The sequence below is a fragment of the Typopeltis vanoorti genome, chromosome 13 (genome assembly GCF_054136105.1).
Source record: "Typopeltis vanoorti isolate ZY-2024b chromosome 13, IOZ_Tvanoo_1.0, whole genome shotgun sequence".
NCBI lineage: Eukaryota > Metazoa > Arthropoda > Arachnida > Uropygi > Thelyphonidae > Typopeltis > Typopeltis vanoorti.
This window is the reverse complement of record NC_143561.1, coordinates 12,546,286-12,618,374: the sequence shown is the minus strand read 5'-3', so window position 1 is coordinate 12,618,374 and position 72,089 is coordinate 12,546,286. Positions and strand designations below refer to the sequence as shown.

The 72,089-nt window shown below is 36.6% G+C and overlaps 1 long non-coding RNA gene across 1 annotated transcript; it reads left to right on the top strand.

Annotated features, from left to right (window-relative positions):
• The first annotated feature begins 15,749 nt into the window (after nt 1-15,749).
• LOC150099937 (uncharacterized) lies at nt 15,750-53,270 on the top strand. Its single transcript, XR_016549265.1, has 3 exons — nt 15,750-15,771; nt 26,775-26,870; nt 53,239-53,270. It is a non-coding gene; the product is annotated as an uncharacterized LOC150099937 (long non-coding RNA).
• Nucleotides 53,271-72,089: the final 18,819 nt, after the last annotated feature.

Here is a 72,089-nt window from a genome sequence, read left to right as displayed (position 1 = left end):
ATTCTTTACAGCACTTCACAATATCTTCTACTCCAGCCAGGCATCTCTCTAATTGTATCTATCTATCATTTCTTATCTATCCCTTTTTGTTAAGTGGGGGACATTCGTCTTTCCAAGGCTCTTTGGAGACACACACACAACCTGTTTTCCTGTATTTTAGTTGTTGCCCATGTCTTACTTCCGAAAAGGTAAACACTGGACAAATGCACACTTTCCGGAGCTTTCCTTTTAGGCATATACGGAAATCTCCTAACAGATAATATTTGTACGGCCGAAATGCTTTGTTTCCTTGTTTTTAGAGAAATATGTAAAAGAAACATATATTTCTTTATCTTGTTTTTCCTTAAACCTAATTGACCAAGATAAATAAAGTTCTTCACAATAAAATAAAGTGCCACTGCTACGAAGGAGAGTCGAAAAACTCGTGGTAATAGGATATCTGAAGAAAATATTAAACAAATTCCTTTATTATCAACGCGTTCCCTTGTAATTAGGCATGAACGTTCTTCTTGCAGAGTTGATTACCGAAGTATTTTGCAAAAGTTACTAGCTGATGTTACCAGGAAAGTTCCTCGTCTAAGGAGATATTCATCGGCATCAGGAGAACCAAAGAATAATGTTGAGACGCTGCGAAAGAAGGAAGAAAAGAAAGTTATTTCTTTGGAAACTTATTTGCAGCGAAAAAGAATGCAGCAGAAGATATCAAATGATAACTCAGCCGATAATTAAACGAGTCTTTCAGTGGAGAGCAACACAAAACGATACTCTCCAGAGATGGACGTAAATGACGTCATATGCAAAGTTAGACGCTTGACAATCCATAAGAATTTTAGAAGACCGACTTTGCCAATTGCGAAAAGCTAAGATATGGCTTTAGCACAAATGATATTTTAGATTTCGTATTAAAAAATAAGTATTTTCAGTTGTTTTGAAATTTTAAATATCGATGATGTATTATTAAAAAATAAGGTTTATTAATTTACCTTCTTCATTTTAATATTATTATAATATTTTTGACTAACACAGAAATATCTTCTTATTTATGTTTATTAATATTCCCATATATTTATATATAATTCTGCGTTTCTATTATATTGAATACATTTTCTAATATTTAATATTTTAGATTTTATTACATAAATTTGGTTTATATATGTATTTCTTATTTAATTTTAGTTTTTATATTAATTATTATTAGGCGTATATTATTTATTTTTTTATTTTATTTTGATATCTGTTAGGCAGATTGAAACGTAATAACTTTTATATAATTTATACTTCATATAACGACGACGCATATAAGTATAGAATACATAATGAACTAAAACAACGCCAGTCGTTTAGAAGAGATTTTTTGGTTTTTTTATATAAATTTGACGTGAACAATTTTGTTCCAAATTAATGCATTTCATTTCAGGTATTAACTGATAGTATTCTGTGATTTGTTCGGAAGGTTTCTTAGAGGTTGCACTCGTTTTGTAATTTCTTATAATCAAAAAAGCAATGCAGCTGTTCAGGTTCTTCTTTTTTCTCTCTTTTTTTTTTAAATTAAACTATTAACAGATATTAGAGTTTTTATGACATTCTTGGATTCAGCTTCTTCGTATTGCAGTTCCTGTAGTCAGAAACACTGATCAAAAAATTCTATAGTGTGAGAGGTACCGCTACGAAGAAGGAATTTTTAAGTGAAAATGAGTGAGCCCATTTCTTTTGGTTAGGACTGAAGTTTCATATAGCGTCAACAGAAATTGCTCTAGAATAAAGGACACGCATTTAACAGTTATAAAATATGTCTCGTAGCATATCTATAACATAACGGAAGCTATTATATACAACTGTTACCCTCAATTAATTTATTATTCCTACTTTGGTTTCTTATATAATACAACGATCCAATTTTAAGTTGTTTATTTTTCTAATGACCACTTGTGTTCCTGAACCTTTACGTTATCGTCATTGTACCTTACTTCTCATTTTAGATCAATATTGCATGATTAAATTTACATTACTGCTATTCTCCTTTTAGCACTTTTCCTGCAAATTGTTCGATTACTAGTTAGGACTCCGATACTTTTAATATGATTCTTCTACTAATGTCTTTGTTTCACTTTCTTGATTCTTCTAAGAACTCTTATATCTATGTGGTCTCTAGTCTTTGATCAAGCGCTTTAAATCTAATCCAATGCTCTGAGTGATCACGTAAAACTGGTTTGAACCTTGTCTTGCTCACGAATGAAATAAAATATAAAACTGTTTTCCATTGCCACACGCTCCTGTAGGAGAATCATCTTATTGTTTACATACAGTATCTAAATGTATTGTTATTAAAACATTTTCCAAAGCACTTGCTTTGGAAAATGTCTGGCACCGAAAAAGTGCAATACTTTGCAATTCTTTGTGTATTGTCACACTTTTCAGCCTAGTGTTAGGGCCTTTTAACCGGAATACTCAGTTTCGTAATTTATATCTTTAGATTGCATGCAACAATAATATGAGTTGCTTTCAGACATTTTTTTCTAAAAGTGGAAGTAATGATGGAAGTGAAAGAACTGTTTGAGAATTAACCGAATGCTATAATGTATTTTTTTTTAATCCAGAAGTTTACATTAGTCATTTCTCCATCTCTGTTGCTCTGATGGATTTCACCTCCGCAGATAAATTTCTGCTGTGTGCATTAGAATTATACAGCCAGTTCTAATAATCGTCCACCCAAATACCTTTACCTACGGATAATCAGCTAATGTGAACGCCATACATAGCTCACATTTTAATGCTTTGTTCATCAAAGCCACACTGTAATTTGCCATTTGAATAGGTTATTATTACCCAGTATATTTTTAATTCCTATCTTCGATAATCCGTTTGTCATCTAAAGATGTATTCGACACTTACCAAAAAATCTTCCTTTTCGTAGTGGCAAAGGATTGTAGGAAACCAGCGAATGGTGAAAAATCGGATATTTTCTTTCATTGGTGTTCCCAAAATTAGTTATCCAGTTTTAGTATCTCAGTTTCATAGATTTTTATAATTTCAGTTTGTGCCGTAGGGAGAAAAGGAAATTGCGATAACTCTTAGTTGAATTTATTGTCGATATTCATACAGAATCATTGCTCACTGTGTATTGTAACTTTTGTTACAAAAATTTTTATGGACAAATATTTTTATTCACTGAGCATCCCAGCAATACCAATAAATTAGTGCTGTATTTTCTCTACGGTGGAAGTCAGTAAATTCATAAGACCAGTATATTAAACGTCATTATTTATTTTATCTTATTTATTTGGACTGCAGAATGAAAGATTATCTTTACCATTTAAAACTGTTAAATCATAATTTCCATATCGTACTTTTTTTTTCGGCCAGTAATGAGTGGAGAAGCGTAATCCACAGCCAATTCAACCCCATCTTTCCGTGGTTTGGACTGTTTTCACAAACGGGGCTCTGGCGAGGCGAATATTGCTGTCTTATACGCAAATTTTCCCTAGTTGGAGGAAATGCCAACTGGACCTTTAGCTTGTAGATAATATTTATCGCGTCGAAACATCGTTCTAGTAGTGGAGGATTGAAGTGGCTATTTCCATATTCCATCTCCAGTTTCTTCCCCCCCCTTCATACATGTAGTGCAGGTGTTCGTTCTCTTGGCATTCTCTCCTCACACCGTAATTTTCATAGAAAAAGCAGTAACAATAATTTTTCATATCAATAATTTCCCTTTAGTAAGATTTATTATTTTCTTAGCTTACACAGTAACATCTTAACAAGCATTTTGATACTGGAAACTGCTGAAAGATTGCACAACTCTCTAGTTTTCTTTAGAAGATCCACAATTTGTTTTCGTTTTCTAAATAAGCTGGATAAGAGGTCATAGATTTAGAAGATGCGTCACTTCTTGTTGGCCTTCGTGATGTTTCAGACTTGAACTTACTTTTCCCGAGTTGTGAGAAATGAACGAATTCTGTGTCGGGAATCATGGGATCCGCAGAAAATTTTCCAGGGGGAGCGGGGTAAATATTGGAGTCAAATAATTACATCAATAAATTTTAATTTAATTTTTTTTTTTTTTCAGAAGTACATCGGAGGGGAGCTTGTGCCCCGTTTCCCATCCCCTCTCTGCGGACGCCCACTTTGGGAATCATGCTGTGAAGAAGAAGAGCGATATCCTGACTTAATTATGGACAGATTCTGCGATATGAACTCTTAGAATGCACAGAGTATCCGTAGTTCTATCAATGTTCACGATGAGGGAATGTGTATCCCATGAGCATTTTAGCAACCAATTTCTATTTATAAAGGTTCCTTCCTCTCTGTAACGAGATAAACTATTATTTGATGTTCGAGTTGGTTAAGATAAATCCTGCTTCACAGACATTCGAGAGAACATTGCACGTGCTTTGCTAGTTTCTCATTCCACGCACTACTCAAGTACAACAAAACGATTTTAGTTGTAATAAAACTTTCAAATAATAAGAAACTGTTAAGAGCAACAATATATTTGCAATATAATTAAATATTCAACTATTATTTCTGTTTAACAACCTAAAATTAAATAATTCGCAAATCGCCTAATTTATGTGTGAACACTATTATACACAAAGCTACCGTAATCTTTTTGAATTTGACCATGTGCATGTTTTCTCAAAACATTCTTTCTCGAAACTATGCTGTTTTATTTCTATTAACAAAGTGAATTTAGAAATAAAAGATGACAATTAAGGATAAAATATACTCAGAGGGATTTCCTTAGGACTGGGTATCTTTCTAATAAGAGATACCTGTTATATCTTTTGATTATTCTCCGACATTTTTCAATATTATAACCTGCAAGTTAAATTCGATGAAACTACATCTAAGAGGTATAGAAAAGATAGAAAGTAAAAGCTAAAAGAGTGTCACTCAATTCCTTTTCAGACTACAATAAGGCAGTAGAGTGTTAGATGGTTCAAAAAAAAGGAAAAAGAAATTTAAATTGAGTATAAATTGTTGAAATTGAACTTGTGTTATAAAACTTCAATTATAAAATCATGTTTCTGAGTTCTGAACATTTCATTTTCTTTCTTCTTTTTAAAAACAAGAGTGCTTTCCTCTCAAAATAAATAGTGTGGAATGTTTTATCTTCTCTATGATGCACATTTATCATATGACCTTTTCTTCATTCTTACCATATCAATTTTATATGTGAAAACTTTGATAATCCATAAAAGCAAAATACTAAAAAACAACAGAAACATTTCGATTTCACTTTAGTAAGAACAACACTCTGCTTGGAAAGAAGTGAACGAACGCCCGATGGGGAAGTCATCGTTCCATAAAACGAGTCACGTGTTTGTAGCGGGTATAAATTGGAGGAATATGATGCTTCCTAATCAATGCAACTGTGTCTTCGTCAAATAACTGCGAGAAGGGAGCTCACAGAGTCTGAAAGAGGCGATATGATAGGATACAATATTGCAGGCCTATCTGTTCTGGGAATTGTTGAAGAGCTGGGTCATCCTTTTGGGTGAAAATTCAGTGGTACCATACTGAGATGGAAGCGCAGGGAATGAACTGCAAGTGTTACCCGCAGTGGATCACTCCCACCGAACGTGAGCGTAGTGTGCTAGGAAAGATAATATTTAAAACCCACCATTGATCGGTCGATGCCTTGAATGAAGAGTTCTGGGCATCAACTCGAACACGGTATTATGCGAAGTATTTCCTTTAGAATAAATTATATGAAATAGCAAAAGGTGTTTATAATTCAATTTATATCTAACAAAAATATTTCAAAAATTTATACTTAATTAATCAAATGGAACTTTTTCTGTTTCTATTTTTATTTTATATTTTATATTTAATTTAAATAAAATTCAATTATATAAATTTAACTTAGTTTTATATATTTTTTTCATTTTTCTTATAGAATAATTATTTCAAACTAATTTCAAAATACCTTATTAAACTTATTATTATTTAATATCACATGGGCGTTATGTTATTGTTATCGGTGTTATCTTCACTACCAGAAACAATCATAATAACCATACGGAAAAAATATATAAATGGAAAGTATGTAACATTGCTGCTCAATGGTGAATGATGATGATCACATCCAAATCTGGTTTAGATTAGATCATCTATAAAATAAACTTTCGCTAAATTATTATTATTATTTTTATTAAAGGATCTTAAAGGATATTAAATTAGAGGATTAAAGGATATTAAAGTAGTAAAGGATCTGAAAGTAGACCACGACAACGCCTCAATATACTTGTCCGGATACCTTACGCCATATTATCAGAAAATATTCTACCAAGCAAGGAAAGTAAAAACAGAAAAAAATTACCAGTTTATATGGAAAAGAGACAGCAATATATTCCTTAGAAAGACACAAGACGCAAAACCGATCGAAATAAAATCCGTAGATGACCTCAACAGGCTGTCACATTGAAAGGAATATTGACAACTCGTACAAAAGGAACAGCACACCAACCAACATGAATGCAGACCATCAAGCAGACGTAATCACCCCGAAACATGATAATTGCCACATTCTGAAATCAACAACAGAATGGAAACAACTGACAATCCCCAAAAAATGACTATCTATTCTCCACATCAACATCACAAGCATTCATAAATACTGGCTGACCCTGCAAGCTTATCTGAAGGAAGATATAGACGAAATAGACATTTTAATACTGACTAAAGTATCTACGACAAACGAAGAGGCATCCTCCTACCAAATGCCACACATCCAACAACACAAACACTGCAGACAAACAAAACGAGGCGGTGGTATAATAATATTTATCAAACAAAAACTAGAAGTAACAGAAATAAACTATAAATTAAAATACGCAGAAAACATATGCATCGATATTAAAAACATCAAACAAGAAAACTCCCTGATATTAAACGCAATATACAGACCACCCAACTTAGGCACCACAAAATTCCTAGAAGAACTAAACAGAGGGCTTTCATCCACGAAAGTAGACACCTCAAAATACTTGATAATAATAGGAGACATTAATAGCATTGTAAACGATGCAATAGTGAACGATGAAATCAGAAAAACAGACTGGATGCAGATAGCATCTTTAGACTCTGCTGAAGCTGTATATAATAATCTTAAATTTGCATTTAACAAAATATATAACAAAGCATTAACAAAAATAAAAATACGTCCCCAAACGAAACAAAATCCATGGATAACAGACAACATACTAACAGACATACAAAGAAAAGATGCCCTATGGAAACAACTGAAGAAGTCGCCGAACAATATCGCTTTAAAAGCTGAATACAAAAGAAAACGAAATCTCCTAACAACACAGATTAGAACGGCAAAAAGAAACTATTACAGCAACAAATTAACAACAGCTCAGAATGACATACAGGAAACCTGGCACCTGATTAATGAAATGCTGGACAATATACACAGAACCACTGCCTCAGAAACAATAAAACACAGCTTTGCCTGCGTCCCCAAATCCCTCAAACAGTTGGCAAACAACTTTAATCAGCACTTCGTGAACTCTGTCCAAAAGCTACAAGAAACAACCTTTCCTCACACAAACGAACATTCTCCACTAGGTCCACGAGCAACCCAGTCGATGTGGTTCCCCACAGTAACAAAAGAAGAACTATCACTGGCAATTCAAAATTAATCCTAACAAAGGACCGGGGACAGACGGAATCAGACCAAAAGACATCAAGAAACACTCAACCGACCTACTTCCAGTTATACAAAAACTGTTAAATAAAATTTTCGAAACGGGACACATACCTGAAACACTGAAGACTGCATTAATCACACCCATGCACAAACAGGGAAAAAGAAACATAATAAGTAATTACAGACCTATCGCCACGCTGCCTGTAATCAACCAAATCATGGAGCGCATTGTACATCAGAAACTCTCCACATACGTTGAAAAATTTCAAATCATACCCAAAACACAATATGGCTTTCAAAAAAATAAAGGAACAGCAACACTCCTGGAAGATTTCACAGATCTAATAAACGCTGCATTGGATAAAAACAGAATAACATTAGTGGTATTCATTGACCTAACAAAATCATTTGACACACTAACACATAAAACCTTGTTAACGAAACTTACCCATATCGGAATTGGAGGTCGTCTACTCCAGTGGTTTAAAGCATACACGAAAAACAGAAAGCACATCACGTATAGGATCAGCATACAGCAAAGAGATACATGTAACCTGTGGAGTACAGCAAGGAGCTGTCCTATCTCCCATTCTATTTAACATATATATACACACACGACATAAGCCAACTCCCCCTAAAAAGTAAAATCTTCCAGTATGCAGACGACACGGCCATAGTATCCATTCACAACAATGCAAATATCGCTTACAAAAATATGCAACACGACATCAATCAAATCACTAACTAGTTAACCGAAAACGGCATATATATAAACCCTGGAAAAACAAAGCTAATGATATTCAAAAACCCCCAAACCGTGCCCATAGAAACTAAATATCTCACTATCCAACATTCATCCTCCTATACACAAAGTGCAGAACCTAAAATCACAACCATCACACAGGTGAAAGCAACACGCTGTTTTGGACTTCACTTCGATGCTGATCAAAGTTGGAATAGCCATGCAAACTACTTACATACCAAGCTTAGGATAATAGCAAGCAAACTGTACAGATTAAAAGACATTGCCCCAACCCACATAAAAATACTAATCTATAAAGCCTTATATGGAAACATTTTAAGATATGCAATCACATCATACGCATTCTGCGCAGACTACAGACTTAACAGGCTACAATGGTTGCAAGTTAAATGATAAAATGATATTCTGGGAACAACCCACTCTTATGCAGAAAGCACGGAAAAAACACAAAATATTTAATGTGAAACACTTATGCCACTACAGTCATGTTAAAACACTACTACAGCCCAACATATAGAGTAACCAGAACAACATATCAAATAACAAGACCACAGTCAACCAACTACATAACATATAAGTAAAACAATCACTAGTGCAAAGCCACCCGAAACTTCTACGTACCTGACATGATAAACAAACTGCCGTTCGACAACAGAAACCTAGGAAAATGCAGAGAGCTGAAACAGGCACTATATAAATATTATAGCGAGAATGAAAATTAGAGCAATTCCTGTTTCTCTCTCCCCCACCACACACACACAAACCTATGACAACCCCCCCTCTCAAAAACTATCACTACAAGAACACAAAGAAAAAGACACACCATGTCTAAATCCAATCCCATTTGCACAAAAAAAAAAAAAAAAGTTAAACTCTAATAGCAGTCGAAGTCTTACAAGCACGTACCAACAAACAGTAAAATCAACACCTGGCTTGTGACCAGTATAGGAACATAACTATGAAACCACCACCCTCTATCATCTATTATCTTCCTCAGATAAGCTCTGCTAAGCTTCGAGGAAGAAAATTATTAACTTGCAAGTATCTGTTATACACAATTGTAATGCGTTAGAAATATTATATATATATAATTACTACAGCAACTATGTATGCAATTCATCTGAGACATAAAAAAAAAATAATAAAAAATAAATAAATAAAATAAATAAATTATTATTATTATAATTATGTATATTCTAAGTTCAAAAATTCTGTATAATCCTTATTGTAAATATTGTAAATATTATTATTGTATGTAATTTATACTGAGACATAATAAAATGTTTAAAAAATTATTATTATTATTATTATTATTATTATTATTATTATTATTATTATTATTATCATGTGACACCTCCAAGGAATCCACAGACATCGAGGAAAGGCACCTACGCTACAACTCTCCGTCTCCACCAACCACAGCGAACCACAACTACCGCCATCATCATCATCATCTACAACAACACCATCTACTGTCTACCACAACCACTAGTATTTTTGTCTCTAAATTGTGTGTGTTCTCAAAGCCGATTTCTTTGTAGGCATGACTGATTAAAAAATAATTTTATGGAGAACCAAACAGAACCTAAGCATCAATTATCTTATATAAAAAAGTGCTATTAGGAACAACTCAATCATACCAATCAAAACGGTGTGGAAAAAAAAGAGCGTGAGATCAACGCTCATCAATTGCCTTTGTGCACTCGTACTTGCCGAGAATCATTGATTTACCTATTAATGCATATAAATTCAGTCAATGGTGTGTGTTTGTGTGTGGGTTTTTATGGCATGTACTTACGAACTAAACTGTGAGAAACTGATAATCGGTATATTTGATTGACCTTTAGAAATTGAAATAGCGATGTGATATGCAATGTTGGGTTCTTGGAACTATGCACATTATATGGTTGTGTATGGTTCACAAAAATTCATCACTGTTTGCACCAGTTCACCTCACTGGAATGTCTAGAGAGTGGACGCAAAAAAAAAAAAAAATATATATATATATATATATATATATATATATATATATATATATATATATATTCTAGAATGAGAACAAAAGTGAATGCGCTCTCACTTGGCCAATGTTGTAGTAGATTTAGTTTACTACTTAAATATTAGCTCGTTTGCGTTTCGTTATACTCGCGTAATTTTGATTTATACCATATCTTATGAAAAAAATGACGAAAAGAAAATGCCAATTATAATTTTTAATTACTGTATACAATTGGCATTTAAGATTTCTATTAAAAGAATTACAAACTGAACAATAGGTTTGTACACCTTTCAAATTATTTAATCAAAAGAGTCAAGTGAACAAACACATATCAGTTTGTTCGCCACAAATCAGGCTAATGATATCGCTAATATCACGTCAGAAACTGCAAGTACCATTATGGGCATTGAATTGAATAGATGCTACTCTCGCAATACGTTTTTAAAGTGGTTATTATATGCACAAGAGAAACTGTTTTCTGCTCTTGTGCATATAATTTCTTTTATCTCTCGAATCTCGCTTCCGCATGACACAATGTATTCCTGCAACGTTTCGCAGCATTCAGATCACTGGGTGTGCTCCACAAGGGCGTAAGGAGGTGTTTCATTTTGATCACCCTATACATGATATTAGCGAAAAATGATACAGTGAGTTTACATTTTCCAATCATACTAACATTCATGTCTATAGTGGAACTCTAATCGATAATTCAGTGCAGTGTTTGTAAATTTTTCTTACGCTATTGTGTATATCTGTGTGTGTGTGTGTGTGCGTGCGCGCGGGCGTGCGCTGTCGTGTTTGTGTTGGAATGAGTGTGTAAGTCAGAGAAGTAATATCCCGAGGGCTACTCGGAGCAAGCCGGAGGCACTTTGCCTCCTTCAAAAATTTAGTTGAATATCTTGTGAGTCGTACCAGATATTAAGCCAGGAAGAACATATGTTCAAGTGTGGCCCTTCTGCAACAATTAAGGCGATCCCTCAGATCACCTAACAATGAGTGACCCAAAGATCGTTTACATCATTAAATCCCAATCACTCAGCGGTGGTTCTACCTACAGACAGATTCACCTTACCACCAAGTAGAACCGCTCTAAGACCGAAAAGTGATTTTTGTAAGGCAGCGAGAGGTTGTAGCTTCATTCACTTTTTCCACGAATTGTCCTTTTGTTGCACTACATCTAGGGTCAGCTCTCTCTCTCTCTCTCTCGGGGAGAATTGAAAATCATATATATATATATACATATATTAATGAAAGAAAATGTCCCTATATTATGATAAATATCCCCTCCCCACCAGACACCACACTTCAAATGCAAGAAATACAAGTAGTTTGTTGTACCACTAAATAAAGTAAAATATATCTAGAGCCTATATATTATTATGTAACGAGTCAATTTACTAATTTAAAACGATATTCATCCAACAACGCTGCAGTAAGACCTCCTCTTCACCTCCATGCTTTGATGCACATAACCAGTTAGATTCAATACGTTTTATTTTTCAAAGTAAATTTCAATTTCAGAATAAATTGGTTGAAAGGTTAGCTTCGCAAAATTGCACGTGCGTATTAATAAACCTTTTGAAACAATTTAACATGGGATTCTTGATTTTTTTTTTTATGATTGAAATTTCACGTAATAAAATAAGCTGTTAATGGAAGAGATCTAAATCATTCACTTGGTGCATTTCTGGAAGAAGTGTCCTTTTACTCGTTTTTAGATACAAGCAATTGATTGTAAGACATCTTAATGTAACTCACTTAAATTTACTCAAATACGATTATTGTTTAAATCAAATCGCCCGTTTCTTTCATCTACAATGATTAATCATTTTAAGATGTTTGCATTTATCAAAGTGCTCCTAGAGAACTGCTGTATAACCCTACACACGGATAGCAGCAGTTGCGAGATTTTTTTTTTTTTTTTTGGCTAGATGGGCGAAGCAGGAATGCTTTTCATATTCCCCGTTATCTGTAGATAAAAACGTAAGGATAGGGTGTTATTGAGCTCTGATCATGGTAGGAGGGTAACACTAACAGCAGAGCTTTAGTTAAAACTTCATTGACTACAGCATTGCCATCCATTACCCTCCCTGAGTACCCATTTATATTCTCGTATGACATACATTCGCCTGCAGTGGAGCTATTCTTATCCCGCTCACCACACCAGGACAGTTGCGTGATGTTTTACAATCGTAATAAATCATTATTCATTATGAGAATTCAAGAATGGTGTGAGAGAATGATGAAACGTAAGTCCCCAAAGTTAAAATATTTGAAACGAATTTATTCTACAATTCATGTCTGCTGTTTAAAGAATAGAGAATTCATTGACTGGATATTGAATGCTATGATTATTTTTAAACACAAACAAGCAAAAATTACAGCAGTGAAAATGTACTAAAAACTGCACTTCAAATTCCGTCTTGCTATGACTTCTTAATTCCTATTTTGAGATATTGAGACAATGAGATTGTCGATGCAGCTATGAGCTTAGGTTTCGTACTTATTCCATGTACTGTTTCACGGTTCCGTATTCAGGCTACAGACACTTCATAAGATCAAAGCTAACTACTCAATGGTAATCTTCATGGCAGGAATCACTGACAAACAAATTGCACGAGATTGTCTGAAATTAAGCATTAGTAGTCTAGTCAGCATAGAAACAAAAGAGTTGTTCTTGCTAGGCTCCGCATAGGGCAGTCATCTTACACAATCAAATCCTGTCAACCTCAGAAGATTGTTTTGATATTTGGGCTGGGACAGCCATAACAAAAGAAAAAAATTAGCTTAATAGGCCAATCTCTCTCCCTCTCTCTGTCACACACACACACACACACACACACACACACACACACACACACACACACACACACACACACACACACACATTGATTTTCTCAAAGGCACTCTGTTCCTCCATTATTCCGTTTCACTAGGCATTAGGCATTACTGTTATGGCATTGTTCCACTAAATGCCCGCTACCTCTCATCATGCCACATCAAGAATAGCCGCTAGTCAAGCGTACACAGTTCAACTTCAAACATAATGAACCAACGCCTAGTCGCCTGCATTCATTCCATCTACTTTTGTTCTTCGGAACAGCCTTCCTCACCAGTGGATATAGACTCTAGATTTTTCAAGAAATATGTTAATGGATAACTATTGATGTTGACGATTAACTCTTCAGTCTTGTCCGACTCCTGGTAACTTTGTAGGCAAGTGTTTTTGCTACAAAGTGTTTCTAGTGAGATTTTTGGAAGGTATTTCACCATTGCTTTCACCAACCCCACCAGTTTATCCGAGTATGAAATCGGCATATAGTTGACAAATCAGGCCTATTGTTGGATCGAAGTATTCATTGCTGTAAATCCGTGTGGTTTCACGGGGACAGTTAGCCTGTCGAGTTTCCAGGTTAAAAAAACCCTCTGATCTCGTATCAGACCGGATAACTCACCTCTAATTGAAAGAGATGAGATAAAGATTCCTCGAATCATAGAAGGAAATCAAACCTAGGTCTTTCCGACCAATGGGCTTCGTCTATACCGACTGAGCTACTGAGGCTTCTGGATAACTACTATCACATGCTGACATATGGTAATGTTAGTGTTATAGGTCTTGTGAATTATTAAAAAAATCTATTATTCTGACCATAATGGTTCATATATTATTATCAGTAATATTCTTTCATTAAACAAAAATATGTTCTGCTTATTTTATTATACGCCAGCAAAAAAATATTCACTGAAAAAAGTACATCACGTTGGTCTCGCAACGAAATGTGAATGCGAAGTAGTAATATTTCTTCTGGAATAAAATATATAAAATATTAAAAAGTGTTTTTAATTAAGATTATATCAAAAATAAAACATATTAAAAATTTTAATTTAGTTTATTGTATTGTACTTAGTCTTACATTTCTTTCATGTTTCTTAAAGAATTATTATTTGAATTTAAATTTATTAATTAAACATAAACTAATTAAACTTAAAATAATTAAACTTATTTTAAACTAATATGTTATTAAAAACTATTGAGATTGAACATCATACTGGTTATATTAGTGTTATCGGTGTTATCTTTATTACCAGAAACAACCATAATAACCATATAAATGAAAATATGCAGCATTTCGGCTCAATGATGAATAATGATGATCACATCCAAATCAGGTTTAGATCAGATCATCTGAAAAAAAAAAAAACACTCTCCTTAAGTTATTATTATTATTATTAAGTTTACATTGTATGTTTGTGAAAAATAGGAAATATAATATTTTAATTGCACATTTGTAAATACTGTCGTATAATCACTCTTTCTCAAACTTTGAAAAAAAATTATTATTATTACTATTATTATGGCGAGACACCTCCAAGGAGTCTAAAGACATCCAGAGAGGACACCGACTCTACAACTCTCCGTCTCCACTACTAAGCCATCAAACACAGCGCACAGCAATTACCATCATCATCTACACCAACGCCATCTACTACCTACCACCACCACCACTAGTATTTTTGTCTTTAAATTGTGTGTGTTCTCAAGGCCGATTTGTTTGTATTCGGGACTGATTAAGAAAAATAATTTTACGGAGAACAAAACAGAATCTAAGCATCAGTTACCTCGTACAGAAAATAGCTATTGGGAACAACCCAATCATACCAATCAAAACGGTGAAAATAAAATCAGTACGTAGGATCTTCACTCATCCATGGCCTTTGTGTACTTGTATTTAATTCCGTGAACCATTGATTTACATACGAATGCATATAAATTCAGTCAACAGTGTTTGCATATGAGGGGGCGGGGGATAGTTACGCCATATATTTACGAACATAACTGTAAAATTGACAATCGGTATATTTGATTGAATCTTAGGAATTTGTAAATACCGATATGATATGCAAGTGATAGGAGGTAGCTCGTTTGCGTTTCATTATACTCGCGAAATTTTGATTTATACCATACCTTATCAAAAATGTTAAAAATAAAATGTCAGTTATAATTTTTAATTATAGAATTATTATTTAAAATTTCTATTAAAAAAATAAAAACTGAACAATAATTTGTAAACATTTCTAAAACTATTTAATTAAAAGAGTTAAGTGAACAAACATGCACTTCAGCTTATTCGCCACGCGTCAGGCTAATGTGGCATATCGCAAATACCACGTCAGAAACTGCTAGTTCCATTACGAGCATTGAATTGTTTTGTTTTTATTTAAGTTAGTAGGAAAAGAATATTTACTCCTTTCGCAATAATGTTTTAAAAGTGGTTATTATATGCACAAGAGCAACTGTTTTCTGCAGTTTGAATTCCATCAGCGATATTCTTGGAATAAAGTAACTAGGAGGTAATTTTAAAACTTCTACAATCTCTAGTCTTTTGAGTAACCAAACCTTTATTTAATAAAGTATGATCAACTCTGATTTACTATCCAATGTGCCTTATCAGTGCTGCTCTCAACTTTTGTTTACGATTTGATCCTTCAAGTAGAATGTTTTTGTTGATTATTCAGGTTTCTTGAGCAGAAATAAGTTCGTCATAAAATGTCACTCAGGCATTTCCAACGGGTTGGTTCTCTAAACTTAGGAAGCAAATTGAATTCCTGTATAGTTCATATGAGATCAGAAAGGAGCGTGAGAAAGAACTACTTGTCGTTCTTACTCTTCTGTATTATCAGATGCCTCAACTGAAAATGTGAATTCAACAATAGGCGATCATTTCCCGATATACGATGCAGACGGATTTATCCTCTGTTTGAAATTCTTATTTCTGGAAACAACAACACTGGAAACAGAAAATAATCGCTTTAATTTAATCGGTTACAAACGATGTTCCCTCAAATTTTTGCCGGTCCATCTGCGTAAATATACTGCTCAAAACAATTAGGGGATATTTTGATTTTCTTATAAATTATAAAGTTATAAAAATAATTTACAAATGTAACAATTTTTTTTAAATATTCTTAATAGACAACAATGTAGAACACGCAATTTCGTACAAAATAATGTCAAGACTTGTCGAAACATGTCTTAGCCGTATTAGCATGCAGGGAGTATAAAAGCGTGGTTTGTTGCGCTCACTTCCACAATGCGTAATGAAACTTTTGTCACCTACCACCCATTATTTTGTTAAAAATGGTAGATCAACATGATATCCCGGAATACATGGCTTGGAGAGCCATTGCTCGATTACAAGCTGGACAAACGTAGCAAGTTTTCGCTCAAGCGTGTCGTGTATCTCAAAGTAATTTCGCGACTTTGGAATCGCTTTCTGGAGACGGGAAATATTTGCCAAAGATAAGGTCAAGGTCGCTCATCAACAACAACTCCAAGAGACGGTCAGTATTTGTCATTACTTTCCAGAAGAAATCGAACACTTAAGACAACACAACTTAGAACCGAATTTGCCGCAGCAACGGGGAGGCTGATATCGACACAGACAGTACGAAATCGTCTTCATGCCATACGTTTATATGCTCGAAGACCAATGGTTTGCATTCCGTTTACTGAAAATCACAAAAGAGCCCGTAGAATTTGAGCACAGGAACACCGAAATTGGACAAATGAGAACTGGGCTCGTGTACTTTTTAGACGAGTCCACGTTCAGTCTGCAACCAGATAACCAACGTATCTTGATATGGCGTGAAAGTGGAACAAGAAAGTATCCACAGTTGGTTCGCGAAAGACCACAACATCAAGGTGGGAGTTTGATGGTATGGGCTGGAATAAGTATAGGTGAGCATACTGATCTCTATTTTATCAGAAACGGTTCCGTAACAGCCTAAAGGTATCGCGATGAGATTTTGGAACCTATAGTTCGTCCATATGCTACTGCAATTGGCCAAGAATTCATTTTTATGGATGGCAATGCTCGTCCACATCATGCACATTTGGTATAAGAGTGGTTTGAGGAAGAAGGCATTGAACGAATGGATTGGCTTGCCTGTTCACCGGATTGTAATCCAATAGAACATGTCTAGGATAGGCCATGTTCATGCTTTGGGTAGACCCATTTCTGCTCGACTAGTGCCAACTCGATCGCTTCAAGTGTCGAAATTGCTCTCACAGAAGATGTGCCGCTGTTTTATTTGTTAATATCTTATCAACTGCACCCTATCCATAAGTAAGAAATATTTATTAATGTATAAAGTACCCAAGAGTTATAATTATTTGCAGAAATTCGACAGAAACTAAAATATCCCCTAATTGTTTTGAGCAGTGTTCCTAGGTCTCAGCCTGAATGTGTCTAAATGTACTATTTCTGTTATTAATGTTCTCCTCCTTTTGGTCTGGCTATTACCTATAACATTTCGAACATTAAATGGATTCGCTTAAAGCCACTTAGGCACAAAAGTTCCTAACCATTTGCACCAGTTCAAGTGACAGTACTGTCTAGAGAGTAGACGCTCTAAACAAATATGCCTCTCCAACTTGTGAGGTCAGCTTTACTTTTATCACACTGAGCAGGCTATAAGCTATAAGTAACTAACTAGAGTGGATTGAATTTAAATGATTAAAGTAATATTGGAGTGCTGACAGTGGAGAATTTACTTTGTAATAAATAGGTGACAAGTATGATCTATGATATAATTCATATTTATCGTAAGTTCAAAAATTACTGAATGTAAAACAGAAAATATGAAAGGAAAAAAATTGTGTGCCCGCAGTTAATAGCCATGTATGCTCTGTTTTTGACTAGAATGTGTGTGTGTGCGCGCGCGCGCACGCACACACGCTCGCACGCAAGCACACACGCACACATACACATAGCTTAGAGCAGGGTTTCTAAAGCTGTGGGGGATGCTACAGTTGGTCTGAAAGTAGACTTAAATAAATATTTCTTTTAATTATCCTAACAAAATAAATTAATATTGAATAAGTAAGTAAAAATGATTGAAATAAAATTGATACTTCAAATAACCAACAAATCGTGGCAGAATGACGAGTAATAAAAGAGGGATGAAGTGGACAACAATATGGCTTTATTGCTTCCGCCTTCCATTACGGTTTTGATAGATATGTAGTAAATGTGTGTTATCCCCATTTCAACCAATTGCTTGTTTTTTATTGATTTTTATTATTGAAGGTTTTCCTCCTTCAACCAAGACTCAGTATATCTTCAGAAGTGCAAAGTGACACTTCGACACAGTGTGTTGCGAGTTAACCTCAGTATTTATATATTTTTCGTAAACGTTTTTTAATAATGGAAAAGTGGCTTAGAACGCTTTGCAAAGCAAATGAAACAGGTGAATGCTAACCGTAATTGGGATACACGTGTTGTGTCGTCGAGTAAATCTGATACTATTAAAGTAGAAGAAACAAGCAGTTCAAAGAAAAAATATAGCTGGAAATATAACAGTTCATATTTGGAATTCGGGTTTACTTGGTGTGGAGATGAATGTGAACAGAAACCTCAATGCGTTTTGTGTTATGAAGTGTCATCGAACGAGTCCATGAATCCTACTAAACTCCGATGACATTTAAAAATCAAACATTGTGATGTGAAACTACACAGAGTACTTTCAGTACTCTGCGATGAAATGGACAGTAAATATATACAATTTTTGCATCATTCTGAAATTCGCTGGTTTTCCAAGGATAAAGTACTAACAAGGTCGTTTCAATTAAGGCACGAAGTTTTATTGTTTGTAAATGAACGTTATTCTGATTTTGCATCACTCCTTGTTGACGAAGCATGATTATCAACACTACCTATCTTTCGGAGAGTTTTTCGAAATTAAATGAACTAAATCTCCTTTCAGGGAAATGCTTTACGGGTTCTTGATGCCTACGACAAAATAAAGGCATTCGAGAAAAAGCTGGTGTTATGGATTACTTATGTAAAAGACAGATAATTTGCACCTTTTCCTACATTGAAATCCTTTTTAGTGGAAAATGATCTTTTCGTTGATTCTGAGTTTCTGGAAAGGGCTTGTGACCACCTCAAAACTCTGAAAGAGAATTTTGAAACATATTTTCCGAATAATTTTTATAAGAAATTTCTGGGGGTTCGAGATATATTTCAGGCTTATAGTCACAAGAAAATCCTTTCATTATCGAAAAAATAACAGTGAATTGAGCTTTCGAGTGACAGTGAGCTTAAAATGCATTTCCGTGATCTTGGTTTTATTCGATTCTGGATCTCGCCTTCAGTGAGAAGTGAATTTCCCGAATTGTCTGAAGAAGCATTGGAAATCATCACGCATCTTTTTACAACCTATCTTTGTGAGAAAGCGTTTTCATCGCTCCTTCAAGCAAAAACAAAATATAAAACTCGTCTTAGTGCGTTTAGTGTGAGTGCCGATCTTCGACTGAAGTTGAGCAATATTGAGCCAGATATCCATCAACGCTGCAAAGGCCGAGAAGCTGAACTATCTCATTAAAACTAAGCAGAACATAATTATATCATATTATTTATTTGGACTACAATTTCCGATTATTCTCGTTACTGGTTTTGGAATTAATCCATTTACAAAATTGGAAAAAATCGGGGATGAAACGAAAGTTACGCAAAGTGACGTCGATAACAAAAACCTTAATGATATACTTGAGTGGTCTGAAAAGTTCTCGCCCTTCGCCATAGATGGCAACACTATCGGCAAGATTTTTTTTAAGTTGGTACATCTGTCATAAGCATCCATGTGAAACTGCAATTAACTGTATCAAGTACTTTGTTTTATACAGCTGTCTGAAGCCAAAGTGTTGTCTGTATCCCTTGAAATGGAAAAAATTGAGTATCGTGCGTTTATAAAATTCTTTGTAAAAGAAGGCTTAACGCCAAACGAAATTCATTCGAAGTTCATAAAAGTTTATGGGACTCTTCCCCTTCGTTTTTGACAATTAAGTGTTGAGCTTCCGAGGATAAACCTTGCCGTGCCAGCCCTGAAGGTGATCGACGTGAAGGACGATCAAAAAGTGTGACAACATTAGACATCATTGACCAAGTGAACGATATGTTATTGGATGACCGGAGAAGCGAAGTACGTGAAATTGCTGGAACTATAAGCATTTCAAAATTGCTGGAACTATAAGCATTTCAAAAGAACGTGTAGGATATATTTCCATGGATTCAATCAGATTATAATTTTCTGTGAGCTTACAAGTAGAATTATGTACAAGCCATTAGGAAAACGAAAACCAGGACGTCCTCTTAAACGATTCAACGATGATTTCTAAGGCCGGAACAGGCCATGCTATGCCTAAATCCTTGACACGCATGATGATGATGATGATGATGTGTAGGATATATTTTGCATGAAGAATTGCAAATTAATAAGCTTTGCACAAGATGGGTGCAGCGCTTGCTCACAGCAAATCAAAAACGAACTCACATGAAAATCTCTTGAACAGTGCTTGGAGCGTTTTAAGAAGATTAAAACTGATTTTGTGCGTCCATTTGTTACTATGGATGAGACGTGGATTCACCATTACACACCAGAATCCAAACAGCATCAAAAGAGTGGATAGAAGCCAGCTGTTCAGCGCCGAAGAAGACGAAGTCAGTTCCATCAGCAAGAATGGTAAGGGCATCGGTCTTTTGGGATGCTAAAGGCATTTTGTTTATTAATTATCTTGAAAAGGGTAAAACAATAACTGGGGGATATTATTCCGATCTTTTAATCAGACTAAACGAAAAGACTCGGTTTGCAGAAGAAAAAAATCATCTTTCTTCAGAACTATGCACCTGCCCACAAAGGTGTTTTGGCCATGGGAAAATTAAAGGATTTGCACAACGAATTGTTGGAACATCCAGCCTATTCCCCAGATTTGGCTCTCTCTGACTTGTATCTCTTCCCAAAACTAAAAAACTTCCTCGCTAGTCAGCGCTTTTCTTCGATCAAGAGGTGATTGCAGCTGTAGAGAGGTATTTTGCAGATCTTACTGAGGACCACTACAGGGACGGTATAATAGCGCTGAGGCATTGCTGGAATGAAAATGCATTAGTCTTAAGAGATATTATGTTAAAAAATAAAAATAATTTTGAAATTATAAATTCATTTTTTAATTGTTAGGCCGAGAACCTTTCAGACCACCCTCGTAGATACACCTCGTAGATGTCGATAGATAAACATAGAGATCATTGGAACAAGGCAGATTGTTTCCTCAAAAAAGTATTCATAAAGAAGCGTGTGGAACACGTTTGTCCTAACTCCATTGTCCTAACTTAAACATATCCTGGAGACAGTAATTTTTAAATCTCCTAATCTTTCCTAGTAATATTTATTTGCACATAATATGTACATATATAATGTTATTTAGGAAATTGTTGACCATTTAGTTATCTTACATCAGCTATTCAGGTGGCGCTTTTTAGAATTGCCTGTTATTGTTTGATTGCCGTTCTGTAATCCTGCATACTGAAGATGCTTATGTCACTAATGCGAAAAGTCTACGATAAATTAATTTTTAAAGTGAAATTTCTTCGGTTTTTGTAAATATTATTAGACCGAAAATGAATAGGTGTACTCTTTTCCACACCACCTTTGAGGTAGAGTATGAGGCGCGCTTTTTTTAACGTGGTATCCCCAGTAGGCCTATTCCACGATGAGATGAAAAATATTTACAATACATTTTAAATTATATGAATTTCTCATAAGTTAAAAAAAAAACTTTCTCTTTCAAGGGGACCTATAAACTCTACAATGGTCAAATTTCGTTCGCTTTGGAAGCGTTTATTCGATGTGATACGACGGTTACTTGTTGGCTCGCATGTTTGGAATAGTTCAACTAAATTTTCCTAAATCTTTCCCAGCCTTTTTCTGAAAACCCTTGACGCTATCCAGAGGAGGGCAATTCGGCTCACACGTGATCTCTCTCTTACAGATTCACTCCAACCTTAACAGACAGTGTTTCAAAACTGTGTTTATTCCATAGGTACTTCAATGCTGATTGCACTGCTGAACTGTCAACCATCATTCCTCTGCTTCCTGTTGCAGCTGTTAATAAAAGAGCAGCAGCAGCTCTCCAGCATCCCTTTACTCTGCAAATGCAAACACGCCCAACCTGCTTCTTGTCTTCCAATTTTATTCCATTTAATTCTGTCGTCTTGGAGAGCGTTAGTCACTAAACATCTCCAAACAACTACAACCTGAAACTCTTCAAAAGAATGTCAATAAATTTTCTTAGTATTCATATGTACCCCCGCCCCCACATGGCAGTAATGTACTTATAGGACCTTTCACGTTTCATGTGTCGCCCAACCTGCTTCTTGTCTTCCAATTTTATTCCATTTAATTCTGTCGTCTTGGAGAGCGTTAGTCACTAAACATCTCCAAACAACTACAACCTGAAACTCTTCAAAAGAATGTCAATAAATTTTCTTAGTATTCATATGTACCCCCGCCCCCACATGGCAGTAATGTACTTATAGGACCTTTCACGTTTCATGTGTCGGTCAATATCTAAAAAAACGTCTTAGAATATATTTTATTTGTTCACTGCGTATTTTCTTTCTATAAGTAGTTTATTTTTAGAGATGAAAAGCCGAAGTTTCCAAGAAGGAAATCTTTTACCCTCGTCTTATATGGGGAGGATTCGAACCCACATTTTTTCCAGCTATAGGCATCTTCGATACCGACTGAAGTAATTTTCACATTTACGAAAAATGTCATGTAAAAGTCCGCTTCGTTCATTGCATATCCTGTTATTTTTCAACCAGTAACAAACGAGGGTAGGAGTCCAGGTTAAAGTCCAAATATCTTTAAACTCTGCTTCATTTTACCTCAAATGAAACTTAGCAGAAAATAAGAATCAGATTTATAGAAAGATTTATATTTCACACTATGAAATAGTGTGAATTCTGCGGTTGGTTGTCTGCAATTTACAAGATGAAAAATCCAAGTTTGAGGGAGAAACAATGCTCTTGCTTATGCCAAAGATCGATTAACTTGGAATCCACCTGAAGAAAGATTCAAAAAATTCCTCTAGTCAGCTACCAGAATTGAAATTGCTGCACAGACGTTTGCTTGTAGAATTTATTATACATATGTATAATAAACTGTTCTTACATATAGAATATATGTAGCAGCTAGTAAGTAGAATAGTTTGTGGAAATAGTAAGTGCATTTAATATTAATGAATCTAAGGAGTGTGACAGCTGATTTGGTTGACGTATATATCCTCTATTGAAGAGTAGATGCTCTTACTATTTCCACAAATTGTTCCACTTACTAGGTGCTCTCAGAAAAAAAATATCGCTCTTACTTCTTTGTTAACTGCAAATAAACTGAGCAGCCATGGATGATCCCAATTCTCTCCCCCACTTTCCATATAACGAAAACTTTCATCAGATGATATCTTATAACGCACATTCAGAAGTTTATAGGCTTCTGATATCACACATCTTTCTCGTATTAAGTAGAGTTCCGTAGTCCACACACTCTCAATGTGTCCTATTCTACATTCTTTAATCCCAATATAGTCTTTGTAACTTTTCTTTGCATTCTTCCAACAAGATCGTCATCTCCTGGAAACGGAAGAGACCAAATCTGCGTACAGCAGTTCACGAGAAGTCTTATCAAAGTATTGTAAAGGGACAAAATGACTTCATTGTCCTTACATTTCAACGTCCATTTCAACATCGCAACTATACTTTGAGTTGTATTAGCAATTTTTTAATGTGACCTTTAAACTGAAAATTCTTTTCCACCACAATGACCAGCTTCATCAGTTTCTTGTCGCATAACTCCGTTAATGTAATATGCCTTTGACAATCTCATCACGTCAAAGTGCGTAACTTCACGCTTACTAACATTAAATTGAGAGCCATTATCATTTGCCCAAATTTGCAATTCAGTGAAGTCATACTGTAACGGCAGGATATCAGCAGCATCTCTGATTGCCCTTCTATCTTTAATTGTGAACAATTGAACGTCTTCTGTAAGATTCTTTCCGATGTTATTAATGGTATAGATGGAAAAACATCGACAACGATGGTTCGAGGATTGATCTCTAGAATTACCAACTAGTTACCTTAAATATAATAGAAATCAATTTACTAACAGATTAATTATGTGTTAATTAATTAATAAAATAAATCTAACATAAATGTAACTCACACAGTGTATTACTTTATGAAACCTGTCTGTCAACCAACCTCTAAATCGAAACCAATCGTTTATTTTCAAAACACACATTCTCCAGTTTATGCAATAACATTTCACGTATCCTGTCAAATGCCTTATCAAAATCAACAGTATCACATTGTATTCATTCCGTTTATCCAAGTTAGCCGTAGAATGCTATAAAATACGAGCACACGACCTTCCTTTGGTGAACGCATGCATTTCCTTGCAGTATCGCTTGTCTCTCAACCAATTTCTGTAAAATCTTCGCTGTAACACTAGAGATATTATATAGATGTTATATAGTAGCATCCTTGTATAACGGAATTATTATACATTCTTTCCCTTTCTGTTGTATCTTTCTTCAGCTGAGACTAAAGTTATACAACCATGTCAAAGGAATAAACAATTCGGATGAACGTTTTTTTTAACAGATGGGCTTGATATATCCTCTGTCCTATTGCTGAATATTTATCCAGATTATGGCACAGCTCTTCATATCCATTCTCATACACCGTATATCTCTATCAGTAGTAACGTGCTCCATGTTCCATATTCCTGGCTGATTATATATTAGCAAAGTAAACATTCGAGAATTAAAAAACCTCAGTAAAGTTATTCTTCTACATTCATTCTTTCGTTTACTTGCGGAATAATAATAAAATCACTTTGATCTGCTTTATCCTGCATAGCCAATTTATTTTCTTATTCCGATTTATGTTTCTGTACCATGATAGTAACTTTTCTGGGGTACGTTGTTTATATTTCATAACTCCCCTCACGATAATCCTTCTGTTATATCTTTTTATATTGCTTATCTCTTGCTTATAAGAGTGCACATCCATTTCACAATCACCTTATTTGTTCTTAGAATTCTAGAGATACATTCAGATATCGCCTCATTTAAGAAAATTTTCAAAGATCCCCATTCGTTGTTGATATTTCTCCCCTTCAGTAACTGATATCATGGAACCAAAGATAGTATTCTTTTAAGTTGATCACAATCAATTTCCAGCTGTGTAGTTCAACATGAAACCTGTTCTGCTGGGAACATGAGTAAAATTAGGTAGGTACCACCAAGGAAAGCACGGCATGATCACTGTCACCAACTGGTGTTAAAATAATCATATTCTTAACGAAGACCCCTTTTCACGCTGTGAGCAAATTGAACACTCTTTGACTTCGAGTTCCTTCTTTCAAATACTCCTTGAGAAAGTTATCTCGCAACAACTCAATAAATTCTCCTTCATTTTTGTTATGAGAATACTCTTCGAGTCAATCAGTGTTTGAATAATTTAAGATTTAAGTCATTCATAGTGATTATTCGTTAGTACCCATCAAGATAATTTTGAATGCATTTTATTCGCCGCAGGAAATGAATCTTGAGGTCAGAAAAACATTCAACAGGACTTATAGGCTAATTCCGAAAGCTCCTCATCATTCTTAGATTCCCATTATCATCACTTTTCTTTGAAAAGTCTATAATACCCTAGATTCGTAGGTAACTGCTTAAACTTTTCCTTGCCTCCGGTTTCAACTTTTTTTGTAATCTTGATCTTTCCGTGCAAATTGTCATTCATACTTGATACAAAAAACACTTTAAAACTTGTAAACCCGAACAAATGATTCACTTGCTGCTTCAAACACACAGGAAGTTTGATGTTGTTGTTGCAGTTTTAACACGTCAGTCAACTTTTTTTCCCAGGAAGTATTTAATACTTTTATCAGTGTTTGTGTTGTCTTCTAACAGCGAGAGATTTCTTGCTCACTACGAGTGTAGTGAAGAATTGGTCACTCGTAAAAGGTCGATGTATCTGGACCCATTTGCCGTCACGTTTTCATCACCTACTTTCTCCTTCAATTTCGTAACATTAATCACACAAGTACAGACACCTCAGACGAAAGAATTTTAGCAGTTAACATTCTGACAGGATGGATGGCTCTCTCTCTCTCTCTCTCTCTCTCTCTCTCTCTCTCTCTCTCTCTTTCTAAGCATATACAGCTGCTCGTCCACTATTAAATGAATCCATTTCATTACTAATTAAAAAAAACTCATTAATTAATATATAACTTATGTCCTATTAAAAATAACGTAACTTGCAAATATACGTGTAGATTGGAAACAAGGAAGAATATAATCAGAAAACCAATCTTCATTTATCTTAAAAGTTGCTCATTCTTTCAGATAGATTCTGCAGGATTATTTTACTAAGATTTTATCGAACTGCTTGAAAAGATAATTCAGAAATTATAGAAAATTGAGAAAATACGAATCGGATTTATTCCAGGTGACTGCACTTTGCAAGAAAACTAGAGTAAGGAACAAATATAAGAAGTCTGTTTCGTTGGATCGATATGAAGAACAACAGAGTTTATTTTTACAGGTAGGCAGACCTGCTAGAATGTTCAAGAACGTTGTTAATTTTTCTTCTTTTTATTATTATCAACAGATATTCATGAGTTCAAGAGACTCATCGTGGTTGGTCGCGCTTTCACATGCACAGGTCATCGTACCTCGAATTAAGTGCATTCACTGTCCCTGCACGCACCACTCTCTCAGGCAATGCATTCCAATCATCCACCACTCTCCGTATAAAAAACCTACTCTTGCCCCATAGGTTTGCTCACAATCACCTTATAGAACTTCAGAGATGGCCTCTCGTTCTCCCCCTGTCTCCAGATATTCTATGAAAAATCTCATCCACGCTAATCTGTTAATTACCCCTTACCAACTTATGCATTCCATCATGCTGGGCTTTCAATCTGTCTTCATATTCTACATTCCACTATTTTTAGAGCCCTCAACTTGAGTTTTTATTTCCTGAATAAATAGATGTGGTGTCGTGACAACTATACTTGAATATGAACATATACAGGGTGTTCGGGATAAATTTGACATATTTATAATTAATTATATTTTTCCGTAAGTTACATGTATTAACACACACTTCTCTTCATTTAAAAGTTTGGACCCTTCTTCATTCACATACAAGATGTCAGAAAGGATGGATAGCTGGAACCCACCTGAATCATGGAAGAGAATAACTTGTATCAGGATGATTCGTGCCCGCCATCAAAATAAGGATATTACGACTGCTGCCCAATGCTCCCTGAATACAGTAAAAACAATCAGGCATGAACTAGAGACTTGCAATGGTGACTACGAGGATGTAGCAAGAAGAAAGATCCCTAGCAGACGATCTGATTGCGTTCGTACAGCAGAATTCCTCGCAAATCTGCAGGAACAGGTGTTGAAGAACCCTGGCATTGGAATTCGGGCTTTGTTCGTGGAGTTGCTAACTGTAGTCAAGCCCTGGATAACAAGGGTAGGCAATGGTAGGCCGTATGTATGGCAGCAGGATTCGGCCCCTTGCCACACCTCTGGGAAAAGTCAAAAATGGTTGTCTGAAAATTTTTTACGACTTCACCAGTCCAAATGTTTGGCCTCCAAACTCCCCAGACCTTAACCCCATGGATTATTTTGTATGGGGCGCAGTTGAAAAAGACACCAATCGCACTTCCAGTAATACAAAAGCCCAGTTAATGGATAAAATTAAAACAGTTTTTGCGGCCCTTCCCAGGGAGACTGTAGCATCAGCTTGTTCGAGGTTCCGAAGCAGAATTGAAGCTGTGATCGATGCTAATGGTGGTTATTTTGAGTAAATCTTGTTGATAGTATTGTAATTAACTCTGCCTGTAATGTTTTTTTTGTCAATTCATTAAATTTAATAGATACAAAGAAGATTTTCTTTTTCCTTACGAAACTGTCAAATTTATCCCGAACACCCTGTAGGTTCCAATAAGCTTTCATAATATTCAATGACTTACGCAAAAGTGCAGTATATCCGTATCTTGAATTTTTCTCAACGTTGCTGTAAGAAATAAATTTCCTTCTAAATTTCCTAGTCTAGTGCGGTGACTTGGTTATCAACACTTCCTTTTCATCATTATAAACTGAGAAAATCCTGATTAATTAAATAGTTCAGTATCCGCGATGAAGGAATTAGAATGCGTTGGTCAGTGCACCAATGAAATTTTATTCATCAAATGTTCCTCTCCACAGTGAGATAAACGTCCCTTATATGATCCATGACCAGACCAGTTGGATTATATTCTTCCTTAGGAATTTGCATGAAACTCGATTTTAAAGAAGAAACTCCTTTCTTATCAGTATGAGACCGACTAATTCACTTTCATTTGTAAGCCCTTTTAAAGGTTCGTCTCATATAATATTCGAGTCGAGATTTTTACCCACAAAAGACGACTTCACTTCCGACTGAACTCATTTCACCTTCCGTACATTGAAAAGTGACATTCAATTTGCCTTTATTGGTTTACTGCTTATCCTTTTTCTAACCGCTAAGAAGAGAAGAGAAGGAACTATTCCGATTGAATCCTGGTATATATTTTGAAATCTTCACTTTTTACAGCAACTTAAATTCAGCGAACAATACGAAACCTGTTTATTGGTGAATATTTTCCCTGTATTTAGAAGTTACTCTTTAGAAAAATTAATTGAACTACTGGTTCTTGTTTGTTAATTTTACTTCTCTTGTGTCCACTACTAACTTCAATGCATCAAGTATTTCATTTTGCTATCTTCCATTCAAAGTAACAGAAGGCGGTTACATCAGGAAGTGATTTATGAGCATCCGTTTCCATTCAAAAAGCACGTTTTCGAAAAAGCTCTTTCATCCATGACCGAAGAATAAATCGTACAAATCTGCAAACAATCCTTGTAGCTTTAATTTAAAGTCATCAATATTCTCTAACACTCTTTACAGTAAACTGGTGTTTATTTGCTGCTATATTAGATGCTCGTATGAAGTTAAACTTCCAGTTAGCTCGAATCATTTTATGCCAGAGTAGGTGGAAGTATTACACAAGCAGTAATCAACTTCGTCATGAAAAAGATTGAGAAAGTTTCACCATTTATTTTCATTCAATGTTCTATAACGTCTGTCGTCGAATTTTCTAGGTATGTTTAATGAACAAGATTTTTTGTTCATTAAACGTCCTATTACTTTCCATTTGCATACCTTTTCATTTCTTTTCTTTTTTTTCTTTTTTTGTTTCATGTAAAATGCTTCCATCTCTAAAGTGCTTCACTTTCATGCAATCAGAGAATTACTTTCTTCTCCCATTAAACAATAAACATCAAACATTTATAAAAACAGCTTATAATTTTGGATAGTTAATGAGTTATTTCTCTTTTCCAGAAAATGTTGTTCTTCCACTTTTAAAGAACACCCATTTATTTATTAAATATTATAGAAACTGACACTTCTAATTTCAGTATAATGTAAGTGCAATTAATAAAACGCAACTTTTAAAAAATAATTCATAAGCTCATAAGAGAGAAAGAGAGAGAGAGAGAGAGAGAGAGAGAGAGAGAGAGAGAGAGAGAGAGAGAGAGAGAGAGAGAGAGAGAGAGAGAGAGAGAGAGAGCGTGTTCCCATCTTAACAGGCACAATCTTGCTAGCTCATCATCCTGCCTGATAAAAATAAGATATGAAAGCGATATGAAAGGGGGGAAATGGCAAAAATTAAGTACCCAAAATGAGATACACTTCGAACTGATTTGTGTCCGACCGTATTTTGCTGAGAACTCGTAATACCACTGCTATAAAGACTGAATGAAAATTATATGGAAGTATTTGAGAATAGAAAGACAAAAAAATCATTTTATAAAGAGCCATGAAGATGATTAAAATACAAGCATCTTTGGATTTCGCAAAACAGGAGTCACTGTAAAATTAATAGCTCTTCGATCCTACTGGAAAGAATCCATCTAAGAGTAAAAATCCTTCTTAAATCTTTCAAACTCTTTGCTTGTTCGGCTACCATATGATTTCTCAGAGGTTTCACTTATTGATTAATAGATTGAATAACTGAGAAGATGTAATATGGAACAAGAAAGAGAGCAAAATCCACTTCGAATAGAACTACCTATGAAAATAAAAATAAACAATAAAATGAAATATTATGGAAGATGCGTAACGTTTATCCGAAATGGAAGATTGAAGGATTGTAACTCACTGTAAGTGCTTTAACATTGCTGTTGCATTTGGAAAGGGCGATCTGTTTTTAATTTTGCTTTCGCACGAAATGGAACAGTGATTCGAAATGTAATTGAAGAACAAATTAGGATGAAAAACCGGAATGGGATTGGAGCAAATCAGTTTTCTTCTTTCTTCTCCTAAGATGAAGAAATCCATTCATTCCATTCATTGGCTGTTTCTTTCCTATTTCTCCCTGCTTAGTAAATATTGCCGACACAGTTTTTATGTAACACGAGCAAAAACGGAACAAAAATACTAATGAATAAAGATGAATGAAGGAATTTCAAGAGATGACCGAGTGATAAGAGGAATTAAAGGGTCGTCGTCTTTCTTAATACCTTAATAGTTAATTCCGGATACGTAAAAAAGAAAGAAAGATGGGAATTACGTTTCGCTGCTTTTATGTCTCGGCTAATGATTTGTCCATATTTGGATGGAGGTTATTCGAAGTCGCTGCTACCAAAGAACCTGAATTCTGCAGGTAAAATAGATTTTTTTAGGGACGTTTCATATTTATATGTACGTTTCTGTGTATATATAAATTTCATTCTGGTTACAATAGATCATATTTTGTCATTAGAAAGGGAAGACTAAGAAACATCTCAGGATATCTTAATCTCTAAAAAAAATCGGTGTCAGAAAAAAAAAGGAATCGGAAGTTCACGTTTTTACAAATCAAAGGAACTGAAAGGATATGCACAGAAGTGTTTGTAATCAAGCATGTTGTCAAATTTATATACCACACTTAATATTAAAAAAACAAAACTTCATATTAACAAATTACTTCCCAGAATTCCATTGATTAGTGACTGTCCATGTTTATCCATCTGGCATTACCTTAGCAATGGCTTTTGAGAGAATCGAATCTGTCTTCAAGATGATTGCTGCCTTTCAGAATGCAAGACATCAGTTACCTGCCTTCCTAAAAGTGAATAGAGAGAATTATGAAGTACGAGTATAGTAATGGGCAGATATCACAAATAGTTTCTTAACACGAACTAATGATGCATGATCTCCATGCGAATCACTTCGGAAAAAATATACTTCAATTGTAAACGAATTCTCACGATATCAGTTTCTTATTCATAATAAAGAACTCTGCGAAAAGTGTCCTTTATTGTGAACAAGAAATAATGTTAGATCCTGAATGGAGAGCTTTACAAGTAAATTCTTTATTCAGGATTTAACATGATAGTTTCTACTTATTAAGGAGATATCTGCACATCAGCTAATAATTATAAAGTATTGTTTTATGTTTTGTAATAATGTATAGTCCATGTGTGCGATATAGAGAGTTATTGTTAAGTTATTTGTAATTCCCAAGTAAGCTGTCTAGTACTTTGCGAAATTCTGAGAAAAATTATAAGTAGTAATCCGGAATAATCGCGTATAATCGGGACGAGTCGAGCGTAGCGATGGAGGGTATACCGACGCGGAAATATCACGTCAGAGTGCCTACCTATAATAATGTAACCTGACAGGTTAGGGAGAGTGTAGGATCACCCAAGGGGCATGAACGATGGGGTTCGTGGGTAAAAACCGCATTGAATAGAGGGAGCCGAATAGGACGAATAAAAGACGAAGCACGCCGTTTTAGGGGGGGGGGATTTTTGACCTTTTGATCTTCGAGTGCCGGATTCGAGTTTTAGGCGGAGTTTGTCGGAGGATTCGTGAGAGAGCGGTGGGTCGACTACGGTAATGACGGACGGCAGGTTCTTTTCTTTCAAGCAGAGCTGATCGCGATATGACGGCCTACGTGGAATCGAGCCTTAGCAGAATGTCCCATTGGAGAAAGTTTCCTGCGGAGCGGTAGACAGCACGCAACAGTCGGAAACGATTAGAAGAAAAACCTAACTTGTGAAAGGAATTATATATTAGTAATATTATGCTTAAACCTAATCTTATCTTTTCATAATTGAAGGATTTAACTTGCTCTGATTCATTGTGATTTAGTATAACCCTCAACTTAGAGTGAATTTTGATCCATTGAGTATTTAAACTTACATAACTGCAAATGTTTTATGTTTTTCCAATAAACATGCTTTGTACATTATACCTGAGTTTTTGCCTGATTACGATTTCAAACCACCACTTATGAAATAGAACCTTTTTTGGTGGGAAGGAATTTAGATATATTTGCTTAAGTGAGATTCGGTCTACGACTGCTAACTGAATCTGCACAGCGCTAGCGTGAGATAAAATATTGTGTGTATCCTTCTGAATTTTGAATTATTTCCCTGAACAAGAGTCTGTTCTGTTACAGGACATGTTCTGTTATTGGCTGGTGCAGCTAAATATAAATTTTGCCAATATCCGAAGAGGAAATAAATCTGAATTAGTATTTTAGGAGCACGACAGTAGATTAGAAGGAGACTTATTATAGAGGTAGAATAAGATATAATATAGAGAAATAGCGATATAACAATAGAGCAGCCAGTAGGATCTTGATAGTATAAAGTTTTAAGTAAGCAAAAGGATAGATTCAAGAAACAGTAAATTAATGTATAATAAGATTAAACTTACGATGTAACATTATAAAACTACCAATTTAACAATAAATAACTTAAGCCGAACATGTGTTATTTAATAATGAAATATAAATTCTAATGTAAAATTTTTACAATAAGTTTGAAATATTTTTCGATAAATTTTCAATAAAAACGTCAACGAATTAAAAATAAAAATATAAGTTTATATAAAAATCCTTTGAAAAATATTTTTTCAGTTAAAACTTTTATTAGAAGTTTGTCTTAACCTTATACACCTATTTTGAAATTGAAATTTAACCTTATACACCTATTTCGAAACCTTATACACCTATTTTAAAAACTTCTGTACAAAAAAAAAAAGCTCAGCCATGATGTTTTCAAGAAGAAAGATCTGCAACAAAGAAGACATCCTGCTCTCTGGTCAAAAGATCCCATGATATTCAGAGATCAAATATCTTGGGGTATTGATGGATAAGAAACTCCTTTTCAACAAACACATCAATCTCATTTGCTCCAAATCTTCCAAAGTCATAGCTCAGCTGTACCCATTGATCAACCGCAAGAGCAAATTGAACCTACATAATAAATTGCTTCTTTACCGGATGGAAATACGTCCAGTTATTACCTACGCCTCACCAGCATGGAGTCACACTTCAAGATCAAACATTTCAAAATTACAGAGAATCCAAAACAAATGCCTTAGGATGATCCTGGATGCACCGTGGTTCATTAGAAATTCACAAATTCACCGAGAAACCGACACTCCATACATCTCCTCCCTTCTTCGTGATCTTACAGAAAAATTCTTCGTGAAGTAAAGTTCACATTCAAACCCACTAATCGTGCAAGCTGTCAATTACAATGAGACTGATTACTACAAACACAAAAGACCGAAGGCTATTCTTCTCTCAACCGATCATAGCTAAGACTACTGCCCTCAGAGGGCGAGCTTAATTGCTCACAAATCTCCCATTCCCAAATAACTCTCATTACAGATAAAGGGAATATGAGAAGCACTTGTGCTTCACCCATCCTGTCAGTAACGTCAATGGTCAATGGTCAAAAAACATATATTCGGAAGAGGGAGCAGGCAGATTAGGTAGCGAATGAGTGGTGATGATAGGTTGTCCTCAGTCAGTTTTAAAATTGTGCGTTTATTATATTATGTGTCTAGAAGATCATGCAATTTTTGATTCAGTGCCCTTGCCAGAACAGTACAGAGTCTTGTAGCATTGCCGGTAAAACTACAACTGCACGGTAAGCGTTTTTTTTTTCCTTTCTTTTCTTCTTAAGTTACTTCACATTGATAATTATGGAAAACAGCTAAATGACACAATATTCGAGGAGGTATATAAAGAATTTATGACTAGGTGACCTACTTAACAACAATTGGCAGGGAAAAGTGAAATTTTACCACAAGTTTCCCCCGTTGTCGCAGAAGATCAGTTAGAATCGGTGCCTTCTACTCCTTCAGACTTTGTAGAAGTGCGCGCACGCAAAAAGCGAAGAACAACAGAAGAACCGCACAAAGACAATAATGAAATGGAACAGGGTCCTCAGGGTTCGGACGCCGCTATTTCTCCCAAAGAAAAGGTGCCTCCGATCATCCGTAGAGAAAAGCAGAGGTGGGCAGCTTTAAGATCCACAATGTCCAATCTGCACATTGGCTTCATTAAGGCCAAAAACATGGATGAAGGCATTAAGATTCAGCCAGCAACAGTGATAGACTGTAGAAGATTGACAAAAGAAGTGGATGACAGAGGCATCCAGTATCATACCTTTACGCTCAGCTCCGAAAAAAACTTAATAGTGGTCCTTCGTGGTGTCTATGAAGACATTGACACAGCAGAAATAGCTGCTGACCTGAACTCTCAGGATCTGCCTCCTGTCAAGGTCAGCAGAATGTATAAAGTAGACAAGACTCCCATGCCATTAGTCCTAGTAGAGTTCACAAAATTTACAAGGATATCTACAACATAAAAACAGTCTGTGGTCTCATCGTCAAACCAGAACTACTCCGGAAAAGATCATCTTCTGGGCAGTGCCACAGGTGCCAGAAGTTTGGCCATGCCCAGAATCTATGTAGAGCTGAATATAGATGTTAGAGATGTGGGGACAGCCACCCAACCAATACCTACACTAAGCCAAGGACCACCTCGGCCAAATGTGTCACCTGCGGTGGCCCTCATCCTGCGAACTATAAAGGATGTACTCAGTACCCAAAGAACAGACGGATGGAGGCAGTCATTCAGCCCTCCTCCAACAGTATAAGAACACCAGCGGCCAAAGCATCAAATCCGGAGACTCAGCGGCCACAATCGGAGACCTCCAAAAATAGAGACACCCAAAAGCAAACAAGAAGTTATGCCAATGTGACCCGCACAAATAGACCAATACCAGAACAAAATCAACCAACAGCACCTAAAAATCTAACAGCTGTTATTACGGCCTCACTAGCAAACATGCTACAAAATTTCAGCCTACCAAACCCTACTGAAACCTCCACTACAAGATTTCTTCGTGAAACGCAGGTCATCCTCACAGCTCTCATAAATGAATAGTAACAAACTCATTCCAGCATCTCTTCAGATCGTTGCTTGGAATGCAAATTGCCTCAAAAACAAAATCCTGGAACTCCGAGATTTTGCATATAGGCCTCAACCAGATGTTTTATTAATCAGTGAAACTCATTTAAGAACCTGAGACAATCCTAAAATAAGGGGTTATCGCCTATACAGAAATGTTAGATTACTCTACAGAGGCGGTGGCACTGCTATCTTCATTAAAATTATATTAAGCAAAACCATGTGAGCAAACCTCCAACCACTAACCTTGAGATCACAGGCATGGAATTAGTCACCAGTTCTGCTGGCAGATTGAAAATCTACTGAGCTTACAACCCTCCCCAAAAATATCTAATATACTCTGACCTAAATGTCATCTTATGCGTCAGAGACCCGACCATTATAGCCGGGGATCTGAACTTCAAGCACCGTGCGCGGAATTGCTCAACCACCAACAAGAATGATTGCAACCTTTCCAATTACTTAAGATCAAGCAACGCTGTTGTGGCAGGCCCACCGAGCCAACTCATCTCAGTACGTTTGGCACTGCTGATATCCTGGATATATCTATCCTGCAGGATATCAAACTTCAATACAGCATTACATCCATGGATCAACTATCATCCGATCACAACCCAATTTTAATACAGCTGGGAAAACAAGAATACCTGTCTCCTCCTTCTCTCTCCTACATAGCATGGGACAGACTGTCAACAGCACTGAAGGAATATATTGGACCTGTTCCTCACATACGCACAAAAGGAGAAGTATAAACTGTAGTTAAAAATATCACAAAACAAATTAATTCTGCTATAACGGTAGCTACCTCCTACATATCTACCCGAAAGCCAGATCGTTTGCCTGAAGACATGATGTACTTGATCAGAGACAAAAACAGAGCTAGGAAAAGATTCCGTAACACATGTGCGCCACAAGATAAAGCAAATCTAAACAAATTACATGGAGAAGTAAGAGATGCGCTCAAAGCTCATAGAGACCAAATACGGGAAAAAAGTTTAGCCTCCATTTCATCTACTGATCACTCCATCTGGGGACTATTCAAAAATATCAAAAACAAAGTCAGACCCTTCCCCCAATCTTCTCTACCAGGGCCTTGCTTACTCAGATGTAGACAATGCAGAAGTTATAGCATACAATTTAGAGGAGCAATGCAGGCCTTCGTATGGAAACCTTGACTTTGACCACATATATAAGATTCACAGCAAGGTCAGACACTCACTCAAACTTCCTATCACCAGCACTGACCATATTGCACTAACATCACCTGCTGAGATATATGACATTATTAAAAAATTAAAGAACAAAAAAGCTCCTGGACCAGACGGTATTACTAATCAGGTGATCAAACTTCTGCCCTGAAAAGCATTAGGGCACCTGACCAATATAATAAATGCAATTTTAAGATTGCACTATTTTCCTTCCACCTGGAAACTGGCTGGTTTAATTCCTATACATAAACCAAGCAAAGACCCACACCTACCCCAAAATTATCGTCCAATCAGTCTAATCTCCAATCTGGGTAAGGTTGTGGAGAAGGTCATCCTTTCACGACTCCAAACTTCAGTAAATGACCTAAATGTTTAGGTCATTTACTGAGATACTGAGGTTTGGAGTCATTTACTTCTGAAAAGCCCTACTGCTTTTCAGAATCCTGCATTGCTTCTCCCTAAAGAACAGTTTGGATTTCGGAAACACCATAGTACTACCCAGAAAATCCACAGAATTGTCGAATACATCACCATTAGTTACAACTGGCGCCAGTGCACAGGAGCTGTTTTCCTAGACCTATCCAAAGCATTTGATAAAATCTGGCATTTTGGACTCCTGCACAAACTTATCTCAGCCGGTACCTCACTAAAATGGTTCATCTAATCCATTCATTTCTTCAGAATAGATCAATGCAAATTAAAATCAACGGCTCTACGTCGTCCCAGCATCATATCTTTGCTGGAGTACCACAGGGATCTCTTCTGACTCCACTGCTGTTTTCTGTATACATGTCAGACATCCCACACAATCCGATGACTTCCATTTTAGCCCTGTACGCGAACGACACGGTAATACTTACCAGACCTCTCAGACCCCATTTCATTACCAGAAAGCTTCAAGAAAACCTTCTTTAGATGGAGAGTTGGTTCTCCAAGTGGAGATTGGAAGTCAACCCCTAGAAAGGCTCAGCCGTTCTTTTCTCAAAAAGGACAATGTCTCCTGCAGGAGATGTGTTACTATTCAATACTAAAATTCCCTGGCAGAGAGAAACAAATTACTTGGGTGTGATTCTCGACAAAAAGCTATCTTTCAATCAGCACAAGTCTGCGTGCACAAAGGCATTTAAAGCCATAGCTCAGATCTATCCGCTAATTAATAGAAATAGCAAGCTCTGCAACACAATCAAATTGCAACTATACCAGATGACGATTCGTCCTATAATCGCCTATGCCTCTCCAGCCTGGAACCACACCTCTAATACTAACATTATCAAGATACAGAGAGTGCAGAACACGTGCTTTAGAATGATACTGAACGCCCCGTGGTATGTTAGAAACAATTATCTTTATAGAGACACAAATGTTCCCTATATTGTCTCTTTTCTACAATTGTTAGCATCCACGTCTTTCCTAAAGACGTCCACACATCCCAACGATTTGGTTCAGCAAGCTGCAGCATACGTGGCAACGGACATATTCAAATATAGAAGACCAAAAGTCATATTAGCCTCCTATAACGATGCGATCAAACTGCTCGTAAATTTTACCATCACTGTAACCATTACAGATAGCAGGGAATATGTAAGGCATTTTGCTTCACCCCTAAAGACATAAATGTCAATTGTCAACATCTATTCGTAATTTCTTAACTAAAATGTCTGTCTACAATAGGCTTTATACGATCTATCCCAAAGGCTTTAACAGGCCTTTAAGGCCCACAACCTTCTAAGCATGCTTGGATTTCGTAACCGAAATACGAGGATAGAATGGTCACTCCTATGCCTCAAGGTGTTCTTGGCTGTATCCCTGTGTGTTCACGGGGCCGGTTTGCCTGCTTGCGGGATGAAAAACACCAGATAACCTGGCGGGAAAAGCCATACTGCGCGCCCAAGACAGGCTAACTTGGCTATGGCTGAGGAAGATCCTTAAGCTCCTCACGTCTCCGACGGGAATCGAGCCTAGGACACTCCTTCCCCAGGCATATGGTTGCGAGGCGCAAAGCCACTAGGCTAACCGCGCGGACGCTTTATATGATGCAGTTTATAAATATAAATAAAATAAAGTATAATTCAGTTTATGCATTTCGAAACACTTGGCTGATGGCAAGCAGATTTTTGCACAGCTGTGCCAAATCATAATATTCTGTAATGATATAAAGTATCGCCATCTAGTGACGAGAAAAATGTAAGTTCTCTTTGTTTGCCAAGTCTAAATGCTAGTTAATATAATGATTAGTTTAACAATTGTAAACATCGTATTATGTATAATTCCATTTCGCAAATTTCTTATGCTATCAAGATTACTATGTGAATGAATATTAAATATATAATATGATGAAATATATTCCAATATTGTCAAATAATTCAAATTCACATATGCATCACTGCAAAATTAATTGCTTATTTTCCCATTAAAGGGCACATAAGTAAGCATTGATACACTGTATTCAGATTCTCTCGGCTCAAATTACTAATTATTAATTTCATCAACAGACACAAAGAATAGTTTTAGAAGTAAGATAGAATGTTTAAAGCACCTGAGAAGTTAGCTAGAAAGATTTCTTAATGTGAATGTTTTCATTTCTCTCGTCCAGATAGGTGTGTCATCCGACATTGTACGGCATTAGTCTGACTTAGGCTTTAAGAATTGGGACTATACTAACAATGGCATCGCATTGTTCCAATTCCAATGCAACAATCCTATTGCTAATCTTTCGTTCTCTGTTGGTTAATTGTTAAACTGAATCTCTTAAGAATGGTTGTTATAAAGCACAATAATATTTATGGACCAAATGCTTATTATTATTATTATACCCTTGCCACATAAATCAGAGAAAACAATACCCTGCACGTACATACTCCTAAGAGAAAATAAAAAACTGTTTCATTTTATTTGAAAAAAATTGCCCCCTCAACAGCCAAAACGTTATGACCATCTACGTAATAGTGTTTTGGTTTTGTTTATTTATCAGGACAACTTTCGTGGGTTAGTGGAATGAATAATAAGATGAAAGTTGTCCTTAGATATTCTGTAACAACTTGCACCCACGTAGACAGTGACCGATCGAGATACTAACCAAGACCATTTTCCTTTTTTTCCTTCATTTAAAACTGCTTATTGAATGTAAAACAAATAAAATTTTAAATTTATTTTTAGTTTTAATTAAATTATCTTACTTTTTAAAAGAAATATTAATATACCTTTATATTTTTATGATAAAGATATAATATTCAAAGATTAAATGGTTTGTCGTGCACTTCAGAACTTCAAACAGAACCGTGAATATTACCTCCAGTTTGCACACTCAGATTCACAAAACCTTTCAAGAAACTGCGTATTCTGCAGATCATGAGAGAAGTACAATACAGAATTAATATTGTTTAAAAGTGATTTCAGAAGGACAGTAAGACATTTCTAGACAACCACGTTTACAAGGACAGTCCAACTCAGAAAACTAAAGTCATCTGCGTGTCATACTCCAGCTGACAGAAAGAACGAAACAATACACAACAAAGGGTATAAATAAAGAAATTATAATTAAATTAGGTTAAATTAAATTAAAATTTTAATAACCTAAAATTGTTAATAGCTAAATTAAAGGGATGAAAATCCGTTATTATTTTACAGCTAGTATGCGAAACTCTAAGATCTAAACCTACGATGCCGACGAACTATCGGCGAATAATCCCCCCCCCTTTAATTTAATTAACTTCGGCAGAAAAAAATAGCCGTTTGGCTTTGCATCATCGTCAATAGCTATTTGGGAACTCAGAATAATTATTAGCGCGTTGATGTCGAGTATGGTCACAATTGTCCATATTCTGGAAAATACTTATAAATAAATTTAATAGTTAATATCATGCCATTGTTTACGGCAGATGATTGGTATTACGAACATTAAGAAACAGACATCCCTGTGTTATTAGCCACTCAATATCTGAACTTAGAATCAAAAGAAACATGCCAAGTCCACTTCATCAGTTGATTTTCTGATTGATATTTTCATTGATTTGAATGTATTTGATAATATCGGACTCATCAAACTATTTGCGTATTTCACAGTGATATCATCTTTCTCCACATACATCTGAATTGTCATTTAAATGAACGAATATCCGGAAGTATATTTTATTTTCGAACCTGATAAGACCCATCTTGATTACTGCGCACAGACCTGATCACCCAAGTTCCGTAAAGATGTACTGGAGTTGGAAAGGATCTGGAGGCGGGTGACCAAGATGGTGGCAGCTCTATGGGATGCTCCATATGAGGAGAGAGAGATTGGAGATTTGTGGATTACATAAAGTGGTGGAGCTGAGGAGAAGATGGGGATATGATACGTGAGTAAGTTATAAGTTATATAAACCCCGATAATGTAAACCTCAGATATCAGGAACGTATGAAACGCATCCGTAAATTTCATACAAAAATAAAATATGTTCTTCAGATATTTCAGAAAGTGCAAAATTTTATTTCATATTTAAATACTAATAATAAATAATTTTCCTTTCGTTTCATGGTTTTTTTTTTCATTTTTCTGCAAGAGCTTCTTAAACTTTTATTATTTTCTTATATATTTCTTCGCATATTCTTTTAAGATATCTATTAATTGCACATATCATTAATATATATATTATATATCATTGGATTGTTACATATTTACATGCTACTATTATATCACTTAATATTTTCACGATATCTTCTCTCGGTAGGACTCTTTAACCCCTAAAGAGCGCGTCCCCTGGGTGGCAATAGGGGAGCCCAACATGTATGTGTGTGTGTGTGTCGTGAGGTGGTCCGAATAGAGTGAATAAGGACTCGTGGACCAACAGGGCCATAAGGAGCAATCATCTTGATTGTAAGGGAAGTGGCACTCCCATGGACCCCTAGCTGAATCTATCATCTTCTTCCTCTACTCTGAGGAAGATCCACTGTCTTTAATCTTTCCTATATGGCCTTATCAGCCAATTCTTGTTATTTTAATACCCTTATGGTATTAGAGCACTCGAGGGCCATGGGATCTTTCCATTTGTGACCTTACAACCATGTCCCCTCTATAAACCTTTACTCTAATTCTACTCTATTCTACTATAATCTATCAATATACCCTCTTCCTCCTATGGGTATTAAACTTGGAAGAAGGATAGTTCAGTAGCCTTAAGGTAGCAGCCCTACCATCGAACTATTCCATCGTCAGACTAGTCATCTGACATGGAGAACATAATTCTACATTTAAGCTGACAGAAAAAGGTAATCGGAATGAATCTATTGAAAACGACCTTGGAATGGAAAAGGTAAAATGAAAATAGAAATGACAAAATATAATACATATAGCGAACTGGAATGTAAGAGGAATAGCATATATAAAGAAATAGAATTAGACCAGTTATTAAATGAAAGAAATTTTAAAATAGCAGTAATCACTGAATCAAAAAGGAACCATAAGAACTGAAAATTTTAATGTGATACAAAGTGGTGTTGACTAAAGAGCACAAGCAGGAGTCATGATTTGGATTCATAACTCCCTTTCAAAACAGTTAAAACATTACAAATTATGGTATGAAAGAATAATAGAAGCTAAAATAAAAATATATAGAGGTTATTTAACAATAATTGGCTTATATGCCCTAGAAGAAGGAAGAGAACAGGATAATATAGAATTTTATAATCAGCTACAAAATATATATAATAAAATAAATAAAAATGTTTATGTAATTTTAGCAGGAGACTTAAATGCAAGAATTGGAAACAGGATAATTACCAATAATATAGGAATATATGGAGAACATACTCTAAACAGGAATGATAAAAAATTGATTGTCTTTGCAGTTTATAATAACCTAAAAAGAATGATTTCTTTCTATAAACATAAAGACATACATAAATATACTTGGGCAGCAAGAGGATGGAAATCAATATTAGATTATTTTATCTTAAATGAAAAGACATCAACGTTTTCGTTAGATGTTAGAGTTCACAGAGGATATGAAACAAGCAGTGACCACTTGCTTGTTAAAATAAAATTAAGATTACCACCTAAATGGCTACAAGTAACAAGAACAGAAAGAAATATAAAACATTTGTTTATAAAATTATACTATTAAATGACACAAATATACAATGGCTATATGAACAAAGAATTAACCAATATCTAGATAAAATAAAACAAAATGAAGAAATAGAAATAGAATGGCTTAATATAAAAACGATGCTAAATGCAGCAGCAAATGAAAGCTTAGGAAAGACCAAAAAATTCAATAAAAGAAAAAAACTGAAGATCTGGGATGATACAATCAAAGAAACAATCAAAATGAAAAACGAAGCCTATCACAAATGGTTAAGCAATAAGAGATTAGAAGATTAAATAAAATATAACAGAATAAGAGCCATAGCTAAAAGACAAGTCAGAAAAAGACATAGAGAATCATGGAACAAATTTGTTTCTAATTTAGAACATTATTTATATGTTCAGGCCCAATTGTTATGAGGCCCAATGTGTATTAGATTTTGAAACACTTAAATAGAAATACTAAAGAAAACATAAAATTAAACACCGAATTGAAATTAGAAGAATTTCTGAATTTCTACATAGAATTGTGAACAGGCAAATATTTTAAAAAAGACAACTGGCAGACATATATAATGAAAATGAAAAGGAAATAACTAAAGAAGAATTATAAATCAGCTTGAAAGAAACAAGAAACAGAAAATCACTGGGAGAAGATAAACTAGGTTCAGAATTATTTAAATATGCAGGAACTAGATTCAAAGAAAGACTCATTATTTTTAAATAAAATTTATTCAACTGGTAACCCCCCAGTAGAATGGAAAAAAAGCAATCGAGATTCTTATTTCTATCTTATTTAGAAAAGGACGATCCTGTATAGACTCGGCCTTTTGCCTAAAATTAATAATAGAGAAAAGAAGAGAATACAATTTAGAAACACATATTGCATTTATTGACTTTGAGAAGGCATTTGACAAAATTAAAAGAAACATACTATTTAACATACTAATAGAATTTCAAATACTAAATAATATTGTAAAAGCTATCACAAGTATATATGAAAATAATCAAATACAAATAAGATTAAATCACGAGCTATCATTTACGATATCTCGTATACGATATTATCGTATACGAGATACGAGATATCGTATACGAGATACGATTCGATAGTATCGTATACGAGAGAGATAAACCAAGTGTTCCGAAAGAGATATCGCCTTTCAGCAACTCATTTTAATATTTACCTAAATGAAATAATAATAACATGGAATAAAAAATTTCTATCAAAGTATTAAACTTTCTCCCACTGTGAACGTAATCAGATTTTGCTGATGACCAAATAATAATTGAAAATTCTGAAGATAACTTACAGAAATAGATTTAAAATTTAAATGAGATAGCCAAAGATTAAGGAATGATAATGTCGACAGAAAAATTGAAAACGATGGCCTTTAGAGGATAAGTTCCAGTAAGAACTAAAATAGTAAGAGATAAGAAGATGTTAGAATAGTTGAAATCATTTAACTACATTGGATATATGATTACATATGAAAATTAAAAAAGATATAAACGTAAAAATTGCAAAATATTTAAAAATAACAGGTGTAATTAACTCTATATTTAAACCAAACCTAGTTCAAAAACAAACCGGAATAAAAGTATATGATACATTAGCCTTACCAGTCTTATTCTATGGAAGTGAAATCTGGACAATAAAACAAAAAGACAAACGAACATTAATTACATCTGAAGTGAAGTTTATGAGAAAAACTGCAAAAGTATACTCTATTTGATCACAAAAGAAACGAAGATATTATGATGAATTAAACAAAGAATCAGTAATAGAAAAATTTTTAAAAATATAAAGATAAATGGATGGAACACGTTCAAAGAATGAAAACAGAAAGATTACCAAAACAAGCCTTAAATTTTAAACCATTAGGAAAAAGAAAACCAAGACATCCTGTTAAGAGATTCAACGATGATTTCGAAGGCCGGAACAGCCCACTGTAGGCCTAAATCCTTGATAGGCATGAATGTAATGTATTGTATTTAGTAATGTATTGTATTGTATTCCAAAAAGAAATGTGTTTAGTCAATGACTAAATACATTTCTTTTTGGAAATGCTACATTAAGCCTCCAATATTTATGTTGAAAAACGAAACCATCCCAAATCTATTACGAGCAATTTTGCGAGAGATTAAAATATCTGTGGATACATTCAGGGTAACTTGCAATGAAACTGCGACAAAGATTACTGTAAAAATCAACTGCTGATTTTTTTAAAAAAAAATTACGTTGCCACAACGGGAAAAAAAAAACTACTATTATTATTTTTTTAAAGTAATCTTTGTTACTTTTGGCTCTCATCTTCATAATTGTTAATAATTGTAACAAACATTTCCTAAAAAATTATGTAGAAAAGATAGTTGTGTAGCACATTCGCTTGTATGTATGTATGTTTGTACGTAACAAACGATCGACATTAAACACGTGTCAGAAAGGACTCTCTGTTGACGTTGCAGTTTTAAAGCGGGTTAGTGGAGAGCCAAGACGCAAGCGTATACTCTTTTCCACACCACACTGAGGTAGAGTGTGAGGTGCGCTTTTTTTCAACGTGGTATCCCCAGTACGCCTAGTCCACGAACAGATGATATAAATTTAAAATGGGGGGGGGGGATGGCGGTAGAGTTAATATTTCGCATTAAGAATATCGTTTTCTTAAAAATTACGTTTGTATTAGCTAAAGCAGTAACATCGTAACAAGTGTTCTGATCTGAGAAACTGTTACAAGGTTACACAGTCGTTTACTTTCTTTAATAAATCCGTAATTTGATTGTGGATTTTTTGTAAGCCCTCGTGTTGTTGAAGACTTAAGGAAGAGTATGCAAAGTCTTGAATATTTCTTGCATGTGATAAACACATTTCAACTTCTGCCTTGCGGCTGATCTTGTTAAGTAAGACGAATATGGACACTTCCTGGTAAACACCTTCGTCGACAATATCGAGGACTGTGAGATCAAACTGAGCAGGTTTGGTAATATTATTAACACCGACCATTATGAGGAAATGCGCATCATGCTCCATTCAACAGAGAGAGAGAGAGAGAGAGAGAGAGAAAGAAACCTATTTTTAAATTACTTATTGAATAAAAACATCTTTGTCAGATTCCGGTGTCGTTCATTGTCTTCGTTGAAAATCACTTCTGTTCTTGTTCCCTGCTATTTTGGCATCGTCGGTGCTACCCACTAACTGCAAAACAATAACTGATGTGAACGGAAATCATTCATTAAAGAGACATAATTTTCCCAATCATGCACTGTTTATTTTGAAAAATTCCAGTCTTCAGGAAGAAGACGCTGCTCTCTTTGTATGAGAAGGGCTAATCGACTTTCAGTTGAAAAGCGCTTAGAATGATTTTCTCGTCTTTGATGGAATTGAAATCGAATAAATATTTCCCAATTAATCGCATCTTCTATACTGACAGAACTCATTTTCACCCCCTCCCCTTCTTTACGCCCAACACTTTCATGCAATTTACTGGTTTAGGCAATTTCAACGAACAACAAGAAGATAGCAAAGGAGTCCATTTGGACCTCCGTATTATTTTTTGTAGAAAACGAAATTCAACCGAAACTAATGAGCAGATTTACTGATATTATTTCCATGCATTTCGAGGAGGCGGACAATGGAAAAAGTTCTGAACTGTTGTTTCATTTAAAACTTTCCTCACCCTTTTAAATAAGAGGTATACTTTCCTTTCACAGTATATCTCGTATGTCCTTCCATTTGTGCATGCAAGTTCTTAGCATCTTCTCTAAAATCTCTGCAGTTAACTGCCGCGGTACCGATGGATTAATAGTTAGACACATCAGTCCTTGAACAACCCTTGTGAAATGGTATTATCATGCATTTTTCCATCAGGTGGGAACTTTCCTGGGCTAAGATTCAAACTATATAAATGGCGAATCCAGTTCTTCAGAATATTCCTTTAGCAGACGTGCTGATACCCCATCTGTAACTGCCGAATTCATATCAGGTTATGCAAGCTGCAGAACCTCCTTCTCATGCACCTCCATCTCTTCATTCACTGTAGTGGTAGCACTGTGCACTTCTTACATACACTTTGTGTAGATCGATCTTGGCGAAGTGAAGATTCATTATTTGAGCCACCTTATCTGCTTCTGCTACTAGGGTACCGTCTGTATTCATTAAAGGTATTCATCCGCATTTATTCTTTCTTTTTCTTGTAGCAAAACCAATAAATTCTTTTAGATTGCCTTTAGCTTGCATGGCAATTTCTTTTAATACTCCGATTTATCTTTCTGCATAATATTTGTTACGTTTCTGGCCTCCGCATTATATATTTCATAATTCCTCTCGCTCTTATTCTCACGATATTCTTTCCACATATTCTTCCACTTACGAATTTTTTCTTTAATGAGATTGCACGTCCATTTCTGTCCCTCCCATTTGATTTGTTCATTGAACTCTGTGACACATTCAGAATCCACATCATTGAAGCGTCTTTTCAAAGCTTTCCATGCACTGCTGACATATTTCACATTCAGTAACTGATACCATGGCAATAAAGATAGCATTTGAGTCAGTTTTTCTTAACTTACCGGCTTGTAGATCAGAACATAACCTGTCCTGATTGGATCATCCTTATAGTTGGCTACTTCCCAGTTCAGTAGGACATGATCAACGTCACCAACTGGTGGAAAACAGTCAAGTATTTAACTGAGACGCCTTCTGAGGCTGTTATCAAATCTAACACTATTTGTCCTCGAGTTGCTTCTTTCGCACTCTGTTCTAGATGGTTTTCACGCAACAACGCGATAGATTCTTATCACGTGTTTTCTCACCTACACAATTAATATTCGGATACGTCTGACCACTCATAATAATTACTCCTTTAGTAATCATTAGGATAATTTGATGATGCATTCTTCATTCCCAGCAAATGAAATGTCAATACATCGTCTACAACCCACTACAATATATTTCATCCTGTTACTCTCGTATTCACACCTAATACCCTCCACCTCCGTGCTACAAGGAACATTATTACTATTATTGCTTTCGTCTGTTTCTATCTTTACCTAACTCAAATCTTCTGATATAATTAGTAATACTCCTTCCATTCTCTCATATCTCTTCTTTCATTCTAAAAATAGGAATAATAAATTCGATTCGAGTTACGACATCCTCCTCTGAGAGCCAGATTTCATTAATGCTGACAATTTCAGGCCAGAAGGTATTCTTTAGAGCACCAAACTCAACCACTTTGTTTCTAATGCTTCTGGAGTTGTTTTGTAGACAAAATAAGTTACTTCTTTGCTTTCTTCCTAGACTAAATCTATATTCTACTTGGTCCGTCGGGCAACTTTCTCTTTTCTATCCCTCCCCACACGCTCAAATTGCCCGAACTCAAAGGTAATGCACGTATTCAGCAGATTCATAACTGTGCTCATCGACATTGTAGTCGTACGTCTACAAATTCCAGCTGAACTTACATTCACATTATAGGCCAGGCCTTCTCTCAAGCTCGATAATGTCATTCCCACGTCAAGCGCAAATTTAATTATATATATATATATATATTCAAAGGGTTAATTCAAAGAACATACAACGATGCCGTGAAAAGTAATACTAACACTGGTGGCATCGTGAAAGCAAAGTACCTTTTTTTTTTTTTACTTTTTTTTACTTTTATCAAGTTATAAAATCAGTACTGAATGCACTTAAACAAACCTTCATAAAATATTTCGTAGATATTCTCGATCTGAATTTTTTCCTACGTAGACGCACACGTGTAAAGAGAATGAGTAAATAGAATGAAAGTAGTATTTTGCAGTGAAACTTCCTCTAAAAATGAATTTATTGAATTAGATTCAACTGGCCAAATACCTGAAGAAAATGATCGCCTTGGAAGGGAATATGAGAAGTGGATGATCGAATATTACATTCTCTTCTCTTCTTGCTTGTGTTTGCTTTATTTTGCTTTCTCTCCTCACGTCCCGCACTCGATACAATTTGTGAGCAAAGTTCGTTAAATAAAGGACTGCTTCATTCCTTGTTATTCCCAGAATATTTGAAATGACTTTACTTTTCTCATTGCAAAGCCTTCTCATTTGGTCGCTTATCCAACTTTCTGCCACAAAACTGACCTTCGTAACTCTTTTCAAGGTCCGAATACATTCTTTATGTATTCATTCGTCATGGTTTTATTATGCGGCGTGTTTTCAGTCGACTCGTTTCCCGCTGGCTGGGATATTTTCAGCAATTAATTCGGAAGCATTCTCATAGCGACTCACTTTCTCTTGATCCACCAGTATCATTAAGCTCGTTTTACAAAGTCCTTAATACTCTGGTTACCTGGACAACTGCTAACAAATATTGCATTCGGTCTGCACTTTTTCGTAAACTTCTTTGTACGCATGGAAATTGTCATTCATATCTTCACGCATAAAATCACTTTAAATTAAAAAAAATCTCAAATTATGGAGTTACTGTCTAAAAGCAGAATCAGTTTTCTTTTAATTTCTTTTTGTTGTTGTTGATTTCTTTACCTCATCACTAGAGACCTTCTGTTCAGGAAAATTTTAATCGTATTTGCTTTCGCGCAATCCTCTGACAACGAGAGATTTTTTGTTTATTAAATGGTCGATGCTTTTTTCTATTTGCCGTCATTTTTATTGCTTTCTTTCACTTTCTATTTCATGAGGTCAATCACAGAAGTGCTGTCCCGCATTGAGTATTTTTATAAAATTCTCAATAAAGTATTATTATAATTTAAATGTATTAATATTTAGAAATTTTTTAAATTATTTTACTGAAGAAATAATAATCATATCTTACGAATTGTGGTTTTACGTATACTTCCTTAAAATATTACGGTAGACCGAACAGTCATTATTTTATTTCTTTCCCTGTGGTCGCCAGGATAAGAATAGCCCCAATGTAGCTCATGCATGTCGTACGAGGCGACTAAAATGGGTATATACAGGGAGGGTAATGGATGGCAGTGCTGTAACCAATGAAGTTCTAACTTCATTGACTTTATTGGCTGAGGCTCGGCTATTGCTGGTACCCACCTGCCATGATCAGAGCTTTATATAGCTCAATAACACCCTATCCTTGCATTGTCCTCTACAGATTACAGGTAATATGAAAAGCATTCTTGCTTCGTCCATCTAGCCAGTCCTTTTACGGACAGTCATCTGAGGCTCGGCTATTGCTGTTACCCTCCTACCATGATCAGAACTTTATATAGCTCAATAACACACTGTCCTCTTTAGATAACGGAGAATACGAAAAGCATTCTTGCTTCGCCCATCTAGCCAGTCCTTTTAAGGACAGTCGTTATTTAACCATGATTCCCTGGAAAGCAGAAGCCAGATATCTCGGTGTACTGTTGTAAATGCGGTGTAAAGCATTTTGCTTCACCCTTATAAACAGCAGCGTCTTGCAGTCATTATTTTCATCGTAAATGTAATATATCCAGGTATCTGACCAGGAATCTGAGCAATTCTTGCTCAGATTATAATTTCAACAAGATAATCATTTTACTGTTCTATACATACAAACACGTTTTCTTTCTTTTTTTTTTTTTCATTATCAGAAAGAGGTTGTTTTTAATTTGTGGATTCGATCTCGCTCTGAAATTCATGTGGGGATTTTAGGATATCTTCGAAAATGGGTATCACACACATATATGCATATTTATATATATAACAACATTGGTACCGTTGATAGGCTAAGGAAATTTACAAGATTAAAATTTTCATATTTTTAATTTATTTAATTAGAAAAGTCAAAACTTACGTATTGTAGATTTCCTACATATTTGGTGTTAAGAGCGGTATGAATGCGAATGAAGCGGTGGAAGATGAAGAGATATCTCTCACGAGATGGCTGGTGAGAGATAATCCACTTACATAAAGTTCTCCACAAAACCAATAATAAGAGGAGTGTTTGAGAAGAGGTCGAAGAAATCGTGTTTTCCTGGTGCTAAGATTAAGGATAGTAGTGACCATGCAAACATGCAGCGTGCAGGTGAAAGAGTTGTTAAGTTTGGCTGGCAGAAATGATTAACAGATGACAAGTGTAGTATGCTGAATCATCAGTACATATACTATATTGATGATTCATGCGAAAAACAAGTGTCAGGAAGTAACATTTGCGAGGCTGTTACTAGGATAACGTAGAGGCTAACTGAGACGAAAAGCAATGATCGTGAATGAGTGACTGGAAGATGTGTGGAGGAATGGTGTGGATTTGTGGATGTGTGCAGTGAGTTTGATGGAAGGATGGATTAGTATAAGGTAGGTCGCTTACATTTGAATGGATTTGGGGTCCAAATCTTGAAAAAGTGTTGTTCGTTCAGAGTTTGGAAGTGCAGTGTCGGGGAAACTAGAATGTTAGAGTGTGAGATGCATTTCAGCAGCGGTCCAGGCAACCTAGAGATTAGTAAATGTGAAAGTGGTCACATGACGACAAATGTAGTACCGCAGGTTCTTAATTAAGCAGCACAAGGTATAAAGAAGGTTGGGGAAGAAGTGGGGATGTTGCAGTTTATGTATACTAATGTCAGAAGTAATCAAAATAAAGCTGTGGGATTTTCGGCATTGGTTAGTCAAAAAAAGAGATAATCACAAAAGGTTACAATTGGAAACTCCATACAGCTACCATCTTCATCGATGTTGAGAGGGCGTTCGGCAAAGTATGGCATCAAGGCCTTCTTTAGAAACCCATAAAATTTAACTTGCCAATCAAGTTAACAAAAAAAACCACTCATACCTGAAAGACAGATATGTGCAGGTCAGGGTCGGTGAAACGGTTTCGTCCAGACGAAGGGTCTTGGCATGCGTACCTCAGTGCTCTCTTTTGGCCCCTCTCCTGTTCTCAATCTACGTAGCAGATATCCCCCCCCCCCTGAACCCTAGAACAACATTCACTGCATTATATGCAGATGATACTGCAATAACAAGATCTCTGAGCCCAAAACTGGTAACTAAAAGACTTCAAAGCAGTATATATATATATATATATATATATATATATATATATATATATATATATATATATATATATATATATATATATATATATATATATATATATATATACTGCTTTGAACTATATACCAGAGTTAATAGTACCAATCATATATATATACTGGAGGGGGTGGCTAGCGGACTGGAGGATCCAGGTAAACCCCTAGAAGAGCTCAGCCATACTGATTTCTAGAAAGAAAATCCATATTATGGAGGGCATTCATCTTTTGGGAGATGCAAATATCTTGGAGTGATACTTGGTAAAAAAAAACTCCAATTCAGCAATCATATGACACATAGCCTCGAAGACATCCAAAGTAATAGCACAGCTCTACCATTGTGATCAACAGAAAAAGAAAACTGTATACGCAAACAAAGTTAATAATTTACAAGATGATAATAAGACCGGTCATCACTTACGCATCCCCCGCATGGAGCCACACCGCGAACACAAATATTCAAAAACTACAGAGATTACAGAACAAGTATCTGAGGTCTAGTGCCCCTTGGTTTAATAGAAACTCCCAGATCCATAGAGAAGTCAACATTCCTTACATCTCCTCCCTTCTCAGAGATCTAACTGAGAAGTTCTTTACCAAGACAAGCAACCACCCAAACTCGTTGATCAAGGAAGCTTCGGAATGTAATGAAGAGGAAAGTTACAAATATAAAAGGCCAAAGTCAGTCTTACGTCCAGCTGAACACAGCTAATTTCACTGCCCTCACTGGGAGAGCATATAGCTCATAAACACTCCACTCAAAGTTCTTCCTTTACAGACAAAAGGGAATGTGAAAAGCATTTTTGCTTCACCCAACTCACCAGAAACGTTATTCGTGGAATATTTTGGGTAGAGTTTGACAGTTTTAATGTCAACCATTTCGAGTTGCAAAGTATTGTCAGATTGGCATATGTTATCGTCCTGTCTGATTTATGTTATTAACTTGCAACACTTTAGCTTCCATTTTACATGAAACAAGTTTATTTTACTGAAATGGATTTAATTTTATGACAGAAGTTTTCAACTTAAAATGTTAGCCATTTCTTTGGAAAATTTTGACAGTGAAACTGAGAAATACTCGTTATTAAACATGTACAAAGGAAATGACAAAATGTAATGAGAAATCCTTACAAATTAGAATATCCTTTTGCACTAAGTTTCAAATAAGAGTATTATTTCATTTAATATAAATAATTATGTATTTGTTTTTAAAATAAGATGGTTACAAACAATTGGAATAATCAAAAATATATTAAAGTTTTGTGATATACCTGATACACCTATTTTAAAATTGAAGTAGTCTTATATATATTTATACAGATATGATATTCCTTAGGTAGAGTTTTTGGTTCTCTTCAAGTATCCCTGTCTTAGAAAAGATCATTCCTTTTAACGAAGATAATCTCATGTTACTGCTCACAGTATGTGTACTTTCCTCACCATTATGAATGACGTTGACCTGAAAAAAAAATTAAATATATATGGTATTTTGACATTACTATTACGGTGGGGAAGAAATGGCGGTTGCCAAGTGCTTATATATGTGATTCGTGATTCTGACATTTGATATAAAATGTGATTCAAGGAAATTAACAAGTATATTTATTGGCAGTGAATAGTCCTACTGGTATAGTCAACTGGTTTGGTTCTCAAACAGGTTCAAGAAATCAACTTAGTAGGTAAGTCAACCTTTTTTTCTAAACAACGGCGATATGCTAGGCCTACTGCCATCATCATCGCCATTGTTTCATTGCGTCAGCTACTGCATTAGAAACTGTCTATTATTACAATACTGTGGAAAAGGAAAGTCATGTCCTGCTCCACAGAACAAAACGTGGGTCCAACCATAGATGCACCGTATGAGGAACTTAACTTCAAGCAGCTCCTGGCAATTTTCAAGCATATAGGAAATCTGCTTCACACAAAATGGCCAGGTAAGGTAGTAGTTCACGAAATACAAGAAGTTGATACAGACGAAGCTCAACTCTTTGAACTACTTGAAGACAGCGCAACTGAAAAAGCAACAACAACTGAAGATCATTCCTTTACTGACCACTCTGATTATCAGAAGGTTCGCGCGCGCAAAACTGCGACCTCCGGTCCACCAAATGTGGATGTAATGGAAGAAGATGCCTCTGCCTCAGACTCTCCTAACTCCTCAAACGAAAAGATCCCCCCCGATCATTCTGCGTGAAAAGAATAAATCGATGCCACTAAGGAATACAATGAACAACTTAAAGATCTCTTACCACAATGCAAAGAATGTCACAGACGGTGTTAAAATTCACCCCAAGACTGTGATGGACTATCGTCGTTTAACATCCGATTTAAATACCAGAGGAATTCAGTATCATACATTCTCACTTGGTTCTGAAAAAAATCTCAAGGTAGTGATCAGAGGTGTACCTGAGGATGTCTCCACAGACGAAATTTAGTAGGTATGATTTACCACCAATAAAGGTCAGCAGAATGACCAGGAGGGACAAGACTCCAATGCCACTAGTGTTGTTTGAGATCAGTCAAACCTACAAACACATATAGGACTTGACGACCACCTGTGGATTGAAAATCTCGGTAGAACCGTTAAGGAAGAGAGCTTCTACTGGGCAATGCCATAGATGTCAAAAGTTTGGGCATGCCCAGAAAATGTGTAGGGCCGAATTCAAATGCTTGAAGTGTGGGTTTGGTCACCCGACCAACACATGCTCTAAGCCAAAATCTACCCCGGCCAAATGTGCCAATTGTGGCGGTCCTCACACTGCCAACTACAGAGGATGTTTGCATAATCCACGTAATAAGAAATCTGAAGAAGGAACATTCTCCTCTTCTATTATCTCACCTACATCAGCGGCTACTTCACAGCCTCCTAAAGTTCAGAATAAAGACTCAGAAGCCCATCTGCTAAAAACTGAGGCTCCCCAAAAACAGCAGTGTAGGACATATGCGGATGTAACCCGCCCTAAACAGACATCCCTAGAACAGTCAGCATCACGCCCAAATTTGACAGCTATCATTACCGCGTCCCTGGCAAATATGCTATTAGATTTTAGCAGATCTAATCCTTCACAAAGTTCTACTAACAGATTTCTAAAAGACCCCCAAGTCTTCATTTCAGCGCTCACTAATGAACGGTAAAAATTTAAAACCAGAATCCCTAGAGATAATAGCCTGGAATGCAAACGGCTTGAGAAATAAGATCCTAGAACTTCAAAATTTTGTCCACAGACATCAGCCAGATGTCCTTTTACTAAATGAAACACATCTAAGACCTGCAGACAATCCCAAAATTTATGGATATCAATCGTACAGAACTGAGAGATCAACCCACAGAGGTGGAGGCACGGCAATTTTCATCAAGAATTTTATCTCTCATCACTCCACAAACATCCCTCCTACCTCCAATCTTGAGGTCACTGGCATTGAGATTCTCACAAGTTCAGTAGGCAAATTAAACATTTTTGCAGCATACCATCCTCCACAAAAATCATTATTATTTTCGAATTTGAACGCCTTATTTGATACTGGAGAGCCTACCATTGTGGCAGGTGATTTAAATGCCAAGCACTCTACCTGGAATAGCCAATCCACCAACAAAAATGGACAGATACTACAGAACTATTCTGATTTCAAGAACCTTCATGTAATAGGTCCTGCTGATCCCACCCATCACAACACTTATGGTAGGGCTGATGTATTGGACATAGCCATACTGCAGCACATCAGACTCCAATACAATTTAATGACAATCAATGATTTATCACCAGATCATAACCCAATACGGTTAAAATTAGGAAATCTTGAAAAATTATCCCCTCTCCCTCACTCATTTATTCCTTGGGAAAGGCTCTCCAAGGTGCTTCCAAAATATATTGGTTCTGTTCCCATCATTAAATCAAAGAGGAAATTGAAACAGCTGTCAAATATCTAACAGAGCAGATTACAGCAGCCTGTGCAGCAGTTACTACCCCTACAACTACCCACAAATCCAACCACTTACCTGAAGATATTATGAATCTGATTAGGGAAAAAATAAGGGTAGAAAAAGATACCACAACACCAGGGCGCCACAAGACAAGCGGATCTTAAACAGGTTCAATTCTGCAGTGAGAGATGCGCTCGCTGCTCATAGAACTCAACTCTGGGAAGAAAAACTGACCTCCATCTCCACTGACAATCACTCTGTATGGAATCTTATCCGAAAGATTAAAAACAGAAATAAACCTCTTCCCCCTCTTCAAACAGATTCAGGTCTCATCCACACTGATGCTGATAAAGCTGAGGCAATAGCAAATCATCTTGAAAAACAATGCAAACCCGTATACGACCATCTTGATATTAGTCATATCTACAAGATCCACCGTAACGTCAGATATTCGCTCAATTCAGCTCTCACACATTCTACTCAAATTGCACCCATCGCACCTGCTGAAATATATGCTATTATTCAGAAATTCAAGAATAAAAAGGCTCCTGGACCCGATGGTATCTCCAACAAAGTTTTAAAACTTCTACCTCGTAAAGCTATTGTTCATTTAGCAAATATAATCAACTCCATCCTTCACTACAAATATTTCCCTTCCTACTGGAAATTGGCTCACATAATACGAATTCATAAACCTGGAAAAGATCCCACTTTGCCCCAAAATTACAGACCAATCAGTCTCATCTCTAATCTCGGAAAAATTGCCGAGAACGTAATTCTTACTAGGCTTCAAGTTTCAGTACTCCGATTAAATATCCTGCCTGAGGAGCAGTTTGGCTTCCGACAGTTGCATAGCACCACACAACAGATACACAGATTGGTGGAGCATATCATCACAGGTTTTGACTGGCGTCAATGCACTGGGGCTGTTTTCCTAGACTTAGCGAGTGCATTTGACAAGGTTTGGCATTATTGTTTGCTATATAAACTAATATCATCCGGTGTACCAATCGGAATCATTCAACTCATCAAGGCATACCTCTACGATAGTCGCATGCAAGTGAGATTAAGTTGAGCAGTCTCTACACAGAAACACATCTTGGCTGGAGTTCCACAAGGGTCCTTACTAGCACCAATCCTATTTTCCTTATACTTGCATGATATACCACACAACCCATTATCTTCAATTAAAGCTCTTTATGCTGATGACACAGCGATATTGGCCAGATGATTAAAGCCTCACCTAGCCATCAAGAAATTGCAAGAAAACCTACTGCAAATTGAACAATATTTCGCCAAATGGAGACTCCTGGTGAATCCTCTGAAGAGCGTAGCCGTCCTATTCTCTAGAACATCAGTGTTTCCTAAAGAAGATATTCTCCTGTTCATTGTGTTGAATTTTTTCTTGACAATTATTCATAAGACTATTACACTTTTTTTATAATCTTTGTCAAGTAGCTTTATTTTATCCTCCTACATGTTTCGCCAATCTTTTTCTATTGGCATCCTCAGGGAATACAAACTAGTAAGCTAAAATGAAGGTTACAGACTAGGTTATAACTGATAATTCTAATTCATACAAAAAATTGGTATTGTGCGTGACAATGTGCGTGTCTCGTTAACGTGATTTATTCGTTATGGCTCACTACGTAATTGTTATGAACTTTCATAACAATTACGTAATGAGCCATAACGAATTCTTAAGATGCATTTAGTTTTCCCACTTAAAGTCCAATAATTGTCGATATCGTATCCACGTGGTTTATGTCTGCCCTTATTGTAATAATGAATAAAGACCTAAACCAAGCATCAGAGAATTGTCGTTTTAGATCTACTGCGCTTTGATGCATTTTTATGCTAATCATACAGTTCAAGTCATCTATTACCATCAGTCCAATCCACGCAATCCCTTATAATTTCCCGGAAGAAAGATCTCACATCACCTCCCGTTATTTTTAAATGCATTCACCTCAGCACCTTCCACCTCTCCTTAGCTTTAGCAACTGCCAAAAAAACACTTAAATATTGGTATATTTTTCCTGCTTAGGTACGTGCTTTGTACATATACAACATTAACGCAGCATGAATCCCAAATATAGGCACATTTTGTGTAGTTGAACTCAAGCCTCACTGACACTCAATAACACAAGCCTCACTGCTACTACATGACGTTATACAGAAGAGGGCAGTCAGACTAACCTCTGATCCTCCACTCTCTCTCTCTCTCCCACTTACAAAATCACTCCATACCCTTTCACAGACTTTCGGTTTCTGCAAACTATCTCTTCTGCAGGCATTTCCAATGCCGCATTGGATTTACCAGTAATATTCTTTCACTTTTATCAGAACTCCTAAGAATAAAGTGGCTGCATTTCAACATCCATGTACTACCAACATCCAAACTTACCAAATCAATTTCAACTCCTCATCGTCTTTCGTTCCATCTACCTCATTCTTCTTAAGCATCCCCCCCCCCCTTTGTCTTCACCAAATAATACAACTTCAGCTGTACAAACACATCAACAAATTTCTTTTTACTCACACACCAAACTGATTTGTTAGAGGTATTCCGACCTTTCGTTTGTAATCAGATTAAAAAACAAAGAAATCCGAAAATAAATTTTTCTGATAGCAGAAATGTTTCTCCAGTTCGTACAGGAGAATATTACTTGTTCGCCGGAAATTTCCAAAAAAGAACGAAGTTCCCACACCTCTTACATTACTTCAGTAATATTTAAACGTCATAATTCTGACACTTTTTCTAACTCTGCAATACGAATTCGAAATTATTAAACAAAAACTAATGTGCTTTTCTTTGAATAATGAACAAACTGAATAAGACCTTTTTTATTCGCAAAATCCTTATAAGGACTGGATTAAAGGGGCGAAGCAAGAAAGCTTTTCATCTTCCCCGTTATCTGTAGAGGACAGTGTAGGGATAAGGTGTTATTGAGCTATTAAAGCTCTGATCATGGCAAGAGGATAACAGCAATAGCCGAGCCTTAGTTAGAACTTCATTGGCTACAGCATTGCCATATTTAAAGGTATGGCCGTCTCTAAAAATTCGGACGATCCCTAGGCCACTCATTCGTGGGCGAAAGACCGTCCATCTTTCAAGATGGACGGTTTTGAAAGATGAACGGTTTCAAAACCGTCCATCTTTCAAGACCGTCCGCTCAAATTCCGAAGAAAACCATTCACCGACAAAGCCCCTCAGCGGGCCGTGCCGGAGAACACTATCCCCGGAGACTCAAATTGCTCCCTTAAGGCAAAAACCTTAAGAGATCGAACTCAAAACTCTCGAATCTCGGCACCCCAGGGGGGGGTAACAGCAAAAGCTGAACCTCAGTTAAATTTAATAGGTACAGCATTGCCATGTTTATTTAAAGGTAAAGCCGTCTCTAAAAATTCGGACGATCCCTAGGGCACTCATTCCTGGGCGAAAGACCGTCCATCTCAGCGTTGGCTCCACTCAGTGATGGCCTTCCACCCACACCCCATCACCGAGAAGAACCGCTGATATTCCGAAGGAAATCATTCACCGACAAAGCCCCTCAGCGGGCCGTGCCGGAGAACCACCTTCTCCGGAGACTCAAATTGCTCCCTTAAGGCAAAAACCCTAAGAGAGCGAACTCAAACTCTCGAATCTCATCGTCCAATTAGTCGCCTCTTACGACATGCTTGGATTTGCATTGGTGCTATTCTTATCCCGGCAGCCACACGGGGAGAATGCTTCCACATAACATAACATCATTGGCCAGAAGGGTGAAGCAAGATGCTTTTATTCCCCGTTGTCTGATAAGGAGGATGAATTGGAGGAAAGATTTATGAGCTGAGAGCTCGCCCTGGAGGGCACGGAGATTAGTCATTGTTGCAAATATTTAGGATGGCTTTTGGCCTCTTGTATTTGAAGAGCTCAGTCTCTTCATAGTTTGCTGCTTGTTTAACTAGATCGTTGGGGTGTGTAGAGATCTTTGAGAAAAATTTTTCTGCTGTAGTTAATAGGAAGGAGTAGATGTAAGGGATGTTTGTATCTCTATGCAGTTGCACGTTCCTTACAAACCACGGTGCGTCCAATATCATGCGTAAACACCTATTTTGCACTCTCTGCAGTCTGAGGATGTTGGAGTTGGATGTGTGGCTCCAGGCTGGAGAGGCATATGTCATCACTGGGAGGATCGTCAACAGGTAGAGGAGCACTTTGGTTCTGGTATTCAGTCTACTTTTTCTATTTATTAGAGGGTAAAGTTGTGCAATAGTTTTAGATGCTTTCGTACATAAGGCTTTGGTGTGTGTGTTGAACGTTAATCTTTTGTCCAGAATTACTCCAAGATATTTTGTTTCTGTTTGCCAGGAGATTTTGGGGTGTTGAAAAGATAAAGGTCCCCTATGGGAGTTGCCATTCTTCTGGTGAAAAGTATTGCTATACTCTTCTGGGGATTCACTTGTAATCTCCATTTGGAGAACCAATGTTCTAGTTGTAGCAGGTTTTCTTGCAACTTTTTAGTGACAAGATGAGGTCGTAGAGATCTGGCAAGAACTGCTGTGTCATCCGCATAAAGTGCTAAGATGGATGACATTGGGTTGTGCGGGATGTCTGCCATATATATTGAGAATAAGATCGGAGCCAATAGGGAACCTTGAGGAACTCCCGCAGAGATCCGTCGCTGACTTGAAACTGTACCATTTATTTTGACTTGTATGTGTCTGTCCTGGAGGTAAGATTTAATTAGGTGGACGATACTTGATGGTATACCTGCTGAAATGAGTTTGTGTAGTAATCCCAAGTGCCATATTTTGTCAAAAGCTTTCGCTATGTCAAGGAAGACTGCTCCGGTGTGCTGGTGCTAGTTGTATCCGGTGGTGATATACTCAATTATCCTATAAATTTGTTGAGTAGTACTGTGATGTTGTCTGAATCCAAATTGTTCCTTAGGAATGATATTTAACTCATTTACTAAGGCGTGGAGTTTAGAGAGAATGATTTTTTCAGCAATTTTGCCTAAGTTTGTGATTAGGCTGATGGGTCGATAGCTTTCAGGCAGATGTGGATCTTTACCTGGTTTATGCACTGGGACTACATCTGCAACTTTCCAATAGCTGGGGAAATAGTTAAATCGGAACATGGCGTTGCCTATGGTGGTGAGATGTACGACAGCTCTTCGGGGCAGCAGTTTTATTACTCTATTTGTTATGCCATCTGGGCCAGGGGCTTTTTTATTCTTTAGCTTCTTTAGAATTTCATAGATTTCCGCTGGTGAGGTGTTTGGAGGTATGTTGTTGCAGGTATCGGTGACTTTCGGTGCATGTCTGACATGGAGGTGGATTTTATAGACATGTTTGAAGTCCAAGTTTTCATATGTAGGGCTACACTGTTTTTCTAGGTTCTTTGCTATCTCTTCAGCTTTTTCTTCGTCCGTGTGTACTAGTCCCGTGTCTGACTTGAGTGGGGGAAGAGATTTGCTTTTGTTTATGAGACTTCTTAATATGTTCCAGATGGAGTGATCGCCGGGTGATACAGAGGCTAGTTTGGCTTCCCAAGTTTTGTTCCTATAAGCTTTAAGTGCTTCTCTAACTTCGTTGTTCAGTTTGTTGAAAATCCCCTTGTCCTGAGGTGCACAGGTGTTGTGGTACCTTTTCCTTGCTTTGTTTTTGTTCCTAATTAGATCCATGATGTCTTCTGGAAGTCGGTTTGGCTTAAAAGTGGTTTTGGTAGAGGCGACAACCTTTATTGCTGAGGTGATTTGCTGAGTCAGACGTTTGACAGCATTTTCAATTTCTTTTATGGAGCTGATGTGAGGGACAGGTCCAATGTGTTCTGATAGTACTTCTGGAAGTTTTTTCCATAAGATAAAGGAGTGGGGAGGAGGCAGCAGTTGTTCTTGCTTTCCCAACTGGAGCAGGATTGGGTTATGATCAGATGTCAGCTCGTTTAAAGAGATTAGGCTGTACTGTAGCTTAATATTTTGTAATATAGCAATATCAAGTATGTCAGCTGTGCCATACGTACTGTGATGGGTTGGTTCTGCAGGGCCTGCCACCACTGCATATTTTGAACTGGAGTAGCTAAAGAGTGTGTAGCCATTTCTGTTTGTAGTTTTACTGTTCCATGTCGGGTGTTTCGCGTTTAGATCACCGGCAATGATGACTTGCTCATTATTGCCTAGGACGGCATCTAGATCTGAATATAATAGATTCTTTGATGGAGGGTTGTAAGCTGCATAAAGTGTTAGTTTCCCAGTTGGTAGTGGGTACTACTATTCCTGTGAGCTCTAGATTTTTGGTTGAGGGGCTAGTTACAGAGTGGTAATCGATGTGGTTTTTTATGAAAATGGCGGTGCCTCCTCCTCTGTAGTTTATTCTGTCATTTCTGTGGAGAAGGTATCCTCTAAATTTGGGGTTGTCTGCTGGTCTTAAATGGGATTCGTTTATTAAGATGATGTCTGGGTTGTATCTTTGTGCAAAACTCTTGGAGTTCCAGAATCTTGTTTTGAAGTCCATTAGCGTTCCAAGCAATGATCTGTAGGGAAATTGGAGTGCTTTTGTTTTTATGCATTTATGAGAGCTGCTAGGATGGATTGGGTTTCTTGCAGAAATCTTTTTCTGGAGTCCGATGTGGGGTTAGATTTGTTGAAATCTTGCAGCATATTTGCAAGGGAGTTTGTGATGACTGCTGCTAAATTTGGGTTGTATTGCTCCTGAGTGGTCTTTGTTGAGCGGACTACTTCTGCATAGGACTTTGTCTGCCGATTGAGGTTTGCTTCGATCCGGGCTTCTGGTTGCGGCATTTGGTTTTGTATCGTGTTTTGTCGCCCTCTGGAGGATTGAGGAATTGGAGCTACTGCTGCTGGTTTTTGTAGATTAGTAGAGGAAGCAGATCGTCTGTTTTTTGGGTGTTGTATACATCCTTTGTAGTTTGCTGGATGCGGGCCCCCACAGTTTGCACATTTAGCCGGGGTGGATTTTGGCTTAGTGCAGGTATATGTGGGGCGGCTCTCTCCGCATTTTAAACATTTGTATTCCGCTTTACACAATCTCTGAGCATGACCATATTTTTGGCACCTGTGGCACTGTCCTGATGAGGTTCTTTCCCTTAGCGGTTCTGGGCTGATTTTTAGCCCACAAATTGAAGTTAGGTCATATATGTTTTTATATGCCTGGTGAATCTCTACTAAGACGAGTGGCATCGGACTTTTGTCTGCTCTGGTCATCCTGCTGACCTTGATGGGTGGTAGTTCTTGGTAGCAGAGATCGGCGGCTATGTCTTCTGTTTGTATGTGCTCTGATACTCCACGGAGAACCACCTTCAGGCTCCTCTCGGAGTCAAGGGTGAAGGTATGATATTGTACACCTTTATTGTCCAACTCTTTTGTGAGTCTGCGGTAGTCCATTATAGTGGCAGGTTGGATTTTAATACCATCGTCTAAATTCTTTGCAGTAGAGTATGCTATCTGTTGACTAGTCATAGTGGCCCGTAGTTCTGTCCACCTATTCTTTTCTCTTAAGATAATTGGAGGCAATTTCTCTTTAGTGGAGGTAGAAGGGTCAGAGTTGTGTCCATCTTCCTCCATACCTTCATCTGTATGTGGTTCTGTCGACTGAGTTTTGCGTTTTTTCCGCGGGTGGGACTCTCCTTGATCCAGGGGGGGATTGGAGACCACCAAATTCAATTTTTCCTCTGTATTAGCAGAATCCTCACTTTCCTCATCATCTCTCGTTGTGGAGTGCAGGTTCAAATAACCTGGCCATTCCACTTCAAATTTTTTTAGTAATTTTTTGAGTAGGCTTAGAGCCAGACCTTTGTCTAGTGTTTCTATCAGGGCGTCGGTATCTATGTCAGTCATAGTTACGACTAGTAGGTTTTGATTCGGGGTTGGTCGATTACTAAAACTGAAAATGTAGCGAAACCGCACTTATCGCTGCTTGAATCTCAATCAAAATGCACTCCTTTGTATCGAATGCAACTGGAAAAGTTTTCCACAAGTTAGCTTTTCTGCGATAGCTACCGTTAAAGTCCAATAACGTATTTTCTTTTACGAAATCAGGACAATTTCTAAATTGCAACTAAATCAAAGTCTTACCTCTATATATCAATATATCAATCTATCAATCAAATCACATCACCATATTCACTGAGTACTTTTCTGTCGCAAAAACAAGCTTTAATATCAGAATGCTTCCAATTGACAATTGACATTTATTCTTTAAGGGTGAAGCAAAATGCTTTTCATATTCCCCGCTATCTGTCGTGGTAACAGTGAGGGTAAAATTTACGAGCAGTTTGCTCGCCTGAATGGGCATGGAGATTATGTATCGCTATAGGAGGCTAATCTAGTTTTTGGTCTTCTATATTTAAATATGTCCGTTGGCTCGTATGCTGCAGCTTGTTGAACCAAATCGTTGGGATATGTGGACGTCTTTAGGAAAAACTTGGTGGCTAAGGATCGTAGAAAAGAGAAAATATAGGGAATATTTGTGTCTCTGTGGAGTTGGCTATTTCTAACATACCATGGGGCGTTCAAAATCATTCTCAAGCACTTGTTCTGCACTCGCTGTATCTTAATAATGTTAGTATTAGAGGTGTGGCTCCAGGCTGGAGAGGCATAGGTGATTATAGGACGAATCGTCATCTGGTATAGCTGCAATTTGATTCTGTTGCAGAGTTTGCTATTTCTGTTAATTAGCGGGTAGATCTAAGCTATGGCTTTAGATGCTTTTGCGCATGCAGACTTGATATGTTGGTTAAAAGAAAGCTTTTTGTCGAGAATCACACTCAGGTAATTTGTTTCTTTCTGCCAGGGAATTTTAGTATTGAATAGTAACACATCTCCTGCAGGAGACATTGGCCGTTTTGAGAAGAGAACCGCTGAGCTTTTCAGGGGGTTGACTTCCAATCTCCACTTGGAGAACCAACCCTCCAGCTTTAGAAGATTTTCTTGAAGCTTTCTGGTAACGAAGTGGGGTCTGAGAGATCTGGTTAGTATTGCCGTATCGTCCGCATACAGTGCTAAAATGGAAGTCATCGGATTGTGTGGGATGTCTGACATGTATACAGAAAACAGCAATGGAGCCAGTAGAGATCCCTGCGGAACTCCAGCAAAGATATTGCGCTGGGACGATGTAGAACCGTTAATTTTAACTTCCATTGATCTATTCTGAAGATATGAACGGATTAGATGAACCATTTATAGTGAGATACCGGCTGAGATAAGTTTGTGCAGGAGTCCAAAATGCCAGATTTTGTCAAATGCTTTAGATAGGTCTAGGAATGCCGCTCCTGTGCACTGGCGCCAGTTGTAGCTGGTGGTGATATATTCCACAATTCTGTGGATTTGCTGGGTAGTACTATGGTGTTGTCGAAATCCAAACTGTTCTTTAGGGAGGATGTTTAGGTCATTTACTGAGGTTTGGAGTCGTGAGAGGATGACCTTCTCTGCAACCTTACCCAGATTGGAGATGAGACTGATTGGACGATAATTCTGCGGTAAGTGTGGGTCTTTGCCTGGCTTATGTATAGGAATCACATCAGCCATTTTCCAGGTGGAAGGAAAATAGTGAAGTCTTAAGATTGCATTTATTATACTGGTCAGATACACTATAGCTTTTCGAGACAGCAGCTTGATCACCCTCTTTGAGATGCTGTCTGGTCCAGGAGCTGTATTGTTCTTAAGTTTTTTAATAATATCATATAATTCAACAGGTGATGCGTGTGCAATATGATCAGCACTGGTATCCGGGAGGTTTAGTGCATGCCTAACCTGTCTGTGGATTTTGTACAGATGATTGAAATCAATGTTGTTATAAGAAGGTTTGCACTGATCCTCAAGATTTTTAAGTATGGCTTCTGCCTTATCTGCCTCTGTGTGGACTAGGCCCTGGTTTGAGATTATAGGGGAGAGGGATCTGGTTTTATTTTTGATGTTTCTCAGTAGGCCCCAGATAGAGTGATCAATAGGTGAGATAGAGGCTAACTTTTTATCCCAAACTTCGTTTCTATGTGTTTTACGTGCATCTCTTACTGCTCCATTCAATCTGTTAAGCACTGTCTTATCCTGAGGTGCGCGAGTGTTATGAAATCTCTTCCGAGCTCTGCTCTTCTCTCTGATCAAGTTCGGTAATGTCCTCAGGCAAACGATCAGGCTTGGGAACAGGTTTCTGGTAGGATGCAACCATTATAGCAGACTTAATCTGTTGGGTGAGGCTAGTCACTGCAGATTCCACATCTTCTGGTGTGCATATGTGAGGGACGGGTCCAATTTGATCCCGAAGTGCTTTAGACAATCTCTCCCACGATATGCCTGAATGAGAAGGAGGAGGCAGGCATTCTTGTTCTCCCAGTTGCAGTAGAATTGGGTTGTGATCCGACGACAGCTCGTTTAGTGATGTAAGGCTGTACTGTAGTTTAATGTCTTGCAGGATGGCTATGTCCAGGATATCAGCAGTGCCAGATGTACTGAGATGAGTTGGTTCGGTAGGTCCAGCCACAACAGCATGGTTTAATCCTGTGTAGCTAGAAAGGATGCGACCATTTTTGTTGGTAGATTTACTGTTCCAAGCAGGATGCTTTGCATTGAGGTCTCCAGCAATGATGACCGGTCCTTTTACTCCAAGGATGGCATCCAGATCTGAGGTCAATAATGTCTTTAATGGAGGGTTGTATGCAGAAAAAATTTTGAGGTTTCCAATTGAGTTTGTGAGAACATTGATTCCTGTGATTTCGAGGTTGGTGGTAGTAGGGTTGGTTATTGACTGATGATTGATATAGTTTTTGACAAGGGTGGCTGTACCTCCACCTCTATACCCAAGTCTGTCGTTTCTGTAAATCTGATACTCTCTGATTTTCAGGGTGGCAGCAGGCCTCAGGTGAGTTTCATTAATTAGCAGTATATCTGGGTTGTATCTATTATTAAATTCCTGGATTTCTAACAGTTTGTTTTTTATACCGTTGGCATTCCAACCGATAATCCTAAGAGAGTTTGGGAGGATTTTTTTTCTATGCATCAGAGAGTGCAGATAATATGGATTGGGTTTGTTGTAGGAATCTTTTTGTGACATTTAAGGATGGATTTGAGTTGCTGAAATCCTGCAGCATGTTTGCAAGAGAAGAGGTGATAACAGTTGATAGATTTGAGTGTGGATTATTCCAGTTCTGGGTTTGTACTATCTGTTGGGAGCGAGCCACATCAGCAGATGTTCTTACTTGATGTTGAAGATTCGTTTTCTTAAGGGGCTCAGTTAATGATGGGTGAGCACCTGTTGTCATGTTTTCCCTCTTGGAGAACTGAGTAGCCTGAGCTACAGGAACTCTCGCACTAGATGACGAGGTAGATTGACGACTTGGATCATTTAATCTGTTTTTGGGGTGATGTATACACCCTCTATAATTAGGAGGGTGAGGACCCCAACAATTAGCGCACTTAGCCGGGGTGGATTTTGGCTTGGCGCAGGTGTTTGTGGTGTGATTCTCGGCACATTTTAGGCATTTGAACTGGGCTTTGCATAGCTTCTGAGCATGGCCAAATTTTTGGCATCGGTGGCACTGCCCAGAAGATGATTTCTTCCTCAATGGTTCTGAGGTGATTTTGATTCCACAGATTGATTTTAAATTATAAATGTCTTTGTAAATGTTATGAATTTCCACTAAAACTAAAGGCATAGGTGTCTTATTTGATCTAAACATTCTAGTAACCTTTATGGGGGGTAGTTCCTGTAGGTTAAGGTCAGTAACTATTTCAACTGTGTCAATATTCTCAGAGACTCCACGTAAGACTACTTTCAGATTTTTTTCGGAGGCAAGTGAAAATGTGTGATATTGGGTTCCTCTAGTGTCCAGTTCCTTTGTAAGATTTCTATAGTCAGCCACAGTGGTGGGCTGGATACGTGTTCCCTCGTCTGAATTTTTAGCAGACGTGTAACGAATCTGTGAATTAGCCATGATGGTTCTGAGTGATGACCATCTCTGCTTTTCCCTTAGGATAATCGGTGGCACCTTTTCATTGGGGGAAACAGAGGGATCTGAAATGGGAACATCCTCGTCCATACCAACAACATTTGTTGACTCAGCAGCAAGAATTTTTCTCTTCTTACGTGCGTGGGTTTCTTCTTCATCAGAAGGATTAGAGGTAGAGACAACTAAATTGTCCCTCCATTTGAGGGGAGTCTTCATTTTCCTCAACATCGACTTCAGGTGAGGAATAAAAATTTAAGTAGCCGGGCCAATCCCGTTCAAACCTTTTGAGGAGCTCTTTAATAAAACTGAGTGCTAGCTTTTTATCGAGTGACTCGATAATAGTGTCGGGGTCAATCATGCTAGTAGGCCATGTCAGCTTGAACTTCTTTTGGAGTTTATCAATGAGTTCAAGAGCTAGCTCTTTATCGAGCAAATCAGTGAATACGTCTAGGTCAGGTACGCTCATATCGATTTAACTGCGTATGTGCGTTAATAAAATATCCCGCAGGTCTGAAGACCTGCCAGCAGAAATTTTTGTAAAATATCCCGCAGCCGCAAAGGACTGCCTGCAATATCAAGCATAGGCGTGTCAACCAGCAATAAGATGTTAAAATACAACAACAATGGCGATACTAATGGTAGTAGGCCTAGCGTATCGCCTTTGTGATGTCAGTTGACTTACCTGGATAAACCAGTATGAAAATAAAATGCCTGTTTATGGCAGCAAGCAAATAACTGATATTACTAAAGAATAAGCATAAATCTCTAAAAACTTATCAGTCAAATTCACAATTTTCACAATTCACCATCAAAATTACACGACACGAAACACTAACACGCGAGCCGCCATTTTACTTTCCTCATCATCCAGAATGCTTCCAGTTTGCCTCGATTTATAAAAATAAGTATATGTTTTAAAATTAAAATTGGTGTATTAGAATATTTTATATATCTTTTTAAATTTTTTAAATCTTTAGTGTATAAATTTAATTTTTATATTTTTTATCACTTACAATTAAGTTTTAATAAAAACTACGAGTTTTAGATAAGAATAATGCATATAATCTTAACTAGCAATTACTTGCACTTATGTACTCGTTTATATTCCCGTCTGTTTCGTGAGTTACTATATTAAAGTCACTACTTCCTTGAAATATAAACCATTACTTCACTGTACTGCCTACCCATTTACAAGATCTTAGAGTTAAAACCGAGCAATCCAGTTATTTTTGGAATCTGGGTTTTTTAAAAAAATTCTTGTAGCTATTAGACACGAAAACCAAAAATTCCAGCTCACTTCGAAAGTTTCGCATGGCTTAACAATAACAACACACCAAAGCAGTTGAAGAAATAAATTCAGCAAATGGATTCTCCAAAGAACTTCCATATCATGTTCTCTCAAATTATTGTATTTTATTAATTTACATTATTATATTTCTGTATTTTTTGTAGAAGTATTAGTTCTTAGGTATCTTGTGATTGTCTGGATCAGCCGTCTGAAATATCAAATCTAATCACTTTTAAATATCTACCGTAGATATATAGAAGTAAGAACGTTTCAAAAAGGAGTAGTATGTCAAATTTTATGCGATGCAGCGGGATCTAGCAATATTTACGGCTTCGCACTATATGGTGGGGGTAGACTCAAGATAGCATTCAAGAATGTAGAAACGAGAGACAAGTTGCTGTAAGGTTTTAAATGTGCGCCCGGGCCAAAACAACTCGCATCATGGTTGGAAGCCTGCTTAGAACAATCAAAATAGACAGATTTCCTAACGGAAATAAATCAATACAGCAACCAGCCAGCTCCGAATCTTCCGGCAAGGAAAAACTGTCTCTTCCCGTCAGAGTTACATCGTCTGCTGAAGAAAAGTGACAATTTACAAAACCCATCAAACTCCTCTAATGCAGGAAAGGAAATAATCCGGACCTTCCTTTAAGAAGTCTTTCGCATCTTGTAGGCTCTACTTTGTTGTTGAGTATCCATCGTTTGGGTTCATCGGTGTAGCCTTTATCGACGTTGCCGAGGAATACGAGTGGTTCTGCTCATTGGTAGGGTGAACCTGTCATTGTGCGGAGCTACTGCTGAGATACAGGATCATTAAAGTTACTCATTACTGGGCGATCTTTTATTAATTTTTAAAAGTTACTTATACAAGTTATATAAAAATAATTATATGCTATTTTAAATAAGTAAAAAATTATTGAAATTGTTTCAATAATTTTAAAACAATTTCAAAATCTATATATATAATTAAAATTCAATTCTATTATACAGTATAAGATATACTATTCATTAATAACATGTAGCTTAACCGTCTAAATCAAATAGCACTATCATTAGTTATAACACTACATATAACCACATTTATCATTAGTTATAATAGTACACTGGGAGTGAGGCAAGTCCACGTCCATGTCGTACTCCCTGGAACCTTCCGTAGGGTACATTCCCTACAAGGATGCTAACGGACCTCTGTGAAGAACAACGAATAAATCAGTGGAAGAGGATTCGTATCCCAACAGTGAAATGTGCGGAAGAATCTCCAGAGGAGCAGACCTCTATAAACAACCCGGGCTCAGCTGGCTTCGGTTGTCAGTACCCGGTTAGGGCCCCTACCTAGGGTTACAAGGAAAAATAAAAGATTCCATCCTCTGACAAAGGGAAGCAGCTTTGTCAGTACTGACACAAGGTTGAAGTCTCATGCTGACGGTAAAGCTTGTGATCAGAAAATTACAGATGGCAATACAGTTTATTGTGTACGTCTGTAATACTGCGGAGCAGAAAGCAAATGGAGAATCTACTGCTCTATTCTCTCTACAGACTAACCAGCATGGCGAGATTAAAAATATATCAGCAAAACTAAATTCATGGTCATCATTAAGAATCCAATTCTTAATTCAGCACTTTCTTTAAATGGGAAACAAATAGAAAGAGTGGAAAAGTTCAAATATCTCGGATACTGGTTAAATGAAGATTGCAATCCATAAATGGAAATAAAAATTAGAATTGAAATGGCAAGAAAAATTTTTCTCTTGATGAAATCAACACTGTGTAACCGCAGTTTAAACCTAGAGCTTAGAGAACGCATGGTTAAACGCTATGTATGGTATGTACGGTGCAGAAACTTTGACCTCAAAGACAACACCAATAAAAGCCTTGAAGCCTTCGCGATGTGGTTATACAGGCGAATGTTAAATATCACATGGACAGCAAAAACGTCCAATCAGGAAGTACTGGAACAAATGGGGAAATCACGTGAACTTTTAGACACCATAAAAAGAAGAAAAACTGCATATCTTGGTCACCTACTTCGTAATGAAAAATATAAGATACTTCAATTGATTATAAAAGGGAAGATAAATGGAATCTTCCAGCTTGGCTTCTTGGCTGGCAGACATCTGACAGAAATGAACTCTGAGAGACTGCTCAGAGTAGCTGAGAATCGCTCAAAATTTGCCAAGGTGGTCGCCGACCTCCGATAGGAGATGGCACTCTAAGAAGATAACACTACATATAACCACATTTATAGTCCTTATACTTATAAGGACAGGCTTAAGGGGGAGGCAAAGCAAGAATGCTTTTCATCTTCCCCATTATCTGTAGAAGATAGTGTAGGGATAAGGTGTTATTGAGATAGAGATATTAAAGCTGTGATCATGGCAGGAGGGTAACAGCAATAGCCGAGCCTCAGTTAGAACTTCATTGGCTACAGCATTAACCTCCAAGAGTATATTTGTTGACTATTCAGAGACCCACCACATTTATTATAATCCTTATATAATCCTTCGCCCCTTTAAGCCCGTCCTTATATAAGGACTGGCTTAAAGGGGCGAAGCAAGAATGCTTTTCATCTTCCCCGTTATTCGGCGAAGCAAGAATGCTTTTCATATTCACATCTTATCCCTACACTGTAGAGGACAGTGTAGGGATAAGATGTGAATTGAGCTATTAAAGCTCTGATCATGGCAGGTGGGTAACAGCAATAGCCGAGCCTCAGTTAGAAGTTCATTGGCTACAGCATTGCCATCCATTACCCTCCAAGGGTATTAATCCCCGCATCTCCTGACACCACATTTATTTATTTATCATTTTTAAAAAGTTACTTGTAAAAGTAATGTAAAAATAATTAAATGGTGTTTTAAGTAATGTAAAAATAATTAAATGGTGTTTTAAGTAATATAAAATTCTTAAAATTATTCCAATATTTTTAAACTCTCTTTAAAATTTCCCAATATAATTAAAAAGTCAATTCTATTTTATAAGAAATATGATTTAATCCATAATATGTAGTTAAAATTTCTAAGTACAAAA